The sequence below is a fragment of the Eumetopias jubatus genome, unplaced genomic scaffold (genome assembly GCF_037043125.1).
Source record: "Eumetopias jubatus isolate StellerSeaLion01/CBP00866 unplaced genomic scaffold, mEumJub1_p1.0 scaffold_8, whole genome shotgun sequence".
In the NCBI taxonomy this organism is placed as follows: domain Eukaryota; kingdom Metazoa; phylum Chordata; class Mammalia; order Carnivora; family Otariidae; genus Eumetopias; species Eumetopias jubatus.
Genome location: NW_028274814.1, coordinates 136342476 through 136394402, shown reverse-complemented (window position 1 = coordinate 136394402; position 51927 = coordinate 136342476). Strand labels below are relative to the sequence as shown.

The following is a 51927-nucleotide window of genomic DNA, read 5'->3' as shown; positions in this document are numbered from 1 at the left end:
AGGGACTCCTTCCTTTCTTCCTTCCTTCCTTTTTTTTTTTTTTTCCTAAGTAAACTCTACGTGCAACACAGGGTTCGAGCTCACGATCCCAAGATCAAGAGTTGCGTGCTCTACCGACTGAGCCAGCCAGGCGCCCGTCTTCGGGGACTCATTCCTAATGAATATAACGTAGCAGAAGGGAGGCTATGGGATGTCCAAAGCCAGGTGCTGACAGGATAGCTCTCTCCTGGCTCTTGCCCCCAGGCTCACTGCCCCTGGGGGAAGCCAGGGGCCAAAAGCGGGCATGCCGTGAGTGCCCCGTGAGTGCCCTGCCCTACACATCTGTAGGAGGTGGATCCTCAGACTGCCGTTCTGCATGGCTCACATTTTCCCAGGGCTCTCTTACACAGATTGAACGCCAAAGTCCTCAAGGCCCCACCTAACCCAACCCAATGTTACCTTTCCGGCCTCATTTTCAACTACTCACGTCGTTCATTGCTCATTCTGTTCTGGCCACCCTGGCTTCCTCGCTGTTCCTCAGACACAGGTTCACGGCTGCCTCCGTGACTTCACACCTGCTGACTCTTCCGGCCTGGATGGCTCTCCCGTTAGAAATCTGCAAGTTTGTCCTCTCGCCTCCTTACGTCTTGGCTCAAGCGTCACCTTCGTCAGGGAGGTGTCCCCTGACGCTCCCATTGAACGCGGTGATCCCTTGCCTCCCTGGAGTTCGTTCTAACCCCGTCTTGCATTTATTGCCTCTTCCACGTCACTACAGTTCTTAGTTTTGTTTATTGTATGTCTCCCCCAACTGGTCTATAAGCTCCACAAGGACAGGGACCTTTGTCTATCCTTTTTCCTTTTTTCACTGCTGTATCCTCAGAGCCTAGAACAAGGCTTAACAGATAGTAGGCATTCAAAAAATATGTGCTGGGGGTGCCTGGGTGGCTCAGTTGGTTAAACCGCTGCCTTCAGCTCAGGCCATGGTCCCAGGGTCCTGGGATCGAGCCCCGCATCGGGCTCCCTGCTCCGCAGGGAACCTGCTTCTCCTTCTGACCCTCCTCCCTCTCATGCTCTGTCTCTCTGTCTATCTCTCTCTCTCTCTCTCGCTCTTGCTCTCAAATAAATACATAAATAATCTTTAAAAAAATTTTATTTTTAAAATAAATTTATTTATTTGTTTATGTATGTATGTATGTATGTATGTATTTATTTGAAAGAGAGAGTGAATGAGTGAGAGAGAGAGCATTGGCCAGGGGAGAAGCAGAGGGAGAGCGAGAAGCAGGCTCCCCGCCGAGCAGGGAGCCCGATGCGGGGCTCGATCCCAGGACCCTGGGATCATGACCTGAGCCGAAGGCAGACGCATATCCGACTGAGCCACCCAGGCGCCCCTAATTTGGCAATTTAGAACAACTACAACAACAAAAAAACCCCTAAGAATGTGTATTCTTTGCAGGCCAACAATCCCAATTTTAGGAATTTTCTTGCAAATGTAATTAAACTAGTTTTCACAGATGTATGCACAAGTGTGGTCACTGCAACTTGTCCATCTGCTCACAAACCTACTCAGTGTGGGGGAGCCAGCAACGCACAAACAGGTAACTTTTCTGTTCTCACGAAGTGTATTGTCCAGGGAGGGAGAGAGATGGGTAAACAAGAGAAAATCAAATACGGGAGCCGACTTAAATCTCCATCCATGGGAAATGAACAATGTCGTCCTACGCAGCCATGGAAAGGTTGAGGTAGATCTACCTGTGCTAACACAGAAAGACATCTGTACCTCTGCTGTGCTGAACGAGAAAAAATGTTATAGAATCAAATCATATGCATCATATGAGCTGATTTAAGTTGAAGAATGTTTTTCATTTGCCTTGAAAGGTCTATAAGGAACATACCAGAAGGTCAAGAGTGGTTAATAGGTGTGGATGTTGGGGCGCCTGGGTGGCTCAGTCGTTAAGCGTCTGCCTCCTGCTCAGGTCATGATCCCAGGGTCCTGGGATCGAGCCCCGCATCGGGCTCCCTGCTCGGCCGAGAGCCTGCTTCTCCCTCTCCCTCTGTCTGCCGCTCTGCCTGCTTACGCTCTCTACCTCTGTTAAATAAATAAATTAAAAAAAAAATCTAAAAAAAAAATTGGTGTGGATATTATCAAGCAGTTTTTTTTTCTACCTCTTGTACATTATTTGCAAGCTTTCCAATGAACATCGATTATGTTTCTGGCCATGAAACAATAACTTTTTAATAGACATGATGATGAGTGAAAGCCAGACGTAAGAGAGAACGTACTGTGCAATTCCATTTCTATGAAGTTCAACAAGAGGTGAAACTAATCTATGGTGATAGAGGTGAGACTAGTAGCTAGGTCTCGAGGTGGGGGCGGGTATTGGCTGGGCAGGGGCACGAGGGAACGTTCTGGGGTGGTACAGATGGTGATCGCGGGACACATACATAGGAAACACGCATCCAGCTGAATGCTTAAGATCCGTACGCTTTCTGGTATGCAAATGAAAACTTGATAGTACAAAATGAGATTTAACAAAACAAAGCCCACTGTGTCAGACTCAAAGCAGCCGAGAGGGAGGATTCTAATTAAGCCCCAGATTTTCAGCTGCCAGGAGTACTTGGCAGGCCCAGCTCGTGGTGGAACTGGAGAGGCCAGCTTTGCTGGGGACTTGGATAGCATCACAGTTGAAAACAGGACCGGTGCATTTCAGAGCAGATTACAGAGGCTTAACCAGCCGGGCCACTCAACTCAGTGCCACAAGAATTTAATAGACGCATGTTCGGGCCAAAACACCAAACGGCTCGGCTGACCAAAATAACCTAATCTCATGCAACCTGTCAGAGCGACGGAGAACAGGCCTCCACTCCATCAGACAATTCCAGGAATCCGGGGTCAGGGAGGCGGTGATATGTGCTCCTGAGGCATTGTGGGGGCCTCAGGCAGCAGGCCGTGGGCATCCTGCAGCGCTGGCCACCGCTGTTCCCCGCCAGGGGCAGGTTCAAGGCCCCAGGTTATCACTCAAGTCAGGTCTGGCGGGAGGGCCCAGGCCCACGTGGCTGTGGGCAGGAAGGAGGCCTGGTCCTGCAGAATCTCCTTTCGCCCAGAAATAACATCCCTTCTGACAGCTGAGTTTATCAGTGTGATAGCAGATTTTTTCAAAACAATAACAGTAGGTTCTAGCAGCTCACACCCCATGCATATGCTCCACAAGGATGGGCTGGCCCCGGTGTCGGGGCAGCTGCTGTCCACACCTCTGCTCTGGGGGATGGGGCACCCTAAGAAGGACCTCTCCCGGTCCGGCTTCCGGTGGTCGATACACTCTGAGAGCGTGGGGCCCAGGTACACTTTCACTCCCTTGCACCCCACTTGGCGGACCCTATATTGCTATCTGGTTCACAGATGGGTGAATGTCCCCCTCCCCAGTTCTTCCCAACCTTATCACAACCTATGGGACAAGTACTGCTGTTCCCATTTTAAAGAGCGGAAAAATGAGATCGGGCAGGTGATGGCCCTCTTCCCGGCCCCCCCCCCCCCCCCCCCGGAGTCTCGTGTCTCCTTCCAGGCCTGCAGGGTTCCCTACCTCAGGACTGCTAGTCACAGCTGTCTCAAACATCCCTGCTCCAGCCTCAAAAAATGAGGAGGACCCCGGGGGGACCACAGCATTTTTGGAATCTTTCTTCCATAGAAAAAGAATTTCTTCTTCCTTAAGTTCTGTCATCTTGTCTTCTCTTCTGAGGAACTGTACGTGTTACGATTTCCCCACTAATAATGAAAGAAATGCAAATAAGAGCAACAAAGATACCACCGCCCAACAATCAAGCTTTTGATGACACACGCTGTTGCAAAGGTATGGGGAATGGGGAGCACCATCTTCTGGAGCGCCTGTGCTGGGAATACACATAGATGCAGCTCGGAGGGCAGCCTGGTAAATATCTCAAAACATGGCAAATGTGTATGTCCTAGCACCCAGATACTTCCCTAAAGGACGGGCTGGGTAGAAGGAATGGTGTGAACAGAGGTATGGAGGCTGGACAGTCAAAGCCAGTCTGGCTCTTTGCCTCAGAAGGAGGGAGCTGCTAGCCAGGCCAGGTGGTAGCACAGACCCTCCCCTCAAGGACTGGGCTGAGCACTGTGTGAGCACTCAATGAGCCAGGCGGAGGCCTGGGCTTGGCACCTGCTGGGGCTTGGAGGCCGACGGCTCAGCCTGCATTTGGCCTGTGAGGGTTTATTTTATTTCTCTTGTGTAATCTGGTGAAATTTGTGTTGTGAGCCCATTTCACAGATGAGAAACCTGACTTCAGAGAGGTTCAGCAACAGGTCTAAAATTATACTGCAAAAGACAAACAAACAAAAAACCCCAAAAAACAAAAACCCAAAACCAAAAACCCCACACAAAAAATTTGACCTCGGATATGTCCAATTCCCAATTTCAAGGTCATTCCTTTATTCCCAAAGCTCCCTCCCTTCCCGCCCCCCCCATCCCCCATCCAGTGGCATCTCCATTGAGCAGCGTGATTCTGGGAACAACACAGGGTGCAGAAGGCCCCTGCCTTCAGAGAGGAGGTTGAAACTGGGAAAAAGCATCCAGCAAATGGCATAGGGGCCTGAATCCTTCTCTTTTTGGGGGTGGAATTGGAAGTCCAGGGCAGGGGAGAAAAATAAAACCCAGCACAGCCCATTCAGGAGCATGTGCCTATTTCAGAGCATCTGCCCAAGAGAATTTTCTCCAGGGCCCAGCCAGGTCCCTGCTGGCCCCAGACGCACTGCGGGGCCAGGGCCAGCCTCCTCATCTCCACCGGCCTCCCCACCTCCGCCAGCCTCAGTTTCCTTCAGTGCTGAACAGGTGTCAACCTTAGAGGGCCACCGCAGGCCGTTGCAGGTACCGCGGTGTGGACTTGGCCTCCCATTTTCCTGCCTGAGGTCCTGTAGCTTAATTCATTGGCAGCAACTTTAACGCTGGTCTCCTTACCAACACCCCGTCCCTGCCTGCCCCCCCGCAGATGCTTTCCTCCTCACTCCCTTGTCTCGTACAACTGTCTCTGGTACAGTTTGGGGGGTGAGGGGTAAAGTGGGGGTGGGGGGCCGGAGAGAGGAGCGAGGGTTCATTACGTTAGCGTCCATCCGCTCGCACAGGTTTGTTAAATTCCATCTTGTCAAAAGCCCTGCAAGGTGAAGTGTGCAGACCCTTTTGATGGAGAAACCAAGGTCCCGGAGCCCCAGCAACGGAGCCCAGGCCCTGAAGAGATGATCAGGTATCCAGACCTTTTCTTCTGAGAGAGAGGAACCCCAGGGCCGGGGGAAGTCTGGGTGTCTTAGCGGCTCGCTCATACAGGGAGCTGTTCTTTTCTCTGTCTTTCCCAGTCGTGAGGGGCACAGACCCGTCAGTGGCAGGCAGGGGGCCGGGCCGACAGGTGACTGGCCAGCCCCCTACGCGGGCTCCCTGACTCCCTGAGCTGCATCCGCACCTCTCAGCCTTCTCCACGTCCACAGCACTGCCCCGCATGCTCTGCCTTCCCCCACTGGTTGTGCGCAGCCTGCTCGTCTTCAGCTGCTACAAAAGAGAGAGTGGCAGGCAACCTCGGAGTCCCCCAGACCTGGGCTCAGAGCCCCTCCGGCACCTGGCGTCCCCTCCCTCCCTCCCGCAGTGCTGCCAGCACGGGCAACACATGGAGGACTGGATCCCCGGGTGGGCAAGGGCTCCATTCCTGAGCCTCACTGGCAACTGGGTGGGGGGGATGGGGGCAGAACCCCGGCTCTTGGGAAGAGCAGCCCCCCATCTCTCTCACTGGCTTTGTGTTAGGGCTGGGGGCCCTTAACACAGGGGGGTGGGGTGGGGTGGGCGATTTCCCATGAATCTGAGATTTTCTGGAGAGAAGGTTTGGACTCTATTGGACTCTAGACCCCCCCTCCAACCCCTCAGCTCCCATCCCAACCCAACCCATCAAACCTCGGTCCTGCCATGGGGTGAACGAACACACACACACACACACACACACACACACACACACACACACACACACACACACACGGTCCTCGTCTGAGTGCTTCTCTTTCATTAATAATGAATAATAACAGTAACACGAATGCTGCTAGAAGCCGCCCTCTGCGCCTGGCTCCTGGCTGAACTGGGTTCCACGTGGCCTGCAACCCCCCAGCTGGTTCTGTGTTAAAGAGGAACTGAGCACGTGGGGAGGCTAAGTATTCAAAACCACACAGCTTGTGGGCGGCTTTCAGGGATATAAATCGATTCTTTTGTCATTGTTTTTCCTCCACTGCTGACTAAACACCTACTCAGCCTTATCTGGTGGAAGGTCTGAACACCTGGGACCCCCCAGGGCGAGGGGACCCCCGGGGGAGCCCAGCATGAGGGCAATGGGGCAGGATCCCTGCAGGCGCAGGAAGGGAAGGGAAGGGAAGGGAAGGGAAGGAGGGGGCCGGAATTGAAAGCTGGGCCCCCCACAGAAATGGCCCACCCGCTGGCCCTTCACTGAGGAGCAGCAGGCGAGGAGTGGCTTGTCTCCCACCAGCTCCAAGCACTGAGGAGTCTCTCCAGAGGGCTGGGTGGAGTTGGAAGACTGTCAACTCTGAAAGGTCCTCTCAGGCCCACAGCGCTGGTGAACGGTCTCCACCCTCTGCTGTGTCCGTGAGCCGCTGTCCAGTCACCTAGCTAGATGAGGCTGAAGAGGCAGTGTGACCCAGGTGTCCCCAAACCCCTTCCTCATTCAGCTACCCCGTGCCAGCCCTGACCCGGGGACGGGAGGAGGCTGGGCCCAGCTCCCAACAGCCCAGGCTCCTGGACAGGGCCGCGCGGCATTCTAGGCCCTTCCCCGACACCTCTGGGCTACGTTCCCCGTTGTGTGCCAAGCCTGGGACAAGGGTCATGCGATAGGAAACCGAGGGGCTCAGGGACTGTGTTTTCTTTTTCTTTTTTTTTAAGATTTTATTTATTTATTTGACAGAGAGAGGGACAGCGAGAGAGGGAACACAAGCAGGGGGCGTGGGAGAGGGAGAAGCAGGCTTCCCGCGGAGCAGGGAGCCCGATGCGGGGCTCGATCCTAGGACCCTGGGATCACGACCTGAGCCGAAGGCAGACGCTTAACGACTCAGCCACCCAGGCGCCCCAGGGACTGCGTTTTCTGCCCAGGCTTCCACAGTCAGAGAGCTGGCACGACTGAGATTTGAAGGCAAGTCGGTGGGACTCCTAATCCAGTGCTCTTTGCTGCTCAACCACATGGAAGGTGAGGGAGAGGAGGTAGAGACGCTCTGGGGGAGAGCATGGCAGAAAGCTGGCAGGAAAGGAAAGGTGTGCAAGGGGCCTGGGCCCGAGAAGACACACCATTGATTTTGAAGAAAAGAGGACGTGGCGGAAGAAACTTGTAGACAAGGGGGTGGAATGAAGGCCGCCAGTGGCAGGCCTGGGGAGGTCAGAAGTCGCTGGCCCCTTGGAGCCTCTATTTTCTTTATGCACCACCTGGTCCATTTGCATTTATTCATTGACTCGCTTACCTGGTCCTCTGCCCGCAGGAGTGTGCGCTGTTCCCACCGGAGCCAAGCCTGGAATAGGCGTTCAGTAATTATTTGTTGAATGAATTAGTTTAGGTTTTTTTTTTTTCTTTTAAGATCTTATTTATTTGACAGAGAGAGACACAGCGAGAGAGGGAACACAAGCAGGGGGAGTGGGAGAGGGAGAAGCAGGCTTCCCGCGGAGCAGGGAGCCCGATGTGGGGCCCGATCCCAGGACCCTGGGATCACGACCTGAGCCGAAGGCAGACGCTTAACGACTGAGCCACCCAGGCGCCCCAATTAGTTTGTTTTTTTAATGTTGGTCACGACCCACTAAACAGAGCTCACAGCCCACGGGGGGCTTGTGTCCCACTCCTGGACAAGTACCTAGAAAGGGGCTATTCCTGAGAGGGCTCTTTCCAGAGGGGGATCCCGCTTTCCACCCCCTCCCCATTTCTGTTTTCCCCATTTCGGAGCCCCCAGGGACTCTACTCCTTTGGCCCCCAGGCCAGGCAGCCGGCCCTCCTTCAACCCCTCCCCCTACCCCCTCCCCACCACTCCCACCCCGCCCCACCTGCCAGAAATGGGCATAACAAAGCCAGAGCTGGGCCCCAGTGGGCAGCCCCTCCCCATCCTTGGTAGATGCTCAGTCTGGATCTGGGTTCTCTCACCACCAAGCCCGGCCTTCTGGCCTCCATTCTGCAAGGTGCTGAGGTGGGGGTGCTAGAAACACAGTTAAGCCAGAGCCTGGGGGTGGCCCTGGGGCTTCTGGAGGCTCTGAAGGTGGGGCAGTGCCTGGGTACCTGGGTCTGTGCCTGCTGCAGGGCAGGGCCTGCTGGTCGGTCAGAGCGTGGGCCTAGGGTGGGTGGGGGCCTGGCTTCCACAGTGGCACTGGGGGTTCACGATGGCCTCAGGGAGCAAGGGGCTGGGCCTCCATCAAAGTTCTTGACTGTGCTTTTTTATCCCATCCATTAGGATGGCTGCTGTTTAAAACAAAACCGAAAACAAACCCAGAAAATATATATAGGCAAGGATATATATCCTTGTGCCCTGTTGGTGAGAATATAAAATGGGGTAGCCACCATGGAAAATGGTACGGCAGTTCCTCAAAGAATTAAAATGAACTTATCACGTGATCTAGCAAAGTCCCTTCTGGGTATATATCCAAAAGGATTAGAAGCAGGGTCTTGAACAGATATTTGCACACCCATGTTCATAGCAGCATTGTTCACAATAATCAAAAGGTGGAAACAACCAAAATGTCCATGGACTGATGAATGGATAAGCAAAATGTGGTTTATACATACAGTGGAATATTATTTGCCCTTAAAAAAGAAGGAGATCCTGCCACCTGCCACCAACACGGATGAACCTTGAGGACGTTGTGCTAAGTGAAATAAATAAGCCAGTCACAAAAAGACAAATAGTGTATGATTTCACTTACATAAGGTCCCTAGAGTAGTCAAGTTCGAACAGACAGAAAGTACAATGGCAGTTGCCTGGGGTGGAGGGTGGGGAAAGGAACTGGGGAGTCGACGTTTGATGGGTAGAGTTTCAGTTTTGCAAGGTGATAAAGTTCTGGGGATTAGTTATACAACAGTGTGAATATACTTAACACTACTGAATTATACACTTAAAATTGTTAAGATGGTAAATTTTATGTTATATTTATTTTGCCATAATTTTTTTATTTTTTATTTTTTAAAGATTTTATATATTCATCTGAGACACAGAGATACAGAGAGAGAGAGAGCATGAGCAGGGAGAGAGGCAGAGGGAGAGGGAGAAGCAGGCTCCTCGCTGAGCCAGGAGCCCGATGTGGGGCTCGATCCCAGGACCCTGGGATCATGACCTGAGCCAAAGGCAGACGCTTAACCATCTGAGCCACCCAGGCGCCCCTCTCAATACTTTTTTTGTTTTTTTTACTTTTTTGTTGTTTTTGTTATGCACTACATTAATACACCGCATAACCTTCTAGAAGGGGTAGATGAGTATGACTGAGTTATTTTTCATCAATCAGGAAAATGCTTCCTTAATCGATATTCTCCAAACCCTTTGACACATAGTAACGATTAACTCCAGAGACCCGCCTATCTCTTTGCATCAAACTCCACTGATATGGATAATAGGCAACCCTTTTTTCCTTGCCCCCGTTACTGAACCTGTGGATGTACGCCGTGGCTGTGCTGGGGATGACCAAGCACACGGCCATGACGCCGATCCCGGGCAGGATCTCGAACCACATCGCAGCGCGGTTGCCAGAGCCAAGACCCTGCCTGCCCCGCCCAGTAAAGGTCTCAATATTTTTTGAACGAGAATACCTGCATTTTCATTTTGCACTGGGCCCCTCCAATTGTGTAGTTGGTTCTGACTCTCAGCCAATGTGAAGCTGGTGGTTCTTAGTAAAAAGAACACCTGGACAGACTTTGTCCCCAACTTTGTGCAAGAAGAGCTCAGCGTAGGGCCCTTGCATGGTGGGGGCAGAAAAGGGCATTGGGGCCACATGATGGCGGCTAGGAGCAGCGGGGTCACCTCCGGAGAGGGGAGAGGGCCACAGACGGCGGAGGTTGGGAAGGGGCTGGGGCCAGATGGTCCCAAGAAGGGGCCCTGCCCAAGTCAATATCTCAAGTCTCTCTTGGCGGAACCTACCCCAAGGAATGGAAACCAGCTATTGCCGGTAACGTTTCATCCAGGAGATGATGTTTACTGAGCACCTATAAGCCAGCGGTGCGAGGCCCGAAAACGCATCATCTGCGTGATCTTCCTGTTTTCATTCACCTCCTTGGTTTAAGGTGAGAACACTGAGGCCTGGAGCCCTGGAGAGACCCGGCGTGGAGTGACAGGGGCAGTAGTGGGTGGGAACTCAGCCAGTCAGGCTCCGCTTCGCGCTGGTTCCACTAGATGGCGCTGAATGGAAATGATGACGGCCCTTGGAGAAGCTTGTGGGGAGGTTTCAGGAGTCCTCGGATGCAAAGCTCCGACTTCACCTAGAAGCACCTGTCTCTCCAGAAGGCGGCCCTTTATTTTCCAGGGAGGCAGTAGTGTGAATGGTCAGGTTCTTGGCTTCAAATCCAGGCTCTGACACTTAGAAATTATACAAATTTTCACAACTTTTTAATTGATGAAATTAAAAACATAATTGAATATAAATTTTTTTTTTGGTAATACAGGTCTACTAATGAGAGGGAGGGAATTCTTTTTTGGGGGGAGGAGGAGGGGAGATAGATTTCACTTAATTGGGGTTCAAAGTGTGTTTTCTGTTGTCCAATCAATTGCAGATGGTCATAGGTATGAACCATTCTTAGTTTTCTTGAATTGTTTTTGTTTTGTTTTGTTTTTTTAAAGATTTTATTTATTTACTTGACAGAGAGAAACACAGCGAGAGAGGGAACACAAGCAGGGGGATTGGGAGAGGGAGAAGCAGGCTCTCCGCGGAGCAGGGAGCCCGATGCGGGGCTCGATCCCAGGGCTCTGGGATCATGACCTGAGCCGAAGGCAGACGCTTAACGACTGAGCCACCCAGGCGCCCCTAGTTTTCCTGAATTGTAAAAAACGTGGCAGGTTGGATTTGGCCAGTGGTGTGCTGTCTCCTGACCCGGAATATTAACTGTATTAACTCTGTTTCCTTGATATGCAGCTCTCCTTTTGCTGAGTTTTGTGCCTTTGTTGTTGTTCTTTAATATTTTTGTCTGAACTCCCTCTTTCATAAACTATTTATTCTCATGGAGCAATGGACTGAATGCTTACATCCACCCCCAAATTCATGTGCTGCAATTCTAACCCCCAATGTGATGCTGGTCAGAGGTGGGGCCTTTGGGAGGTGATTAGGTCACGAGGGTAGGGCCCTCATGAATGGGATTAGTGCCCATATAAAAAAAAGAGACCTCAGAGAACTCCCTAGCCTCCTCCACCATCGGGGGACATGGCAAGAAGATGATGTCTATGAACCAGGAAGAGGTTTTCTCAGCAGACACCAAACCTGCTAGGGCCTTGATCTTGGACTCCCCAGCCTGCAGAACTTTGAGAAAAAATTTGTGGTGTGTGGAAGGCAACCAGTCTCTGGTGATTTGTTATGGTGGCCTGAGCAGTCATGGCTTTAGCCAAAATGTGAGACTGCTCGCTAGGGAGACAGACCAACCACCCATTAATTCTGTTAGTTAACTTTCTGGCCAACTGTCTGCACGTGTATTTTCTCACACTCTCTCTTGCTTCTAATCTCAGGGGCATTCCAGGGTTTTGTTCAGAAAACGCACCTTTTTTGGAGTGTCTTTCTTTTGCTTGGTGGGGAGTATTTGTTCTCATTTTATGGGGGTTTCCCCATTCAACTGTTCTTATCTCATCTGGGAAGAATTCCTCACTGTTTTGTCTGTCGGGAGTGTCTCTTCTAGTTTTCCAACTATGTCACAGATTTGTAGCAGATGGTCATTTAGGCGGAAACCAAGCCTGGAAACTGATTTTTTCTAAGTAAAGACTATTTCTGTGATTTAAATATCTTAGCACTTAAAGAGAATAATGTCCTTGGAAAGAACTTAACCAATGTGTTCACATTTGCACAATTTCAACTTAGTAGATTATGCAATTATTATCCTTCAAAACATACAGATTGGGATTTGCCATAACCTGGGCTATGACATCACCATGTAATATCCTGTATCACTCTACCCACAGGGACTACCTGATGTGGGCAATGCATCTCGCCCTGTCTGCTGGATCTACCAGCACCAGTGACAATGCGATATAGAGAATCAATCCTCAGCAACTACGGAGGGCATGATTTAGAGACAGATGATTTTTTTTTTTTAAGATTTTATTTATTTAAGAGAGAGAGAGAGAAAAAAGAGAATGAGCAGGGGGAGAGGGAGAGACAGACTCCCCTCGGAGCAGGGAGCCTGACACAGGGCTGTAGGGGCCAGGGCCCAACACAGAGATCAATCCCAGGACCCTGAGATCTCAATCCCTGAGATCATAACCTGAGCTGAAGGCAGACGCTTAACAGACTGAGCCACCCAGGCACCCTTTAGAGACAGATGATCTTAAGACAAAACCTTTATCCTTTTAGAGCAATTTTTCTTTTGGATGCCTTTGGTATTTAGACTCTTGAATGGTTCATCTTCTATATTTTTCTATTTCTCCTGTCTTTTCAGTGAGATATTGGGGTGTGAAGAGAAGTACGTATGTTCAAACTGCCATTTCAAAATTGAAAAAATTTTGTTTCTTTAACTTTATTTTATTGAAGCTTTAAAAAACTTACAAAATGATACAAAAGTATTATTATTTATTATTATTATTTGTCTACTAAAATTCAGACAAAAAACATAGGCTGTAAAAAGAGAAAGTATCTTCTATCCCAACTTCCAAAGAGAAGGACTCCTAACAGTATTGTGCATATTTTTTCAGACTTTTTTAATGCTTCTTAAATTATATGTGATGCTTATACATACAAATTTTAATTAAGAAAAGTTTTTTTAAAAAGGAATCTCTAGGGTGCCTGGGTGGCTCAGTTGGTTAAGCGACTGCCTTTGGCTCAGGTCATGATCCCAGGGTCCTGGGATCGAGCCCTGCATCGGGCTCCCTGCTCTGCGGAAAGCCTGCTTTTCCCTCTCCCACTCCCCTGCTTGTGTTCCCTTTCTTGCTCTCTCTCTCTCTCTCTCTCTCTCTCTGTCAATTAAATAAATAAATAAAATCTTAAAAAAATATAAAAAATAAAATACTATTTCATTAAATTGATGAACCTTAATTTAGCCAACCAAACTTATGCTATCAAACATTTATATTCTTTCCAACTTTCTTTTACAATTTTTCATATTTCTATGTATTTCATGAGAATTTCATATTAATTAACTGCTCAAATCAAGCCAAGGGTCCCCAATCATGACAAGTTTAAATGCCTATACAAAAAATTACTGCACCCCAAAATCCCAAAAGGGTTATCTGAGACATAATCACGTACCAAATCAAAGGGCATGGTTCATCTTCCAAAAGGCACAATCTAATTACTATCAGCCTTAGAAGGTACACATTCTTTCTTTTTTTTTTTTTTTTTAAAGATTTTATTTATTTATTTGACAGAGAGACACAGCGAGAGCAGGAACACAAGCAGGGGGAATGGGAGAGGGAGAAGCAGGCTTCCTGCCGAGCAGGGAGCCCGATGTGGGACTTAATCCCAGGACCCTGGGACTGTGACCCGAGCCGAAGGCAGACGCTTAACGACTGAGCCACCCAGGCGCCCGGTACACATTATTTCTATACTAACATATAACAATGCTCTAGGGAAGTGACAAACAATCATGTTTTGAGGACAAATATTTTTTGCGTTTCTTTTCTTTCCATCATCTTTATCAGTGCAGATATTTGCATGAAAACAGGACCACTGGTCCTTGGGGATTCATAGTTCCTATTGCTTATTTTTCATCCATGTCGTCTTCTCAGTTACTGCAGGAAAGAGGATTGGGACATCGAAACACCAGATTAGGGTGTCAAGTAAATGTCAACCCCTAGAGTAGATGAATAACACTCATCCAGCCCCAGCTGATAGGCCAAGTTCTGTAGGCCTCGTACCTCCTCCATCACATTAGCTGTGGTGAGGCTCCCCAGTTCTTTCAACATGTCAATGTCATCACGTTCTATTTCAGCCATCCATTTGGGTGGAGAACTAGTAATAGGACTTTTAAAGGAAGCTGCGAATTCAGCGACATCTGGTAATTGTTCTGGCCAAAGATCTGGTGAGGCATGGTCAAGTTTTTCAAAACTTAGCAAAGATGCTTCCAGATCTGTCCCGTCTGTGGGAGACACCATTTTCCAACCCATGTCCTCCAACTTTTTATTATTAGAAAAAATACTGCATTAAATGCTCTTGTACACATATCTTTGTGAGAGAGTTTCTATAGAATAAATTCCTAAAATTTGAATTTTTAGGTCAAAGAGCATATAATAAAATATATTTCATGTTAAAATTTTAATGAATACTGCCAATTTTTTCCTTTTTTTTGTTTAAAGATTTTATTTATTTATTCATAAGAGACAGAGAGACAGGCAGAGGGAGAAGCAGGCTCCCCGCTGAGCAGGGAGCCTGATGCGGGACTCGATCCCAGGACCCTGGGATCATGACCTGAGCCGAAGGCAGACGCTTAGTGACTGAGCCACCCAGGCACCCTGAACACTGCCAAATTGCCAGCCTTCCAAAAGCTGTAGTTCTACCAATAGTGGATGCAAGTGCTTTTTCTCCATATCCTTTCTAACATTAGTTGTAACTATATTTTAAATGATTGTCAAGTTGGTCAGCAAAAACCGCATCATTGAGGGGCGCCTGGGTGGCTCAGTCAGTTAAGTGTCTGCCTTTGGCTCAGGTCATGATCCCAGGGTCCTGGGATCAAGCCCCATATTGGCTTCCTGCTCAGTGGGGAGCCTGCTTCTCCCTCTCCCTCTGTCCCTCTACTGGCTCATTCTATCTCTCAAATAAATAAATAAAATGTTAAAAAAACCCCACCTCATTAAAAATTTCAGTATCATTAATTTTTAGTGATGTGGGCATCTTTCCACATTTTCATTTACCATTTCCGTTTACTTTTTGTTATACGATTTGTGGTTCCATCTCTTCCTCCAAATTAAAAGTTTTTTCTTATTGATTTGTGCAAACTCTTTGTATATTGTGGATATTAACTAATGCTTTGTCATATATGATGCACACGTTTTCAATTTATCACTTAACTTGGTTGATTTTCTCTTTGGCCTCTTATAGGTTATGTTTTTACAGCTTGTGAGGATGGGTCTTTCTAAGCACAACTGAGATGCCAAACTGGAAAAAGGTTAAAATATTTTAACTACTTTAAAAGTAAAAATGCTAAGCAGTCTGGTTTTTATCTTGATGGCAATAGAAAGCCCTTGAAGATTTTTTAAACTGGATTTACAAGATTAGATTAGGACCAAGGATCTCTGTTTCCTGTCTTTTCCTCCTGGGGCTACCTGGCTCCCAGTTAATTCTTCACATTGGTCACAACTCTTTTTTTTTTTTTTTTTTGCTCTTCCCTGTGGGTTGGTCTCTTGGCACTGGCTGTCACCAAGCCTTCTGGTATTTGGGCTGCTGGTGATGCTCTTTGGAAAGCCATGTATGCCGCACAAACTAAGGATATGGTAAAACATACACCTTCCTAGGTGCTAGCCACCAGAAATTTAAAATCTTTTCCGCCCCTGAGAGATGGAGATAATTACTCCCATTTCTCTGGGGAGAAACTGTAATTGAGAGGCTGGGATGTGCGGATACCCAAACAGCTAGAATGGATCAGAGCAGCGATGCAAAATTGTTTCTCCTCTTACATGCTGCTTCTAAGCGCACTTTTGTGGCTGACAAACATCCGGAATACATGCTCTTTATTTTGAATTATTTCAACAATTTGAGCAACTATTATGTGCTATACCAAGTGCCTTTTTTTTTTTTTAAGATTCTATTTATTCATTTGACAGAGAGAGAGCGAGAGCACGCACAAGCAGGGGGAGCGGCAGGCAGAGGGAGAGGGAGAAGCGGGCTCCCCGTGGAGCACGGAGCCCGATGCGGGGCTCGATCCCAGGATCCTGGGATCATGACCCTATCCGAAGACAGTAGCCTAACCAACTGAGCCACCCAGGCACCCCGCCTTTTTTTTTTTTTTTTAATAATCTTCCTAACAACCCTTCAATGTAAGTGCTGTTATCCCCAATTTATAGACAAGAAAACTGAGGCTCAGATAAGGGAAGCGACCTGCCTAAAGCCACATAGCTAGTGGATTTTGGAGCGAGGACTCAATCCATGTCTGACTCCAGATTTAAATTTCTCACGAGGCTGAGCTGCCTCTTCCTAACAGAGAGTTTACAAAATACAGTTTGAGAAACTGGATCTGCCCCATGCTCAGGGGACACTTCACAGATGAGGTGACCTTTGAGTACTGATTTTACATTTACTGGTTATTACCAGCTGGGCACAAGATATCACCTAAGGACACCAAACCCTGCGAGGTCGGCGCTACCGGCAGTCCCAACCTTACAGACACGGAAGCTGAGCAGCAGAGGGGACCAAGGGCGGTCCAGACCCGGGCCCGATTCACCACATGGCTCTGCCTCCCACTGTCAGGCTCAACCTCGAGCCTCGACCTTTCTCGACCTCATTTCTGGGCCCCGAAGGCTGCGAGCCTCCCGGGGATGAACGGCCGGCTCTCCCTAGGAGCTCCGCCCGCTGCTCGATGAGCGGGGGGCTTAGAGACAAACCCGGAAAATGTGACCCCGGAAGCAGTCGCGGCGCCACCGGCCGCGTCTTCGGTTGCCAGAGCACCGCCCCGGAAGTACAGCTCGGCGCGCGGCGGGTCGGTCCGCGGGGCTGCGGGTGGCGTCCTCCTGCAGGCGCCGGAGTGGGGGCTGGAGGCGGGGCCGGGGCGCGGCGCGGGGCCGCGTGCTCCGCGCTGCTCGGCGCAGCTTGGCGCTCTGCGCGCACAGGTGAGGCCCCCGCCGCCGAGGCCGCCTCCCCCGACGAGGGTGTGGCCTGTCCTGGGTGGGCGAGTGCGCATGCGCGAGCGAGTGTGAGCGGCCGCGACCGTGTGGTTCAGGTGCTGCTGGCCGGGCCCGCGTCCTCCAGGAAGCCTGCGCTGACCACTGTGCCCCTGCTTTTCCTTCGAGTTCCTGTGACTTTCCCTGTGCTGCCCGCTCGTTGTAATTGCATTCTGATTGATATTGGTTATCCCAGAATTTCATCGTTCCTGGGCTTTTTCCATTCATTTGCAGTCTGTATTGTTTCTAATGGCATCTTTTGCAGGGTGCGGTGTACCTGTGGCGACAGCTCCGGTTAGGAGACAGATTCGTGTCCCCCGCCCTGCTTGCGCTTCTCTGCGGGATTGGACCTGGGCATCTTTCCTGTTTGTCAGCCAAAGGGGGTGGGAGGCGGAGGTAGCCGAGCACCCCATAGAGTAGCCGGGACGTTACAGGGGACTCGTTCTAGAATTAAAAGTATCTTACTGTTGTAAGCAGGTTAGGGTTTGCAGAGAGGTTCTTTGTTCACGAAAACATGTAATGAGCACATCTCAGTGCCGGGTTATGGCAATTACAAAGAGATTGGTCTTGCTCTGCGCCCATGGAATTACAAGCACGGCTAAATAGTTGCTGTAGAGCATGGCACTGACTCCCAGCGGGGTGCGGAGATAGATGGTGGGGATCAGCTGTGCGGAAGTCCTCCTTGACACTATTATTTATTTATTTTTCTTTAAAGATGGTACTGTTTCCATTTCAAGGAAGACTAGCTGGAAAGGAACCAAAATGCCCTAGAATCCTGACCTAGCTGGGACTTTGTTTGGAAGTGATAGTGACCAAAGTGTTTGGGGGCAGTGGGGATGGGGACAGAGGGGGCTCTCATTTTCTATGACTGGACCCAGACAAGTGCGTTCACCCTATGAATGTAACTTCTTCCCTCTGCTTGCTGTTTCTCCTGAAAGGTTGTCCTGGCTTTTGTCAGGGAGTAGTCATAACTCCGGGAAGTGAAAAACCTTTTGGCAAAGTTCTGTCCTCCTGAGGTTGTGGGTATGGATATTCCGGAGATGCTCCCTCACTCAGTGGAGATCCGCTAAACTCCAGATCTCCTAACTCAGTCCCCCAGAAAAACCGTGGAAGTCTGGGGGTGTTTGTTTACCGCTTTCTCTCGCCTGCAGCTCTGACAGCCTCTGTAGGGCTGGGCCATGCCTGATTCACTGCTTGGCACAAACAGCGCTTCTTTGCTTGTATGTGGAGGGAATCCACCTCTTTATTTTCGTTAATTCATCAAATATTGGTGAGCACCTGCCATTATTAGATGCTATTCTGGATGCTGGGGGTTCAGTAGGCAATAATGCAGAACAACATTTCTGCTCTCCTGACGTGAGATATGTGTGTCAAAGATAGGTAATCACCAGGGAACCAAATACATGAACTAGATCAGTTCTTTCTCAGACTTGAGCAAGGGTAAGAATCTCACCTGAGAGCTTGTTAAGATACAGATTCCTGGGCCCCGCTCCCAAAGAGTCTGAAAGTGTGCGTCTGTGTAGGGGTTGGGGGAAGCGCAAGAGTCTGTATTTTTTTTTTTTTTTAAGATTTTATTTATTTAGTTGAGAGAGACAGAGACAGGGAGAGAGCAGGAGCAGGGAGGAGAGGGAGAAGCAGGCTCCTCGCTGAGCTGGAAGCCCAGTGTGGGACTTGATCCCAGGACCCTGGGATCATGACTCGAGCAGAAGACAGGCGCTTAACAGACTGAGCCACCCAGGCACCCAAGAATTTGTATTTCTAACGAGCTCCAGGTGATGCTGGTGCTGTGGGTTGATGGGCCATGCTTTGATTTGGCGCTGGACTAACAGTCGTGTGCAGCCTGGGTGCCTCGGAGAAGTAAAGTGTGATGAGTGGGGAGCAGTGAGCTTGGCATTGGGAAAGCCACTCTGAAGAGTTGACCTTTGAGAAGGGGCCAGATGTGGGGGAGAGCAAAGCCTTAAGACAGGGTGCAGCTTGGTGGGTGTGGGGAGGTGAAAGGCGGCCCGGAGCTGAAGAGGGCTGATGGGTGGGGAGGGTGCTGGAGACAAAGCCCTAAAGATGATGGGGAGCCCACCCATCATCTGGGTGCCACATGTGGGGTCCACACTGTAGGTAATGGGCAGACTGATGGTTTTATTCTGGGGGCAATGGAAGCTCCTGGAGGCTTATGAGCAGGGTGACATGATTTGCTTTGTGCGTGTGAGAGGATCAGTCTGCTTCTAGGCAGAGAATGGGTGCCGTGGGGTGAGGATGGCACTAAGGAAACCAGCGGAGCCTGCTGTGGTCGTCCAGGATTGTGGGGACGCCGGGGAGAAAGACAGATCTGGAATCTTCTGGAGTAGACCTGGCACAATCCGCTGCTGGATGAATTAATAGTCACTTCCCCCTCAGAACCACAGTTGAGCTTTGTTGGATTGTTAAGGCACCTTGCTGCCGGGGCTTCCAGCTTGTTAAATGACTGTCTTGTCTCCCTGGATCAAGACTGTCCAGGAACACCTCGTCCCAGGTGGCTTCACGTCTCCTGTCGCCGAGTGGGTGGGTGAGAAGCTAGGCTGTCGAAGCGCAAACACCGAGGGCCGTCCCCATGGAAACCTGTCCTCAGTCTTATGAAGGTCCTGCCCACCGGCCCCGGGAGGGGGATGCACATCACGTTCTGAACCTAGCCAGCTGCCTGCTTTGAGAATGCCTTTCCCCGGCTGACGGACTTCAGGTGGTGACAGCCCACCGGGATTCGAGCAGGGTCAACATGACGGCACACAACTAACTCTGTTTCTCTGGGTTAGGTTTTATGATGCTCAGTTTTGGTTTTTTAACTTTTTTTTTTTTCAAATTTGTATTTATTCTAGTTTGTTAACATACAGTCTAATATTGGGTGCAGGAGTAGAATTCAGTGGCTCATCAGTTCCATACAACACCCGGTGCTCATCACCAGTGCCCCCCTTCATCCCCATCACCCATCTAGCCTGTCCCCCACCCACCTCCGGCAACCCTCAGGGTGTCGCCATCGTTAAGAGTCTCTTATGGTTTGTTTCCCTCTCTCTTTTCTCCCCCCTCCTATATGTTCACCTGGTTTGTTATTGTTGTTGTTCGCTTGTTTTGTTTCTTAAATTCCACATATGAGTGAAATCATATAGTATTTGTCCTCTGACTGATTTTGCTCAGCATAACACCCTCCAGTTCCATCCACATTGTTGCAAATGGCAAGCTTTCATTCTTTTTGATGGCTGAGTAATATTCCACTGCATAATATCCCACTTTTTTTTTTAAAGATTATTTATTTATTTATTTATTTGACAGAGAGAGAGAGAGAGAGAGAGAGAGAGAGATCACAAGCAGGGGGAGGGGCAGGCAGAGGGAGAAGCAGGCTCCCCGCTGAGCGGAGAGCCTGACATGGGGCTTGATCCCAGGACAGGACCCTGGGATCTTGATCTGAGCTGAAAGCAGATGCTTAACCGACTGAGCCACCCAGGCGCCCCATATCCCACATCTTCTTTATTCCTTCGTATAATGCTTAGTTTTGAAAGTAGTTGACTGAGGGCACCTGGGTGGCTCAGTCGGTTAAGCATCTGCCTACGACTCAGGTCATGATCTCGGGGTCCTGGGATGGAGCCCCCGCATCGGGCTCCCTGCTCAGCGGGGCGTCTTCTTCTCCCTCTCCCTCTGTGCCCCCCCTCTCAAATTAATAAATAAAATCTTAAAAAAAAAAGATTTTTTTTTTAAAGCAGTAACCTACCAAGTTCATTACATGGTACTGCTAACCTCACTTTTTCCCCCCCACTGTTTTAGGAGGAAGTAACAGGAGAACAATCTGACATCAGGTATTTCTTTATTGATTTCTCTAAGGGAAAGGGCTTAGTATTTCTTAGGGTTGGGAAGGAGTCAGTCCTGGCTTCTGTGCTGTGGGGATGGGCTAGCTGGTTCCTTTGTCTGTTCTGCAGACCATTTCTGAGCCCCCTCACTGTGCCTGGCTCTGGATGGGTGCTGGGGGGATAGAGACCGATCAGCCCACCCCCTGCCCTGCGGGGTAAACGGACAGTTGACAGAGTGTGGAAGGGAGGCAGTGTGGGTGCCCACTTTGCCTGTTATTGAGCCCCACTTTATCCATGTGTAAATGGGGAGAATACCTGCCTACCAGCAGCATGTGAGCCAAAGGGATGTATGTAGTAGAGAAGAATATGCACAGACTGCCCCGCCCTGTGCCTGACGGATCCTAGTGCTTCATATAAGTGGTAGCTGTTGTTTCGGGTAACAGTAGAAATATGGAATTACTTCCTCCTCGAGGGCGGGGCTGGACTACAGCACGGGGCCAGGAGCCGGGCAGGCCCATTGTAAGTAGGGGCTGAAGTGGAGGAGTGTGCAGGGCTGAATCGGGGAGAGCTGCAGGGCACCTCGGGGAAAGCTGATGTGCTTGTTTCAAGTCCACTGTGGTGCACCATGACCACACCTGCCTGACCTTGCAGTAATCTCAGCCCTACTGCGAAGGCCCTGTGGCTCTCATTCCCATCTTTTTCCATGGGGGAAATGGAGGCCCCAAGAAAACTCGCGAGTCCCCATGGACGTGAGCAGGGGAAATGAACGAGTCTCCAAGCTTCAGGTGCAGAGTAACTGCTGTCCCTCCTTTGGCTCTGCTGAGGCTGCCTTGTTATTGGTTCTCAGTGCTGGTTATCATGCTGGTCTGGTGCTTTTCTGGAAAGAGGTCCTTCGTCTCTTTAAAGGAGAAGTGGCCTTAGTTCATTTCTTTTTCTTCTTCTTTTTAATCATAAATAGCTGTTTTGTCCTTTTGCTCATCACTTTACTGTGCTGTCTCCCACATATATATTTAAAATTCTTTATGGATGTAAATTTCTTCTTTTTCTTCTCATGCCTAGGATGGTTCTATCTTGTGTTAGTTTCCTAGAGCTGTAATATAAAAAGTGCCATGAAGTGGGTGGCTCAGTGAGGCCAGAAGTCTGAAATCAAGGTGTTGGAGGAGCCATGCTCTCTCCGAAGAATCTAGGGAGGAGTCCTTGTCTCCTCTAGCTTGTGGTGGACCCAGACTTTTCTTGGCTTGTGGCTGCATAGCTCTCATCTCTGCCTTCATGTTCACGTGGCCACCTTCCCTGTGTGTCTATGTGTCCCTGCGTCTAGATTTCCTCCTCCTTCTTTTTTTTTTAAGTAATCTGTATGCCCAGTGTAGGACTTGAACTCATGACCCTGAGATCAAGAGTCACCTGCTCTACCAACTGAGCCAGCCAGGCGCCCCTCAACATATCTTTTTTGGGGATACGATTCAACCCATAACATTTACAGGGAAGTGACTCTTGAAAGCAGAGAGTCAGATTCAAAGGACTGACCCTTGGGGCTGTGTGTGTTCCCTCACTTTTGCAAGGAGTAGGCATTGTTTGCCTCCTGTGTCCAGTGGGCTCAGTACTGGGGATAATGGTGCCGGCCAAATGGACTGTGAGCGTTCTTGCAAGTGCTCACACCTAAACCTAGAAAGAGTTGGTGGGATGAGAAGGAAGCAGGTGATGAAGAGAGTCCTCACCTTGCACACTTACAGAAGGAAAGTAGACAAAGAATGAATACGCAAGGTAGGAAGTTCTGTGTGCCGGCAAAGATGGCAGGGGAGGTATTCAGAAGGTTCATTGGAGGGAAAAGGCGATGAGAATGGCTTCCTGGGGGAGGTGGCCTTTGAATTGCACCTTTGTGATTGGCGGAGCTGGATGAGAAGCAGCGGGGAGAGCACCACAGCTGTGCATGTGTGCAGAACAGCAAGGAGGTGGGGTGTTTGGCTGAAGCAGGGGGCGTGTGAAGTGAAGGAGTGACAGGGAGGCCCCAAAAGTCCAACGGGAGTCAAAAAGTAATAGAATTCAGGGCGCCTGGGTGGCTCAGTTGGTTAAGCGAGTGCCTTCGGCTCAGGTCATGATCCTGGAGTCCCGGGATCGAGTCCCGCATCGGGCTCCCTGCTCAGCAGTGAGTCTGCTTCTCCCTCTGACCCTCCCCTCTCTCATGCTCTCTCTATCTCATTCTCTCTCTCAAATAAATAAAATCCTTAAAAAAAAGGCAATAGAATTCAGAAGTATTTATCACAATAAGAAAAGAACTCAAGGCATCTCGTGCCACGCTCTTGTTCGGCAGAATACGCGGTTTTGCTGTGTTCCCAAACTGTCTCTCGGTCCTGCGTTGTGTACATTTTGCCTGTGTGTTAATTTTGTTTTAGGTACGAACCCGAAGCAGGAGTCCCTGAAGCTGAAGCGAAATTGGCTGTGCCTGTTGGCTCCAGAAGTACCTATGGTGGGTCCAGCCTGAGAGGTTGGTTTTCTTAGCGCCCATGGCCCCAGATGGCAGAAGTGGGGGTGGGGGGGCAGCAAGAAAACCTCACCTCGGAGGCTCCATGTCGTGCTCTATAAAGTGAGGATGAGAGTATCTGCCCTTCTCTGCCTTATTGGGTTCAGGGATCATACCCGGGAAGCATTTTCTGACTGTTAAAGCACGGCCCCATTAGTGCCCTTGCTGGGTCACCCCGGGTGGCTCAGCGTCTATGCCAGGTGGCCGTGCACTGAGATGTGGGATTTCAGCCGGGGAGGGCTTGTGGGGGATGATGGTGGTGGTGTGGACATTGCCTGGGGGGTGGTTCTCCCCCCAAATACCCGAGCCTGCAGTTGGACTCTAGGGGGCAGAGTTGGAGCAGGATTGGGCAGGGCTGCCGGGCTGTGGGGGCTGAAGTCAGGTAGAGAACCGGTAAACTCGCTGGGGCTCCGCGTTGGGTTTGGACACTGGCTGGGGTTAGCTCGGTGAGGGCGTTATGGGGTGACAGCGCGTGGGGATTCCATTCCTGTGATGCTTCTTCCAGCATTTCTGTGAGGCAGCTGCTGACTTTCCACGTTAACAGCCTCATATTGTTACAGGACAACATCTCGTTCTGCAGAGAGCGATTCTGTGTATTCCTTACCTTGGTCGACCCTGTGGGCATGGTCATCATCCTGATGAAGGCCAGGTTCAGAGGGAGGCAGTGGACTGTGTGAAAAGAGGTAGCACTTCAGAGTAGGGTCACCCTGGCTCAAATCAGGGCTCCATGACTCCCTTCAGTCTGATTCTTTTTTTTTTTTTTTTTTAAGATTTTATTTATTTATTTGACAGGGAGAGACACAGCCAGAGAGGGAACACAAGCAGGGGGAATGGGAGAGGGAGAAGCAGGCTTCCCGCTGAGCAGGGAGCCCGATGCGGGGCTCGATCCCAGGACCCTAGGATCATGACCTGAGCCGAAGGCAGACGCTTAATGACTGAGCCACCCAGGCACCCCGAGTCTGATTCTTACAGGGGCTCTTAACCTTTGAGCCTCAGCTTCCAAATCCATAAAGGGGGGGTGATTGCAACAGTAATACCAAATATTTTTTGAGTGCTTTCTACGTGCCAGACACTGTTCTCACTGTTCACTCATTTAATCCTCATTGTAACCAGGTGAGATGGGAGGATACTGTTGTTACAAATAAGGAAACAGAAGTTCAGAGAGGTTAAGTAACTTGTCCAGAGTCACACAGCTCATGAGTTTTGGAACTGGGCCTCAAACTCAAGTCCCGCCTCTGCGACACTGCCATTGCTGGGCAGGGTGAGGAGGCAGTGGGCTGATTTTGTGTGAAAGCTCCATGGGAGTGCCTTCTCTCTCCCTCTCCCGAGGCAAGGCAAACCTGGGTCCCCATCTTTTAACTTTCTCTAAGTCACACAGTGGTGCTGACAGGCCCCAGGCCATAGTCAGTCAGTCTGAATGGAGCATCTACCACATGCCGGGCGCAGTGCTAGGCCCTGGGCCCAAAGCAGCGAAGAAGAAAGCCAGCTCCCTGCCTCTGGGAGCGGCAGGGGTTGCAGGAGTACCGAACGGCTGTGTACCGGGTCTGGAGTCAGGGAGGCTTTGTGGAGGAAGTAACGTTCCCTAATGCTGGCAGATGAGTGGGCAGCCGCTTTGCCAGGCCTTGAGGGAGGGGGAGTGCCACAGGCACAGACACCCACCCAGCATGTGCCAAGGCCCTGAGGCGGAGTGTGGGCAGAGAAGTCCAGTGTGGCGAGAACACAGCAGGTGAAGGAGAAGCAGGTGAGGGCCAGGGGTCTGTGTATCTTAAGTGCACTGGGGAGCCACGGAGGCTAGTAAACGGGAGTGATGTGGTCAGATAAACACTTAAAGGTCACCTGCACTTACAGAGAGTGACTTGGAGCAGGGCAGAGGAGGAAGCAGGGAGGTGGCGGCACTGGACGGGAATGAGGCTGCTCATGTTGGGATAGGCTCCCACCCATCCTTCGGGAGCCAGCTCCAGGGCCCTCTGCTGAGGGCGGTCTTCCCCAGCTACCGTGCGTAGGCCACCTCCGGCCTCGGCTCTCACAGTCCAGGTGCTGCCTCTGCCTCGTGGCTCCTGTCACAATGGCGATGCACATCGGGTGGTGACTGTTTGATCGCTGCCTTCCCCCCAGTAGGCCAGGATTTCTTAGTCTTGGCACAGTTGACATTTTGGCCTGGGTGACTTGCTGTGGGGGGGGGGGCGTCCCGTATGCTGTAGGGTGCTGGGCAGCATCGTGGCCTCTACTCTAGATGCTGGAGGCCTCCCCACCCCCAGCTGTGACAACAGATGACATGGCCAGGTATCTCAGCCAGATGGCTGAGAACCACGGCCCAGGCAGGTGGATCTTGGGATACGCAAGGGGAAGTGTCCTGCTGTTGACATTTCCAAGCTCTAACAAGTTGACCTCTTCCAGGATTATGGCAGGAAAAGTGAAATGGGTCACTGATATCGAGAAGTCAGTGCTGATAAATAACTTTGAAAAGAGAGGATGGATCCAAGTGACGGAAAATGAAGATTGGAACTTCTACTGGTAAGTGGAAAAAGCAGGATTTGATTGTTTTTCCCGAAGCCTGCTTGTCAGTCTTGGGAAAGCTGGTAGCCCAGGTGCAGGCTGCGTTCGAGAGGGGCGCCTCCCACTGCACATCTTCCACCCCAAGGCTCCTCAGGAGCACACGACGAGAGGGCCCTTTGTTTGTCCACGTTGTGGAGCGTTCCCACACGCCCATTTATCAGCCTGGCATCGGAAGTCCCGGGACGTTTCCGCACAAGCTGGCACGGCTCAGACAGCCAGGGTTTGGGTGAGAAGCCAGAGCCCCTCCGGCTGGCGTTCTTAGTCAGTGCCTTTGCCCAGCGCCGGGGAAGGGGGCTATGGAGCGGGGATCTGTGCCTCCCTTCGCCTCCTCGGGTGCCAGCGGGACTGGTTAACAACAGCTGAAAAGTGAGTGACGCGAGGAATGAGGAGGCAGGGCTCGGCACTGAGTCCCTGGTGGTGCTTCACCCAACTGGAAACACGGGGGGTTGTCCTAGACTCCTGCGCCACCCTGCCTCCCCCCTCCTCATGGGGTGAGGTCCTGTGTCCTCCTTTGTCCAGGCCTGGGCTGCGCCCTGCCTCGGGGCGGCCTCTACCCTCTGGCAGTGTTATATGCCAAAACACAGCCTCCCATGGTTGCCTCTGCCATCCCCAACCCTCTTCAGTTCCTATGCCCGGAACATTGGGTGAATCTTTGAGGGAGGGAGAGCTGGTGGGTCTCTGGAGGCTTTTTTTTTTTTTTTTCCTTTTAAGATTTTATTTTTTTGTCAGAGAGAGAGCACAAGCAGGGGGAGCGGCAGGCAGAGGGAGAAGCAGGCTCCCGCTGAGCAAGGAGCCCAGTGTGGAACTCGATTCCAGGACCCCGAGATCATGACCTGAGCTGAAGGCAGACGCTTAACTGACTGAGCCACCCAGGCGTGCCTGGAGGCTTTTTTACCCTATGCATCCGCCCTCCCTGAGATCCGCTCCCTGCTGCTGCCTTGAGAGATGTTACTCGGCCTCTTTCCAGCCACTTCCTTCTCTCTCACGCCCCAGTGCAGCGGTTGGCACTTTTTCCCCAGTTGACCTTCTAAGACATTCTTGCTTCTGCAACTTTGTGAGGCCTGTGCTTTCTGCCCCCTCAGCCCAGGCTTGAGAGGTGCAGTGCATCTGGCGGTTAGATGTGCAGACCCCGGAGCCAGGTCATGTCTGGCTTCCCAGCCTGGCTCTCCCACTGCTGTCTGTGTGGCCATTAGCAAAGGACTTGACCTTTCTCTGCAAATACGGTTGTTTGAAGTTTGAATGGGCCAGTAAAGCACAGAGCATGGCATGTGACGGGTGCTCCGTAAGCATGTGCCGGCGCTGTCTGCAGGCCCCAGCGCACGAGCTGCCTGCGCCGGAGGCCGCCGTATCTCTCCTGACGCCCAGCCTGCTTTCTCAGCTGTCATGCAGTGAATGCTACGTGCCATGATTTGTGATTTCCCCGCCTCTGCCCTCATTATGTGTGACTGCGAGCCTCATGACAGTGAGGACCTTGTCTGGCTTACTCCAGCATCCCAGAGCCTGGCGTTGGCCCCGATGCAGAGTAGACTGGCACCCAGCTTCCATCTCCAGCAGTGATTAGAGGGATGACCCTTTCTTTGCTCCTGTAGCAGTTTAAGGTACCCGTGCTTTAAACCAAAACCTAATTTCTCTTGAGGAGCATGTAATGCTGGCAGAAAGAAATGCAGCACCCGTGTGTGGTTTGGCATCACATTTATATTCTTCTCTAAGGTAGAATAAAATAATACAGCCAGAGCGCTGCTTCCCTAGGAGCTCTGAAAGAAAGGCTGAATAAGAGTGTTTTATCAGGGCGCCCGGGTGGCTCAGTCGGTGAAGCGTCTGCCTTCGGCTCAGATCATGATCTTGGGGTCCTGGGATCGAGCCCGGGGTTGGGCTCCCCGCTCAGCAGGGAGTCTGCTTGTCCCTCTGCCCTTCCCCCTCTCGTGCTCGCTCAGGTGCGCTCTCTCTCTCTCAAATAAATAAAATCTTGAAATGTCATTTAAAAAAAGAGTGTTTTTTACTTACTGCTTTGTGTCCCACGGCTCTGTGCCATGGGCTTAGCCAGCCCTCAGTCCTTTTGGCTTCTCTGGTTAATCAATGCTTGGGAGGGTGCAGAGCGCCTCCCTTCTTCATGCCACATGAAGCATTTTGGAGCTAGTCTTAACGAGAGAGAGAGAGAGAGAGAGTAAAGAGTGGAACTGTATAACTTTGGATATTTGATCTTTTCAGAGCTCCTGTTTTAAGCACTAAGCGTCCCATCAAGTCTTAACAATTGGTTCGGGTAAAAATACTGGCAACAACTAAATATTAAATGGTTATAGGGAAAGGTACCCATGTTAACTGGGTGGATTATGGTATAGCCATTAAAACAACTGTGACAGTTCTAAAGCAATTTGGAAAATTGTATAAGAATAAATATAAAGAAAAACATATTATGAAACTGTATTTGTGTTCTGCTCTCAGCTTGCCTATGGGCAGGAAGTAGGAGCAATGTGAAACACGAAAGCCATTGCTATCTTAGTGTGGGTGTATTAGCTATCTGATGGCCAAACTGATGCCATGTAACAGACACCACAAAACCCTGGGCTCGAAACAACCATTTTCTTTTTCTTTTCTTTCTTTCTTTTTTTTAAAGACTTATTTATTTGAGAGAGAGAGAGCATGAGCCAGGGGAGGGGCAGAGGGAGAGGGAGAAGCAGGCTCCCCGCTGAGCCGGGAGCCCGATGTGGGGCTCGATCCCAGGACCTTGGGATCACGACCCGAACCAAAGGCAGACACTTAACCAACTGAGCCACCCAGGCACCCCTCGAAACAACTATTTTTATAGCACATGCGTTTTTAGGTTTGGCTCAGTGGTACTTTTAGATCAGCAGGACTTAGCTGATCCTGCCTGGGCTCACCCGTGCATCTGCTGTCACCTAGGGGGGTCAGCAGGGGCTTGTCTGCTCTTGGGTGCCCTTGGCTAGGACCACAGCAGCTTCTCTCCACAAAGCTCTCCCCATCCCTCTGGCCAGCGAGCTTGGGCTCGCCCTCCTGCAGTGGCGAGGGTCCAGGAGGGAGGGCAGAAGCTCTGCAGGCCTTTCAGGGCGAGTCTCCAAGTGGCACACCATCGCTTCTGCCACATTTTTGACCAAAGCGAAGCCAAAGTGAGACGTGTCTGGGCCCAGACCTTAAAAAACTAGCAGCTTCCCTTTCTTTTATGGGAACCCTCTGTGAGAGCCCCAGGCCGCCATGTGAGAAGCCTGACTACTGGGACTTTCTTGCTGGAGGAGCCGTGTATAGGGGTTGTGTGTGGCAGCTGCAGCCAGGCCTGGCCTTCCAGCCATGCCCACCAAGGTGCCAGACATGAACGAAGCCTTCTTGGACCCTCCAGATTGGATCATACACTGAATACTCCCAAGTGGCCTCAGTCAGTGTCACATGGAGCAGAAGCATGCTCCCCTGAGCCCCGGCCCCAGTCTTGATCCACAAAACCATGGGATGTGATTCAGTGGTTGTTGTCTGAAGTTGCTAACATGGGGCAATTTGCTTTGCAGTACTCGATACCCAGAATATATCTCATCACATGACCTGATGATGGTAGGGAACCAGCTCATTATTTTATTTTATTTTATTTTTTATTTTTTTTTAAGATTTTATTTATTTATTTGAGAGAGAAAATGAGAGACAGAGAGAGAGAGCGCATGAGAGGGGGGAGGGTCAGAGGGAGAAGCAGACTCCCCGCCGAGCGGGGAGCCCGATGCGGGACTCGATCCCGGGCCTCCAGGATCATGACCTGAGCCAAAGGCAGTCGCTTAACCGACTGAGCCACCCAGGCGCCCCCAGCTCATTATTTTAAAACCTGATAAATGGAAAAAATCAAGCATTTCATTAGTCTTTCCTGTATGAACTATGTTTTGGGTATCCAAATTGTGGATGAAGGGAAACTTCTCCTTGTAGAGATACTCCTGCTAATACATGAAGGAGCAATGAAAACGTAGAAATACACCCATTTTGCCTCCATTAATTACATAGGAGTCTAGGCCTGCCCAGTACGAGAGCCACTGACCACAGGGCTGATGAGCACTTAAATGTGGCTGGTCCAAATGTAGATGTGGCCCAAAATCGACCTGTAGCTCCTAGGCCTCGTGGTCTGACTCCTGATTTACTGGCAGCGTGTGGAGGGAGGGTGGGTAGGGTGGGGGCGCCAGCGTAGCCGTGCTAAGTAAGGAACATGTGAGGACCCCTGGAGGACCTGGAGGATGGGTGACCCAGGGTCTTCAACAAATAAATAACATAGAAACAAAAGGAGGGAAAATACAGATTGAAAGAGCCATGGGAGAGAGAACAGCGCATCAGAAGGTCTGGCCTTTATTTGCACAAGCTGTAAAAAATATTTATCAGGGGCGCCTGGGTGGCTCAGTCATTAAGCGTCTGCCTTCGGCTCAGGTCTTGATCTCGGGGTCCTGGGATCGAGCCCCGCGTCAGGTTCTCTGCTCAGTGGGGAGCCTGCTTATCCCTCTCCCACTCCCCCTGCTTGTGTTCCCTCTCTTGCTACGTGTCTCTCTGTCAAATAAATAAAATCTTAAAAAAAAAACATTGTCAGACAACTTGGGAAATGTGAGTATGGATTAATTTTTGATGATACTCAGAAATGACTATTTTTTTTAGAAAAAAAATTTTTAAGATTTTATTTATTTATTTGAAAGACGGAGAATGAGAGAGAGCACATGAGGAGGGGGTGGGTCAGAGGGAGAAGCAGACCCCCCGCTGAGCAGGGAGCCCGATGCGGGACTCGATCCCGGGACTCCAGGATCATGACCTGAGCCGAAGGCAGTCGCTTAACCAACTGAGCCACCCAGGCGCCCCGGAAATGACTACTTTTTTTTTAGTTGTGATAACAATATAAAGTAGGATATTGTATAACACAAAAAAGAGTCCTTAGCGATTAGAGATTCTGATAGGAATGTTTTGGGTGGGCCGTTGTATCTGGAAATCGCTCCCAAATAAGCCGGTGCTGTGGGGTGTGGGTGGGCTATGATCAAAGCAGCCGCCAACGCCAGTAATGGGGCTCTTGTGCACTTTTCTCTCTGCTTTTGTGTGTGGTCGAGCTCTTTCATAATAAAACATTTTAAAACTCCCATTATTCCAGTGACCATAGAATCAAAAGGAACCCTTTGGGTCCTCGAGGCCCTCCGGGGAGGGTGGCGTGGGTCAGGGCCAGGAGCGAGAAGCCATAGACAGCCCGCCTCGCCTGTGGCCGTGGCTCCCTAGTGAGGACCAGTGCTGTTCTTCCACTCCCTCCCTGCCTCTCTGTGGGCTAGGAGGGCGGGGCTGGGGGTGGCCGGGAGACTGGCTTTCTGAGAGGATTAGAAGGAACCCCTTAAGCTTTCACCCCTCCTCATTTCACTTGAGTGCTAGCCCATCGGAGGTCTCTGCAAGAACATGAAGTACTGACCCAGGGCCCTCAAATCACCCTGTGATTTCGATTTAAAGCGGTCCCTGTCCTTGACTTTGGGTGAAGATATTGTGTAAATGATTTTCCCGATTTCAGAGTCTGGAGGAGGTTCTTTCATTGGCTTGTTATCCACAATCAATGGTACCCTTAATCGGTAAGCATTTATGGAGCATATACTCTGTGTTGGGGAGTGAAACCATCCATCCACTGTAGAGCCTCAGAACTGTCCAGAGACCAGAACCCAGCTGGTCACTAGACACCGCCCTGGGCCGCACTCGGCCAGGCAGCTCCTGGCCTGGGTGCTGGGGGTTGGGGGAAATGGGTAAGCCCCTGCGGTCACCAGCTTTTGAGAGAACTGCCACCACGTGGACCTGCTCTGAGCTTTTGCTCTGCATGCCCCTTCTGTGCTTCCCTTTTAGGATGAGTGTGCAAACCATCCGAAACGTTTTTAGTGTTGAAACTGGCTATCGGCTCTCAGACGATCAAATAGTCAACCATTTTCCAAACCACTACGAACTGACCCGGAAGGACCTGATGGTGAAGAATATTAAAAGATACAGGAAGGAGCTGGAGAAGGAAGGGAGTCCTCTAGCAGAAAAAGACGAAAATGGGAAATACCTCTATCTGGGTTTGTGTCTTTCCTTTTTTTTTTTTAAGATTTTATTTATTTATTTGAGAGAGAGAATGAGAGAGAGAGAGCACGAGAGGGAAGAGGATCAGAGGGAGAAGCAGACTCCCAGCTGAGCAGGGAGCCCGATGCGGGACTCAATCCCGGGACTCCAGGATCATGACCCGAGCCGAAGGCAGTCGCTTAACCGACTGAGCCACCCAGGCGCCCTGGGTTTGTGTCTTTCTCGCTGGCCCCATGTTTCAAACACATCCCTGAGTTCACTAGTGACGCCAGGTACTGAGATGGTGCCATGCTTGTGCCGGCTGGGCTGGGCACCTCTTTTTCATTCCACGTGTCTCCAGAATGGCAGGGCGGGGGCTCACGTTTGGATCTGAGTTTCTGGGAGCGCTGTGGGAACACAGTGCATGTGAGGAAGAGCACGTCCTCAGTACTCAGAGCTCAGTGCTCGTCCGGAACTGCAAGCTGCATTTTGTCATGCAGGCTCATCACTGCATCTGGCGGTTCCCAGGGAGAAGTGTGTCCCTGATCCGGTCTGGTGGTAGAAGCTGGACTGTCGGATAGTTTCAGAATCCCTCTACATACCCGGGAAAATTAGATAACCAATCTCTCGGGGCCGCAGTTTCCTCATCTGATAAATGGAGATAATAACAGGACCTAGCCCACGGGGTGCCGTGGGGATTAAAGGTTTGCGAAGTGCTCAGCACACAGGTGATAAGGTTATCGTACAAGAATTGAATGGCAGAGGGGCTTGTCCTTTCGATACTGGCTTGGGGAGGGGGGTGGCGTGAAGCAGCCTCAGAAAAAGCAGTGGCCATGTTTTCCTGCCCATGGCCACGTTGGCCTGGCTCACCCACTGCTGTCCTCTCTGTTTCCCCTTTCAGACTTTGTTCCGGTCACCTACATGCTGCCCGCTGACTACAACCTGTTCGTGGAGGAGTTCAGGAAGAGCCCCTCCAGCACCTGGATCATGAAACCTTGTGGCAAAGCCCAGGGGAAGGGCATCTTTCTGATCAACAAGCTCTCACAGATCAAAAAGTGGTCCCGGGACAGCAAGACTTCTTCGTGAGTGCATGGCCCGCCCATCCCGGGGGCTTCCGAGTTAGGAGTTCCAGGCCACCTGTCAGTCTTGGCTGGGGGCTGGGGACCCTTGCTTGCTTTTGTAGTGTATGGCATTTGCCACGTGGCACCACGGCAGGGTTCTGTGTCTGCAGTCGTGTGATTGATTGTAGGATCCCACCTGAGGCAAGTTGCAAAGAAAAGTGGTGTGTGAACCAGCATACGGTCCCAGGAGCGGGGACCCCTGTGGGCCGCTCTTTGTTCTGGAAGTTTCTGTGAGACCCGCTCAGTGCTGGTATTTCTGAGGCAGTGAAGCATCTGCTTAGGATCTGGGCCCAGGGTATGTAGGTTTGAATCCCTGTCTACACTTACTGTCTGAGTACCTTTCGTTTCGGTAGACTTTTAACATGCTTCATCCAGGTAAATGGGGGATGCCAATAGCACCACCCTCACGGGGGCAAGATGGGGATGGAACAGGTGAATCCATGCGAGGCACATGGGAGTGTGTGGCACGGGTGGCGCTAGGCGGTGTCACGTCAGCTCTCTGCCGGGGCTTAAGGTCTCCTTGGAACTCAGGATACCAGGCCAGGGGGTTTTGTCTGGGGCTCACCCTGCCTCGGAGGGTCCTGAACCACTCAGAGATGCTGGACTGTGAGTCTCTCCTGGAGGGCTGGTGGCTCACTGTCAGGGTTCCTAGGAGTGACAAGGGTCACCTTTTCCTCATGCAGAGCACTTAAGTCTGAGTGCACACTGCTGACCCCCACGTGGGTCAGGCCCAGGGAGCACGTCCCTTATGGGTTCCCAGAGACTACTGGCACTGTCCTCCGGGACAGGGGCACAGCTTGGGGGCTTCTCCATGGACCCACCTGACCCCCATTTTCTCCCTGACACACCGGCCTCTCACTTAATGAGAGGCAGAGGGCTTGTTACCAACCTTTGGTCTTTGCCATCTAACTTTGACCTTCTCTGATGTGTTTAGGTTTGTGACGCAGTCTACTAAGGAAGCCTACGTGATCTCTCTCTACATTAACAACCCACTGCTCATTGGCGGGAGGAAGTTTGACCTGCGCTTGTATGTTCTGGTGTCTACGTACCGCCCGCTGCGCTGTTACATGTAAGAGCCGATGGGGTTCTGTCTCGCGCTTTGACACGCCCAGAGTAGGCAGCTCTTCAGAGGCAGAAAGTAGATTAGCGTTTGCCCAGCCCTGGCTGGGGGAGTGACTGCTAATGGTCACAGGCTTTCTCTGTGGGGCGACGAACACGGGAAATCGAGTGTGGTGGTCATTGCGCACCTCTGAGGGTACCAAGAACCAGTCAGCTGTGCGCTGTAGGGGGAGGCGTTCTGTGGCATGTGAATTATATCTTAGTACGACTCTTATAAAAAAAAAACATAAAAAAGGAGCTCTTTTAGAGGCTTAAAACCAAAAAAGGGGCTCTTTAAAGAGGACAAAGTATTATATATATATATATATTTTTTTTTTTTTTGAGAGAGAGAAAGAGAGCACAAGCAGGGGCAGAGGGAGAGGGAGAAGCAGGCTCCCTGCGGAGCAGGGAGCTTGATGTGGGGCTCGATCCCAGGACCCCGGGATCACAACTTGGGCTGAAGGCAGACGCTTTACCGACTGAGCCACCCAGGCGGCCCCTGAGTGTTGTATTTTCTTTATGCTTCTCCTCCAAGTGTTGAAGTAAAGTAACTTCCCACATAGGTATAAGCTCGGATTTTGCCGCTTCTGCACCGTGAAGTACAGCCCGAGCACCAGTGAGCTGGACAACATGTTCGTTCACCTTACCAACGTCGCTATTCAGAAACATGGGGTAAGTGTGTCGCTTCCCTCCAGCAGAAGGAAATGGACCCTTTTGGTGGGCTTCATTCTATTTGTGTGAGAGGGCAGGTGGCTACAGGAGTGGAATTCCAGATGCCCTGGCACTCAGGAGGAGCGCGGGCCTTCAGTCTCTGGCGCGGCTGCCCCAGCACATCCGTGGGGCCGGCCTCAGGTGGGGTGACTTGGGGAGAAAGCAAGCCCCGGGGTCAAGCCCTGCTTTTCTGGCTCTGTGACCCGGGGCAAGTTAATTTGACTCTCCGAGCCCAGCGTGGGTTTCTCACTTGTAAAAGGAGATAATGTCACTCCCTCACGGGAGTGGTGGGAGGGCACATGACTCGCTGAGCACCTGTCTCGGTTGGTCCCCTGCTGGATGTCGGGGCTACACCGACGGGCAGAAACTAGCTTGGTGTCTCCTCAGGGAGCCTAGGCCTGTCGGGGAATGTGTAATCACAAACCGAGGTGCGTGCTCTGAGGGTAGGGAGTGCACATCTAGAAGAGCATGGGATGAAGGGATCCCTCGTCCAGGGGGCTGAAGAAGACTTTGGTGCAGAAGTGGAGTGGTGCTCGAGCAGAGACCTGAAGTGTAAGCGGGGGTTACCCAGACCAGGAAAGGATGTTTGGGCAGAGGGTACAGTGTGTGCCGGGGCCCTGTGCAGGAAGGAGCACAGCCCGGGGCTGTGAGCAGGCCAGGGTGGCTAGAACCCCCAGAGCAATGGTGGTGGAGTCAGGCGTACCTGGTGAGGCCAGTGAGGGCCCAGACGCAGGACGTCATAGGCTCTGTGTGGGCTTCGGGGCTTTACTCTGGTCCTAACAAAAATGTTCGGAAGGTCTCATTTCTTTATGAGAGATTCTTCTGTTTGGACCTTGCTTGACTGGAAGCCTTGAGTACCTTGGTCCTTTTTTAAATGTAATTTGAGTGGAGAGAGGGTAAGTGTTGATAGAAAACAAGCTTTTTTTGAGCAGCCTACTGAAGTGTTTGGTCAGACCAGCCTGGGGCTCCATCCCCTGTCCATCCCTTACCCTCCATGTGACTTGGGCAAGTCACCCCGGCCTCCCTGGGCCGCCTCGTCTGCAAACGGGAGCCCTGGTATTACCTTGCTGGTCACCATTTACTGAGGGCCTCGACAGTCTTCTGTGTGAGGCCGACCCTGATTCACTGGCCAGAAGGTTCCCCTGAGAGCAGACCGGCGAGCACCACTGTTACACGTTCAAGGTGGGAGGAGCAAGGATGGCTTGGCCAGAAGCTTATTCATAAGAATTGGGAAAATGAGCTATCACGGGACGCAGCACCAAACTTACCAGCCATTTGGAGAAAGCTGAGCAGTGACATCAGGCCCTTTGTCGCCAAGTAGCCAAATTAGTGAGGTCTGGGTGTGGGCTGGGAGATGACGGTGCCCACCTGAGTCCACTTGGTGTCCCTGAGCATGTCAGCCTGCCAAGCCACCAGGGGGCGGGGGAGGGCGGGTGCTGGGGAGCCACACTGAAATTGGGAGGGCTCCCTTTGATAGGCCTTCTCAGGACACCAGTCAGCTGAGTCACTATTTCATCAATAAGAAACAGAAACCATTTTTTTTTTTTTTTTTTTTAATCCGTGGAAGGAGACAGCAGAAGGCAGGCCTTTTAGCTTGGCATCTCTGCAATGCACCAGAAGGCTCTCTGCTTTCTTTGGGTTCTATTTGTAAATGCTTCGCCTGTTAACGTGAGAAAGTGCTTACTCTGAGAAACCTAAGTTTCAGTCCCGAGTAGAAGCCTCGCATGGCTCTCATTAGGTTTGCGTGAAGGACAGATGTTGTACTGGACACTGAAATGTTAAAGCTGTCTATTGGGCACATCCTCCCAGTGTCCCTGGGCGCAGAGCACAGCCCGGCGCCTGGGTCAGAGACTGCAAAGGGGCATCCCCACCCTCAGGAAACTCAGGGACCAGCAGGGGAGGCAGATGGCAAAGGATTGATGATGAGGGAGGCCTTGGGGCTGGGGTGGGGGTGCAGGTGTGTGGGAGGGGCCCACCAGGAGGCAGATGGATCCAGCAGGCAGAGAAGGGGATGGAAAGAGCAGGGGTGCATCCTGATGTGCGCAGTGTTTGCAAATTGATTGATAAGGTGTTCTGAAATAAATCTGATAAAATAATGTTCCTACAGGGGCGCCTGGGTGGCTCAGTTGGTTAGGCGACTGCCTTCGGCTCAGGTCATGATCCTGGAGTCCCTGGATCGAGTCCCGCATCGGGCTCCCTGCTCAGCAGGGAGTCTGCTTCTCCCTCTGACCCTTCCCCCCCTCATATGCTTTCTCTCTCTCTCATTCTCTCTCTCTCAAATAAATAAATAAAATCTTTAAAAAAAAATAATAATGTTCCTACAGTCCAAAAAGCAGGAGACGTTTCCTGCTGTTTATATCTACACGTGTATTGTTTTTTTTTTTTTAAAGATTTTATTCATTTATTTGACAGAAAGAGACACAGCGAGAGAGGGAACACAGGCAGGGGGAGTGGGAGAGGGAGAAGCAGGCTTCCTGCGGAGCAGGGAGCCCGTTGTGGGGCTCGATCCCAGGACCCTGGGATCATGACCTGAGCCGAAGGCAGACGCTTAACGACTGAGCCACCCAGGCGCCCCTATGTCTACACATGTGTAAGGCAGTGTTTTGCTGTGGATACTTTATACCTCTAGAACTTTTTTTAAAGATTTTATTTATTTATTTATTTATTTATTTATTTATTTATTTATTTATTTATTTGAGAGAGAGAGCACAAGCAGAGGGAAGAGGCAGAGAGAGAAGCAGACTCCCCGCTAAGCAAGGATCCCGATGTGGGACTCGATCCCAGGACTCTGGGATCATGACCTGAGCTGAAGGCAGATGCTTAACCAACTGAGCCACCCAGGCGCCCTAGAACTTCTTTTTTTAAATGAACTTTTCTTGATAGTGAAGACACTCTGTAACAGGAAAAAGGAAGGTAATCGGTGGGTGGCAGCCTGGCTTCCCTGCAACTTCTCCAAGTCCCTGTTTATAAGGATACAAACACTGAGTTACTGAGAGTGCATTTGAGGTGAACACACTTTGGGTACCTCATCTGGTAAGGCATTTTAGTGAAACTGATGTATAAATTTGTCTCTAACCTCAAAAGGTATTTTTTTTAAACTGGGGTTAAAGTGTTGCTAATTCTTTGTTAATATGAAAGCAAAGTCTGTTTTGAGTCAGTGGTGTTTGTCCTTTCTTAGGCTGGTTTGGTTTTAGTTCCCACCTTTTTTTAAAAAAAAGATTATTTATTTATTTATTTGACAGAGAGAGAGAGCACAAGCAGTGGGGAGCGACAGGCAGAGGCAGAGGGAGAAGCAGACTCCCCACTGAGCAGGGAGCCTGATGCGGGACTCGATCCCAGGACCCCGGGGTCATGACCCAAGCCAAAGGCAGACGCTTAACCGACTGAGTGCCCCCGGCGCCCTTTAGTTCCCACTTCTCATCTTTATACTTAGGAAAACAAAGCCTGGTCTCATAATCTCATAACCTCCTGATGTACTTCAGGATTTTCTAGCTTTTTGCCTCCAAAAGAGAGCATTGGGTAGAGAGTCAATGTTTAGGGTCAGAGGACTAGAAGGAGCCGTGGGTGAGGGTGAGAAAGCTGGGCTCGGGTGCCAGCTCCCTCGTGGCCCGGGGAGAAGCTCGGGCAGGTCACGTAACCCCTCTGAGCCCAAGTCTCTTACCCACGGACGGGATGTTGTGAGGAGTTGCGTGTGCAGTGCTCTTGGACTACGGTGCCCAGTACCGCGTGTGGCTTCTCTGAAAGCAGACTCACAGGCAGAGATGAGTGCGCAGGGGGTCTGCTGGGGCAATGGGGGGGGGTCCAGACATTGCAAGAGGGAAGGTTGAGCTGGGACGCAACAGCGGCAGGGTGCCTGGAGCTGGGTGGTCCTGCAGAGTCACTCAGGATGGATCAGGGACCGAGGGACCCTGGCATCAGCCTGTAACAGGCTGCAGGCTGCCAGGGTGGGCATGGCCTCGGACTGGGCTGCTCCCGTTAGCCAAGGGCAGCTCCCAGAGATGTCTGGGCTGGAAGCTGGGGTCTGGGTGGCACTCCACAGCATGCATTGCAGGCGGTGAATTACTAAGTGTGAATGTTACTACTAGAGGTGAATATTTTAAACATACCTGTATAGGGGGCCCCCAGCACACATTCTAGGGGGAAAGAGCAGGTGCTAGATTCCTCAGGGTGCATTGCCTGGAGCCCTGTGCCCTTTCTATCACCAGGAAGACTACAACCACATCCACGGGGGCAAGTGGACCGTGAGCAACCTACGGCTCTACCTGGAGAGCACCCGAGGCAAGGAGGTGACTGGCAAGCTGTTCGACGAGATCCACTGGATCATCGTGCAGTCGCTGAAGGCCGTGGCGGTGAGTGCCTGGGGGTGGGGGGGTGGGGGCGGAGTTGGGCTGGGGCCTGTGAGCAGAGCCACTGAGTGTGGGCGGCGGGGGATGCTTGTTCTTTTGCCACAAATACTTGTCTTTACGGGCTCACCTCCCTCATGTCCACGTGTCTGCCAGAGGCTGGGGCAGTTTCGGGGAGGTAGCAGGGCCAGCTTCCAGCTAGGTGCTGCCCAGGGCGCGCCAGGTGCCAGACGAGTCCTGCTGGGGTCACCACCAGCTCTTCTGTGCCATTGGATGGAGGAGGCCTACTTCGGCATGAGCTGACAGTCAGAGATGGCCTCACGGTGGCCTCCTCGGGTTTAGGCCTCCTGCTCTGTGACATCATGGACATCCGGACACCCACCTCTCTGCTTGTTGCCTCAAGTCTGCTGTTTGTTGGCTGGTTTGCAGTTTTTGCTTGTGTTTTGTTTTACTGTTCCAAAGCAGGAGGGCATCTATTTTTGAGGGAAAGAAAAGAAATAAACACCAGGTCACCAGCATGTGGGCTACTGTGTTCAGAGCTTTCACATGTGGGCTCCCAGATGCTCATTACCCTGTGACTCATAAGCAAAATGGAGGCTCAGCCCTGGCCCGAGGAAGTCCAGGGACAGGCTCTGGGGCCCAGGCCTGCTGAGGGGGCTCCCAACAGACTGGCCCACTGGCTGTGGGACCTGAGGGCACTCGGCCTGGCCCTGGGAGTAGGCAGCAAGTCCCGTGGAGAGTGCATGCCCAGCCTCTCGGAGCCTCGGAGGCCTTCTCTGTGAAATTGGGAGACGGTGGGGTGGGGGGTTGGAGAGTTAGCAACTTCCTGTCCTGCAGAGGCTGCTGGGACAATGGTGTGGGCAGTGGCTGGGGGTAGGACCCCCGGTTCTCCGGGGAGATGCAGTTCCACTGACTCCCCTGGAAAAACAGCCCCTGATTCTTGGCTGCCTCCCCCACCCTTCCACCCCCCAGCCTGGTTTCCCTCCAGCGGGTAAGCCTGGACTGGCCTGTCTCCCCTCAGGAGTTTCAGGTCTACGTCCAGGGTTTGAAGAGAGCCCACACACCCACTAACGTGTAAAAAGGCCTCACTGTCGTGTCTGTGAGCTTCACTCACTGTGGGGTGCACGAGGGGCCCCAGGGCGCATGTCACGTGGATGCGTGCTGGGCCTTCCCACAGGCTTTGATCCAGGTAGCCTGGGCAGGGCCTGGGAATCTGCGTTGTGAGTGGCTAGGAGGGTTTTTTTTACATACCTGGAGAACAGTTTATGAAGTGGAATTGAACATTAAAAAGAAAATCCAGGGGCGCCTGGGTGGCTCAGTCGTTAAGCGTCTGCCTTCGGCTCAGGTCATGATCCCGGGGTCCTGGGATCGAGCCCCGCATCGGGCTCCCTGCTCGGCGGGAAGCCTGCTTCTCCCTCTCCCACTCCCCCTGCTTGTGTTCCCTCTCTTACTGTGTCTCTCTCTGTCAAATAAATAAATAAAATCTTAAAAAAAAAAAACAAAGATTGTCAGTAAATAGATTGACTCTTGTCACAGAGAACGGAGGTTCATGACCTGGCATCCCGCATCCTTAAGGGCCCGAGAAGGGCCTAGCAGCCTGGTGGACAGCCTCTGTTTGTGATGAGAGGCTGCATAGGCCTTCATTTTGTGTACCGACTGAGGAGCAGGACTTCGGTCTGCTCCAGGGACAGTCCCATGCGGACAGAGATGACGGTGCTCTGATCAGGCCTCGGATGAGTGAGTCCCGGAGACCCCGGTGATTGCTTCGTGATGTCCCCTCGGAGGCTGAGGAAAGTTTCCATGTCTGAGCCGAGGAGGAGGAGGACCCGGGAGGGATGGAGGGAAGCACCAGGGGCGGAGGTGGAGCGTGCTGGTCTTGGCAGTGAGACCCCCGCACGCCAGCACCCAGCACTGCCAGGAGGGCCCGCCACCTGGCTGCCCGCGTCTCTGAGGTGGTGGTGTCGGCCGGGCCCTTCTGAGGCCACTGTATAAGCCGCCACTTACTCTCTTGCAGCCGGTGATGAACAATGACAAACACTGCTTCGAGTGCTATGGGTATGACATCATCATCGACGACAAGCTGAAGCCCTGGCTGATTGAGGTAAACGTGCTGCTGCAGCCCATGGGGCTGCTCGCCCACCCAGCTGCCTCTGCCCTGCCTCAGGCTCGGCAGGACCGGGGCAGATTCTGCCGATGAGATGTAACAGGGACAGATAGTCAGGTGCGACAAGCTTGCTGCTGAACAGTGAGCGCACTCCCGATGTCTCACCTGCGAGTCCAACCCACGGAGCCGGCTTCCCTCGTCCAGACGAGCTCGGTGCCCTGGTGCTCCCGGGTGCTTCCAGAAGCATCGTGCCCCGGAGGCCCTGCCCTGTCCTCATGGGGGCATTGTTCCCATTCAGGAAAGGCTCTTCCAGACCCGGAAGCCTGTGGGAGGTGGTAGCATATGGTCCAGAGATAAGGGATGTTATCTTTTTCCGACCAAGGCGTAGTCTGGGAGTGGATTCATCTGCCTGTTTCAAGGCATGGACAGGATGTAGCAGTGGCTGGCCTAGGTGCACACACCCTTTCTCTGGTGACAGGCCTGGGTGATGCTTGCCTCAGCCGCAGTGGCGCTGGCATACGCACCTGAGGCCCAGAGCCTGCCTTGCTGGGGTTACTCTGCTTTGCGGCCGGAGAGAGGAGCTCGGGCCTCAGGGGACCCAGGGTTGGACACCCCATGAAAATGTGGGCTGTCTGTTCTGTTGGTTCCTTTCCCTGTGTGTGCCTCTGAGCACTGGTGGAGGTAGACGGCTCAAGCCTTTTAGCTCAGTCCCATTTTGAGCCAGGAAAGCGGAGTCTCAAAAGGAAATTGTGAGTGGTCACAACTTGTAGGGAAATTCACTGGGAGCCCTTACAGGAAGCTGCTGGAAGAGCCAAGTCATAGAGAGCGAACTGTTCCAGAACAGTATTTTCCAGGTTACTTCTTATACTGCCAAAACTGCATGCGTGCGTGCGTGTGTGCGTGCGTGTGTGTGTGTGTATGTGTGGGTGTATGTGCGTGGGTGTGTGTGCGTGTGCATGCGTGGAGATATATGTAGATATATAGAGAAATCTGCAGATGCATATATAAAATATTTACGCATTCTCTTTTTCCATTTTAGAAGTCCAGTACACTATCCATTGCGCTACAGAGTGTTTTTTTCCATTTTAAACAGAGTAACTTGAGTGGAAGTCAAACTTTCCTTGATGTGCTAGATCTTAATTGTGAATAATACTTCTAACATAATAACAGATCTTAATCTTAGCATATTTATAATAATCCTGGCATTATGATATGCTAGCATAGTAATTCCAAGGGCGCCTGAGGTTCATACAGTACCTTTTACTGCTGAACATTAGCTACCTTGCTAGCAGCACAGAGACAGTCTGGCTGTTTGGGAGAAACCTAAACAACTTGAACACTTGCTGCCTCCACTCTCCCACGGCCTGAGGAAACAGCTAACCAAGATCATTACAACTGTGCCTAAAGTAAGAGTAAATAGGTGGTGACTCAGGGCCTGTGGGACTCTGCACACAGCAAATGACTGCGTTTTAACCTGTGGACATTTGACATTGCTTAGCTCCTCAGGGGCCTTATGGGACTAACTTTCTGTCTTTCAGATGGGTTTCTCATTTGGCAGAATACTGCTTTGTTGGTGAGGTATTACTCTCTTTGCCAAAAAGGGGCCCACTGGGGACGCCTGGCTGGCTTAGTCGGTAGAGCATCCGACTCTTGATCTCGGGGTCGTGAGTTTGAGCCCCATGTTGGGTATAGAGATTACTTAAAGGTGGGGGGCATTACTTTTTACTTCAACCCCATGATGCTGCTTGGTCAGGGTGATTTGGTTCACTGATTCTAGCAAAGCTCGTGGCGGGGGTCTTTCAATACTTTGGACAGAGCTCATCACATAGGTAGACACTGAAGTTATGCTTATGATCTACATTCACTTAACTTTTTTTTCTAAAGATTTTATTTATTTGAGAGAGAGAGAAGACACGAGCGGATGGAGGGGCACAGGGAGAAGCAGACTTCCCGCTGAGCAGGGAGCCCAACGTGGGGCTCGATCCCAGCACCCCGGGATCACGATCTGAGCCGAAGGCAGACACTTAACCAACTGAGCCACCCAGGCGCCCCTTCACTTAACATTTTTATTTGTATGATAAGTGATTTGCAGGTCATAATCCCAACTTGTTTTCAATACTATTTATATTTCATCTAATATCTAATGAAAGCAGATCCTAAAATGCTTCCTATACAAAGTACCGGACGATATTAGATATGAGCAGTATGAAATGACAGCTTGATCTAAAGTGTGTGGTAGTTGGCGTTTTCCTCAGCAGTGAGTGTGTTCACACCACAGGGATCTGTGATCCAAGTGAACAGCACAGTTCCTTTCCTCTCGTAGGTGAATGCGTCCCCGTCTCTCACCTCCAGCACTGCCAACGACCGAATCCTTAAGTATAACCTGATCAACGACACCCTCAATATTGCGGTCCCTAATGGCGAGATTCCAGACTGTAAATGGAACAAGTCACCCCCGAAGGAAGTCCTCGGCAATTACGAAATTCTGTAAGTTTGTGTGCAGACTGGGCAGCCGCCCTTGTGTGTTTCAGATTGAGGGGAGCCAGGGCCCAACTTGGGTTGTCTGCATGTGTGTGGACTTGCCTTGTTGGGCCGAGTATTTCATTTATTAATGATGTTATGGGATAGATCATGTTGTAGCGGAAAAACAGGTCTTAAACTAGGCCTTTGTCTGGGTCTTTTACTTGATCAATATTGATGATGTGTTTGCCACCTGCTGGGCACCACACGAGCCGCTGGGGCAGGGCGGAGCAGGTGGGAGATCGCTAATGCAAGCGATCTTACGGAGTTGGGAAGACGAGAATGCTCGTGATGATTGCTCACAGCTGAGGGCTGCCCACATGCCCGGAACTGTGCTGAGTGCCTCATTTCCCCAGCGGCCCCTGAGGTTAGTATTGTCATTAGCCCCATCTCACGCAAGCGGAAACAAGGTTTAGAGAGGTACAGTGGCCTGTTGGCGGCGACAGAAAGTGGGAGCAGCGTGAGAGCCTGTTGGGGGGCAGTGGTTGAGCGACGTACCGTTGGTTCAAACCGTGGAATAGAGGGTGGCCCAGGAGCTCTGGTGGGGCCTGGGAGGCTGAGGGAGGAAATCACGTTGCAGAAAAGGGCATGCGAGGGACGCGAGTTAGCTTGTCTGCATGGATGCGGCTACCGTGGGCTCTGAGGTGTGGAAGGGGAGCTGGAGAAAAGAGGGAAATAGTGCCCCAGACCGGAAGAGGGACATGTGTAAGGGTCACGTTAGTCCTTCCATAAAAGTAAAAATGTGCGTTTAACGTCCCAAGAAAACAAAGGAAGAAATTTGTAGTGAAGGTCACGTGCCGCACACAGATCCCAGGCCCACGGCTGGTAGGCATTGCTCACGTGGGGCCTCGGGCTCCAGAGCCCACGGGTGACCACCTCACCGCCTCCGCCGTGCGTGGCCTTGGTGTGTGTGTGCAGCACCGGGGAGGGTGGAGGGTCAACTCAGAAGGGAAGTGTGGGGGCCTCCGGGGGCGGTGGTGGGGAGCTGCAGGCGTGACCACTCGGTGTGGTGGGTGGTTTCCTCCAGCCACAGTCAGTGGTTAAGTGGGCTAAGTGCAGGGTAAGCATAGGGCGCAAAGTGACGAGCGCTGGGGCTTGTCGGGCACAGAGGAGGGCGAGGGGGTGGGAGGGCCCTGGAGGTCCTGGTGGTTGAGGGCTGTGGGGGTTGGGGCACCAGCAAAGCGAGCTGGGGAGGAGGCAGAGGTCAGAGGGAGTGTCTGCAGTCCGGGCTTTGCAGGGTTGGTGGACGTGACAAGGTCGGGGGCCGTGGGAACGGGCCTGAGCTGGGGCGGAGGACGAGGTCATGAGGGGGGCACGGGGTCAGGGAATTGGGGTCTCCTGTTTGGTCATTGCAGCGGCCAACACTTGGGAGCCGCGGGCCCAAACGGTAAGGAATTAGGTGGCAGCTAACTGCACCCGGCAGGTGGTGGATCCCGCTGACCTGGGAAGGAGGTTTTGGAGAGGGGGGGCTCCCTCCAGGCCCAGGGGCATGATGGGTAGGAGAGAAAGCACCCCCACTGGAGGGGCCGCAGGGAAGCAGTATCTTCAGGGAGAGCAGGGTTTTAGCGCAGGAAGGTGCAGGGGACGTTCCAGGATGAGGTGGAGACTCGGAGGTTTGCTGGCAACAGGCGAGTTCTGAGTGCGCAGAGGAAGAGCTTGGGGGTGATCAGACTGGGGCGTGTCCAGAGCCTCTGGGGGTGGCAGCGGGGGAGGGGCAGGGTGCCGTGCAGGAGACCAGGGCTGAGCCCTGACGGCCTCTGTGGCAGCCAGGGGGGCGGAGTATGTGAAGGAGTCCTGCCTCCTGCCAGGAGCGTGAGGGACTTGGTGGATCTGTCTTTATCCAGCCAAGGTGCTGGCAGGCTGGGCAGTCGGGAGCCCCTGGGGCCCTTGAGGGAGGGCGGCAGACACTCCACTTCCGGTTAAAGACCCAGAGGTCAGGGCCTCACTGCTGTTAGTTGACGAGACAGAAAGGTGACCCCCCCCACCCCTACCCACTCAGCCGCCCTCTGCCCACTCCTGTGAGTCAAGGAAGGCTCCAGCGCAGAGCTTCCAGGCGCTTCCATGCAGGCTTCCTCCCCAGTGCTTCGGATGACCTCACGGTCAGGAATCCCATTGTTGGCTCACAGCCACGGCCTCTTGCAGCAGTAGCCCCTCTTGCAGCAGTAGCCGGCTGCACGGGGAGGGAGGGCCCTGACTTTCTACCACGTCAGGTGCTCTGCCTCCCGTGGGGTGCTCACAGTGGTCTCCAGAGTGTGCCAGTAGCAAGAGCAGTGAGCCAGGCTGCCAGTTCGCTGCCCAAGGTCAGCCACTGGTGCTGGCCCCCAGAAGTAGGCTCTCTTGTTGCCCTGATCGCTGTGCTGGCCTTCAAGCCACGAGGCCTGGCCTTCTGCGCCTACAGCCTCCAGGGCCCCGGTCTGAAGGTGCTGGGTGTACTCGTCCAGCCTCCAAAACCCTACTGCCCAGGGGCGCCCTGGTGGCAGTCAGTTAAGCATCTGACTCCTGATTTCGGCTCAGGTCATATCTCAGGGTTGTGAGATGGAGCCCCACATCCGGCTCCGTGCTTAGCACAGTCCGCTTGAGATTCTCTCTGTCCCTCTGCCCCTCCCCCCACTCACTCTACCTCTCTAAATAAATCAATTTTTTTTAAAGATTTTTTTATTTATTTGTCAGAGAGTGCACACGAGCAGGGGGAGCGGCAGGCAGAGGGAGAAGCCTAGATACAGAAAGAGAGAGAGAGAGCATGAGCAGGGGAAGAGGCAGAGGGAGAGGGAGAAGCAGGCTCCCCGCTGAGCAAGGAGCCCGATGTGGGACTCGATCCCAGGACTCTGGGGTCATGACCTGAGCCGAAGGCAGATGCCAACTGAGCCACCCAGGCACCCCGATAGATAAATCTTTAAAATAAATGAATAAATAAAACACTACTGTCTGAACCTGCCAGTTACTGCAATCTGCTTGTCATTCTAGCAGGAGAGAAGCCTGCTAGAATGAGAAGGGGCCCTAGAAGACCATCTGCCTGATTCTCCTCCACATTAGCACCACCCCTGGGAACAGCGTGTCCCAGATGTCAGCTGCTTGGCACATACACAGTGAGACTGGTAACCCCTGTGTGGTCCTTCCCCCCTTGCCCCCCATCATTCCGTAGATTCTCACTGCACACCCACCCAGGAATGAGGTGCTGGGGGCAACTGTGAACCAGACAAATGGGGTCATTGCGGTCCTTAGGTCAGCGATGTAGACACAGAAGCAGCAACAGAGTGCTAATGGGGGTGGTGCTAACATGTGAACAGGGAGTCCAGGGGCTCTAGCAGTCCTTGGGGTGGGGGGGCCCCCACAGGCAGAACCTCCAGTGTCCCTGGGGAGTCCTCCCTCCAGCGTCATCTCTCCTTAAGGAGACGGGGGAGAGGAGGGCCCTACCTTGTTGCCCTGACCCCCATTCTGGCAGAGGGAAACCCTGTAGTGTCTGTCATGTGGGTAGCAGTCAACAAGCCAGCCTTCTTCCTCCTTGCCCTTCCCTTTCGGCCCCCCGTTTCCCAGCAGAAGCACAACGCAGAAAATATATTCTTCAGCTTAAGAAGCTTCTCTCCCACACCACTCTCAACCTGCAGATTCTGAATCTGGGAATAAACATAGAACAGAAATACCCCTTTTCCAGAAGTCAGCAAAACTCAGCTAACGCAACATAACTGAGCATCTTCGTACCTTTTGCATTTGACATGAACATCCACTTATAACAGAGGATCCTCAGTCAGGGCGTGGCCACCAAAGCCTACCTAGGAAGGAGGTTTAATAGGGAACAGAAATGCTTCTCACACTCCTGATCCACAGGGTGAAAAGGTCCCAATTAGGAATCTGAAGTCTTGGGTTTTACTTGATCCCACAGCCCTTAGGACACCGAGTAAACCTCTCCCAAGTCTCAGGAAGTAGGGGATCAGTCAGGAGGCTGATGGGAAGTCACCTTGGGAATAGGAGACCCCATCGCCAGAGGCTGTACCTGCCAGGCCCTGCAGGTGGTGCAGTGACATTTCTCCAGCCTCATGGAACCCCCCCCCCCAAGAGGGGCTCACCGTGGTGGGAGAGGCCAGGGACTACCCAGATGTCCTAATCGGGCAGGGGCGCCCGGGCTTTCAGCTCTGTCCTTTCTGAGGCAAAAGCCCAGGCTCTGTTTCCTACACAGGGTCATGCTTTCACACCGCACAGGCCTGGTGCGGAAATGTTAGCGGGGAGGGGCAGGGCGGGTCTCAGCTGGTGGAGGCTGGATCTGGCCTTTCTTGCGGGGTGAACTGCCCGCCCTGTCCTGGTCCCCTCACCCTGGGGGGGGGTCATTCACACCCCGTTCCCCGTCTGAAATGGGGTCAGTCATACCTGCCCACAGATGCTGTGTTACAAAAGTATTTCCAGACGTCAGTCTTCTCCCTCACCCCCCTGGTGTCCCATTCATGTTTCCTTTGGGGTCACTGCCGACTTCCATCTGGTAGGAAGCTTTCATAAAATGTCAACTGCAGGAGCCGGGGCCAGTTCACAGAAGTCATTTAACAAGGCTGTACCTGTATGCTCTGTGGCCTCAGGCAGGGTTTGGTGGGCTGGCAGGCTGGAGACATGCAGGGGGCGGGAGGCAGGCTGCCTCCCTGGGCGACGTGGAGTTTGCCACATTACGGCTCTGTGGCCCTGCTTGGCCAAATCCTGAAGATGTTCCTCTGTTTCTAGCTATGATGAAGAGCTGGCGCAGGGTGATGGGGCTGACCGAGAGCTGAGGAGTCGCCAGGGCCAATCACTGGGGCCCAAAGGGGGCCGATCGCGAGACTTGGGGAGAACCGTCCTCACAACCTGGAAGTGAGCACCCGTAGACGCAAAAGACTGCAGCCTGGACCCTGCCAGATACTCACTGCACCTGGGCCTATTTTGAAATTTCCTTTTTTTAGAGCTTTCTCCCCCTTTCCTAAGCCCTGTAAATAAATAAAGGCATTTCTTTGGAAGGTGAAGGAGTCTCTTAAGAGGGAAAGATGCCGTGCTTCTCCTTTCCTCTCACACAGTACTTCTGAGACCAGACACGTGGGGATTTTCCCCACAACGAGCCATTCTGCGCTCCTCTGGCTGGTGCTGGGTGTCCTACGATTTAGCTCCGTTTTGATAACCATCTGCCTGGAGCTGGCGTCCGATCCCACGGGTGAAGGGCCCAGTCCCCCAAGACGGGCCTTCTGCACCCCCAAAGCCTCAGAAGCCAATCCAGGTTGTCTCCTGTACTTCTGACCTACCTGCTCTAAGTTGGAGGTTCCCAGCACCTCTTTCTCGAGGCCCTCCGAGGGCTTGATTCCTTTGCTAGAGCGGCTAGCGGAACTCGGGAAAACCCTTTACCTGCTCGATTACCAATTTCTCACAAAGGATGCAACTCAGGTGAGCCAGATGGAAGAGATGCCGAAGGCAAGGTACGGGGGGAGGGGGGAGGAGCTTCCATGCCCTCCCTGGGTGCACCGCCCTCCCAGCACCTCCATGTGTTGGCCCTCTGAATTCCATATTCAAGGAGATTTATGAAGGTTTCATTACATGGTATTGGTTGATGAAATCATTGGCCATCGGCTATTGATTCAGCCTTTAGCCCCACCTCCTCCCCAGAGGTTAGGGCAGGGGGGCTGGAAGTGCCCACCCTCCGATCCCTGGGTGGTCCCCCTGGCAGCCTGGCAGGCTACCTGTGAGCCCCCAGCCACCTGGTCGGCCATTAGCACCAACTGGCTTGGTTGAAAGGGGCTCATTAGGAATAACAGAAGACGCCCATTTCTCCTTTACTATCTGGAGCTATTTCAGGACCTGGGAACAAAACTAAATATTCTAACATTTAAAGGCTGTCCCTGTCGCTCATGGAAAGGAAACGACAGGGGTTTTAGGAACTGTGTGACAGGAATGGGGATGAAGACCAAATCTCTATAAATCACAATGTCCCATCTCTGTCTCATCAGGGCTGGAAGAACTGATTCACGAATGTCTGAAAGCAGCTCTTTCCGCAGAGAGTAACAGCCTCAGCGTGTGATTTAGTTTATTACGAGGTGTTCACATTTTAAAAATACTGTGCTGACTTACAAACGAAACCTGACTATTTTACAGAGTCAAGCTGCTGTGAGAAAGCAGGATATTTAACCCGACAGCTATTTGGGTATAGTTCCCTTTAACTGGACCGTGATTCTGAGGAAGACTGGCAACTGGAAATGTGTGTCAGTAATTTATCCTTACAGAGGCCTTTGTCTTGGTGCTGTCACTTCGGTTTTGTAGGTGAGTCTGTGAGATGAGCCCAGACAGTCCCCGCCGTGTGGCTCATCTGATGTCAGCATCTGGGTTTGCTGCAGACCAGAGGTAAGCGTCGTTGGCAGCCCACGGCCAGGACCAGCTCCTGGGGTGGTGTGCTGACGTGAAGCCACCCTGGACAAAAATGAGTGAGGTGGAGAAAAATACAGGAAACCCTGAGTCAGTTGGACAGAGTGACTGATGCACGCCAGTAACCTCTGAGACTCGGGCTCCCTATTTAGTAAGAGCCTTTTCCCGTTGGTCATACTTGACACTGTTCACTCATGCTTCAGTCATTGTCTTGAATTTACCTTTAAAACTCCCCACCTGAGGGACGCCTGGGTGGCGGGGTAGGTTAAGCGTGCCTTCCACTTAGGTCATGATCCCAGGGTCCTGGGATCGGCCCCGCATCGGGCTCCCTGCTCAGCACTCTTTCCCTCTGTCTCTCTCTCTCTCTCTCTCTCTCTCTCTCGCTCTGTGTCAAATAAATAAATAATTTTTTTTAAGATTTTTTTTTTAGGGCGCCTGGGTGGCTCAGTTGGTTAAGCGACTGCCTTCGGCTCAGGTCATGATCCAGGAGTCCCTGGATCAAGTCTCACATCGGGCTCCTTGCTCAGCAGGGAGTCTGCTTCTCCCTCTGACCCTCTTCCCTCTCGTGATCTCTATCTCTCATTCTCTCTCTCTCTCTCTCAAATAAATAAATAAAATCTTAAAAAAAATTAAAAAAAAGATTTTTTTTTATTTGAGACAGAATGAAAGAGAGAGAGCACATGAGAGGGGGGAGGGTCAGAGGGAGAAGCAGACTCTCCGCCGAGCAGGGAGCCCGATGCGGGGCTCAATCCAGGGACTCCTGGATCATGACCTGAGCCGAAGGCAGTCGCTTAACCAACTGAGCCACCCAGGCGCCCTAAATAAATAAAATCTTAAAAAAAAAAAACCAAAAAACCAAAACACTCCCCACCTGAAAAAAAAAAAACAAAAAGCAAAAAAACTCCCCACCTGTTTGTTGTTACAATGTTAGGAATAGGATTTTGTTCTCCTGATGGTGTGCCGAGGACATAGCAGACAGGGGTCTTTCTCGTACCTGTGTGTGAACACGTCAGGTTTATATGTCCTTTCTCGGGCATCTGTGTGCTCACTTGTGTTTAACGACGTTTCGCTGCCAGTTGGGGAAAAGGGCCTTTTATGCGGTATCTAGGATAGAAAGTGAGAGAGGCATAATGCAAATGGTATTCAGCCAGCATCCGAATGACTTGCGGTTTGAGGGGATTTGTCCGCAGTGTTCACTTTAAGCCTGAGACTCTTCCACCTTAATGACCTGATTTGGATGTGCCTTTTGTGCAGCCCCTAATTTGAGGTCTAATGTTGATGGCGGGTGTGGCTTTGAGTTTGAGTCAGACCTGGGCTTGAAGCCTGGCTCTGCCATTTATTAGTTTGTCCCAAGGCTATCCAGTGGATCTTTGGACCTTGGCTTCCTGGTGTATAGAAGGGGACTAATGATATCTGCTTCGGAAATCACCAGTGCCACAGCACCGGGTCCGGCCTGCCCCGCTCGCACGGTGGCTCCGCCTGCGTCCCCTGACCCAGGAGGGGCGTAATCCACATAATCCACGTGACAGATGGCCCCCACCCCTGGCTCCCACACACGGCTCTTCCACCCACTACGTCCTACAGCCCAGCTTCTCAGTCATGTTTTCGTTTTGTTCTCCGTGTGTCTGGGAGCAGGGTGGAGTCGCTGGCTGGGAACGTTGACCTCAGCCTGAGCCCAGAGGACAAGGCCGGCACGTCAGGAGTGAAGTTGTTAGTTTGCCGGCCAGTGGGTTGCTAGGTGAGAACGAGTGTCTGCTAAATAGA

At 51.8% G+C, this 51927-nt stretch overlaps 1 protein-coding gene and 2 pseudogenes across 4 annotated transcripts; 1 reads left to right on the top strand and 2 right to left on the bottom strand.

Moving 5' to 3' along the window:
• Window positions 1-9450: 9450 nt before the first annotated feature.
• Window positions 9451-9725, bottom strand: LOC114218540 (NADH dehydrogenase [ubiquinone] 1 alpha subcomplex subunit 1 pseudogene; annotated as a pseudogene).
• Window positions 9726-13948: 4223 nt separating this feature from the next.
• On the bottom strand, window positions 13949-14287 carry LOC148163823 (protein lin-52 homolog pseudogene; annotated as a pseudogene).
• Window positions 14288-16831: 2544 nt separating this feature from the next.
• Window positions 16832-48768, top strand: TTLL1 (TTL family tubulin polyglutamylase complex subunit L1). Of its 4 annotated transcripts, XM_028115517.2 has the most exons (12): window positions 16833-16942; window positions 20780-20811; window positions 23193-23266; window positions 25718-25834; window positions 31712-31920; window positions 32805-32985; window positions 33959-34093; window positions 34686-34794; window positions 39039-39182; window positions 41191-41277; window positions 43604-43767; window positions 48505-48768. In XM_028115517.2, exons 4-12 carry the CDS (start codon window positions 25722-25724, stop codon window positions 48632-48634), a joined length of 1272 nt encoding a protein of 423 aa, XP_027971318.1. In that variant the 5' UTR covers window positions 16833-16942; window positions 20780-20811; window positions 23193-23266; window positions 25718-25721; the 3' UTR covers window positions 48635-48768. The 4 variants fall into 4 exon arrangements, with proteins under 4 accessions (XP_027971321.1, XP_027971318.1, XP_027971317.1 ...); XM_028115520.2 differs by lacking the exon at window positions 20780-20811 and having other exon boundaries at window positions 16832-16942; window positions 23193-23284; XM_028115516.2 differs by lacking the exon at window positions 20780-20811.
• Window positions 48769-51927: the final 3159 nt, after the last annotated feature.

Excerpts from the sequence above, each read along its gene's own strand:
- TTLL1 (XM_028115520.2), top strand. The coding sequence starts at position 25,722 with ATGGCAGGAAAAGTGAAATGGGTCACTGATATCGAGAAGTCAGTGCTG. Across the intron at positions 34,094-34,685 it reads CGCCCGCTGCGCTGTTACAT|GTATAAGCTCGGATTTTGCC; the intron begins GTAAGAGCCGAT and ends CTTCCCACATAG. Across the intron at positions 39,183-41,190 it reads AGTCGCTGAAGGCCGTGGCG|CCGGTGATGAACAATGACAA; the intron begins GTGAGTGCCTGG and ends ACTCTCTTGCAG.